A 70,834-nucleotide genomic window follows, 5' to 3' on the forward strand; every position below is an offset into this window, starting at 1 on the left:
TTTTGGCAGTTGGTCATTTTCTTCTTATTTATAGTTGGTATACAATTGGAATCTGTGCAGAAAGAGGCAGGGAAGGTTCTATGTAATGTATAAGATCAGTCATGGGATTATCCTTCCTGAGTGCACAGAACCAAGCTGTGTTGACTTACAAGAGAAATAATCAACAACTTTGAGGGTAGGGACAGAGAAAATGATGCAGACAGCACTGGTTTTGGCTCTTCCTGGGTTGATGCAGCCCTGTCTTCCTAAGGCTGAAAGCCAGGGCTTGCAGGGATTTGAAGCCTTAAATCCTGGTCTCAGGGAGAGGCAAAAAGGAAGCAGTCCAAGGAATGCTGGCGAAAGCTGTCAAATCTGCAGCAGGGAAGGCCTGTGGGCAGGAGTGCCTGTCTCTCCTAGCCAAAGATCTGGAGTAGCTGCACTGAGGGGACTTTCCAGTCATAGGCTTGTGAGCTTTGTAGAGCTAAGGGAAAACATGAATGTTGTAAGACTCAGTATACTACTGCTTTGTGCTTCAGGGTTGACACATCTATTAAGACAATGCTCAATGCTTTGAATTCTGAAAGCCACAGCACTTGTTTCAGATCTCAAAGAGGCTAGCAGTTACAACGTGCCATGCCCTTATTTAATCAAAGCTTTACACAGAGACTCTAGAACTGTTCAACATAGCACATCCGTCAAAATTTTATATAGCAAGTGAGGCAGGTGCTCCTAACTGAATAGAAACCAACCTCTGCTAGCATGTAAAAGCCTTGTCACAAAACTTACAGCTTCGTTGTACAGAAGTTCCGTTTGCATCTTCTATAGGAAAAATGTGATAAATGAGGCTTTCTGATGCTCTGCTAGTCTGGAATCACTAAGGATCACTCTGCATCTGCAAAACAATCGACAGCCTTAGCTGAACCCAGTGCAACCTCCCTAACTTCTGTTAATAGGGCACGGAGACTTTAGCAGTATTATTTCTTTTTTCAGATACAGTCAGGTGGTAGGAGATACCAAAGCCTGTAGTAGCTGCACTAAACACAAAGCTTTGTGCAAACTCTAATGATCTAATGCAAGCCCTATGCAGGATCGCAACTGTAATAATCATGACTAATAACTTGCCCTTGGATCCTTTTACTCCGCAGTCTGAAAGTGCTAACTGCTACCTAAATACAGATGAAAAAATTACTCTGAAAGATTCGGTATATTTGTTTCAATCTTTCTCATGAAAATGAAGGCTGGACACTTCATGAGAAAAATCTTTAAGTCTCTTGTATAAAACCTTCAGATATGAGTGCTTTGTGGTTTCAGCTGGATTGACACATTGTCAGAATTTTCTGACATTGTAATGGATAAAAATAAATATATGTTTAAGCTTAATGTGTTGTGTCTTGTTCTGAACAAAAATGGAAATACTAATTAGAAAAAGGTGTGTAAAGAACAAACTGGTCTGGAGAATAAATGATGCTGATTGAATAATGCGTCAAACTGTCACAGCAACAGTTTTTTAGTGACTCAAGCTTTATGAATATTTATCAGCGTTGTCGTGGATAAAAGAAATTCAGAACATTGCTTTCAGAGAACTGCTAAAGTCTTGGGTCTCCTTTACTAGGAGCGAAGGTTTGTAGCAAAGCACTTGTTGAGCAAGGGGAAGTTGATGGGACTATTGCTTTACACATACAGAGTATCAGCGCTGTCATCTGTGGTGGTATGGATATATGGACACTCAACAAACACCATGTGACTAATCTTCTCTTTAGGAATAATGCAAGGCCATCAAGCCACATTTTTGTATGCTTAAACTTCATCTAGGGGAGAAGGATATAACAGCTGCTGGTAAATGCTATTTCCACCTTCCCTGTGATAAACTGTTAACCAGTCCTCATCCTTTTTGTCTCTGCCACTGTCTGTGAAAGGGGTGCTATGGTCCTGGGCAGCAATGTTCGGTGTCAGGCTATGGAGCCTGCTAGACACAGTTGGTCTGACTGTTCTCTCCTTCCTTTAAAAAGCAACTCCATCTGCAGGCTCTTTCTTGACCACTCTCTGAACTAAATTTCAGCTGAGTTGCTACAGGGCTTGCTAGGACATGAGAAATTTGCTGCCCTATTTGGCATTAATATGAACATGAGTATTTACCTTGGGAAAGGTGTGCGTCCAGCTAGCTGAGAATAATAGCCCTCCTGTTCCAGGATAGGTTGGATTTATTCATTGTAACATTTCTTAAATGCTGGAGGGCTAGGACATCATGGGCCAAAGATTTCATAAAAGCTGAACCCAAAGTGAAGGCCTGTCTTACATGTTTTAATTTTACTAGGACAGAAGTTTCTCTGTTAATTTAGGAATCCTATGTATTTCTTGCTGACAGAATAAACCAAAGTATGCCAATTGTTGCTTTAGAAAATCATGTTCTAGCAGTGCAGAGATGGAACTGATTGACAGCTGGAAGTTTGGTATCATTGAAGCCTGTTACCTGGAAATTTCTGCTGAACTGCTGGGAATAACACTTCTGTCTGAAATACAGATTTCATTTGAATTTGCTTAGTTCAGTTTTTCATTTTGAAGAATTCTCTCTGCAGTCTAGGAAGAGCCTAGGAAAGAAGTTAATGCAGAAGATTATTTCTAGAATTTCATCACAGTGAAATTTGCCTGTGTAATACTGCCTCTGAGTAGAGATGCAGCTGGCTAGCTCACTGTTCTGGTGGTGTACTACATCAGTGCTACTGTCAGGCTCTTTTGTTTATAGAAATCTGCGAACAGTCAAGCTTTTTAATTGATCAGTCAATGGAAGAAAATATTCCTTTGGTATTTCACTTCTGTTGTAAATCTTCACTTCCCACACTATGTTAGTGCAACAAAATGCAGCTGAATTTAATCAATAAGCTCTATTGAGTGTTATCACATTAACTGTCTGCATTCTAGCACATTGGATCTGTATTTCCTAGAAACAGGAGCTTTGGTTAAAGAACAAGAGGTACCTTGGACTGGCTTCTCAGAAAGCACTGACTACGTACCCTCTGCTGTCCGACTTTCTAAAACCACTGCCTTTTTTGATACAGTATTTTCAACTTACTTATATGGTCATACTAGAGAAGAAATTGTTTAAGTCCTTTATTACAAAGATCAAAACTCATGGTTACCATTTACATACACAATTTACAAATTATTCACAAAGGGAATAACAGATATGAAAGAACCGACAGCTTGCTTTAGCCCAAGTTGGGGATGGAACAGCGTAGTTTTTTCCCTGCTTTATTTACTGAAAGAAAAGATATGTTTGTTTTTTGTTGTCTGTATGTGTTAAACACTGATCTAGTGTTTACGTAGCACCTTTAGTCATAACCATGCAAATGCTTACATGCTTATCTTTATTTGAAAGAGTGCGATGCATGTATAAACATGCACTGAGATCTGCACTCTTCACACTGCTGAGTGTTTGTTCATCAGAAATCCTGTTGGTTTTGGTATAATTCAGTGGTCAGGGTTGGAAAAGTTGATTTGTAGGATTTCACTGATTTGAGCAATGTGTTAGAAAAAAAGAAAAATGGAGATTACTATCAGAACTCTTACTCGAAGAACTGAATTAAGTATGGCTGCTGTATCTTTCAAGAACACTATATGATCTTATGATAGATATTAGCCATGTTGTTAGATGTCTTTGATATCACAACTGATTTATTGCTTTTTCTTCCTTCAGGTTAGCATGTTTTATACCGTTTCCTAAAGCTATTTGAGAGACTGGGAAACTTAACAAGAAAGAATCCTATTGTGAGAGACTTGGTAAATTAGGAAACTTTACAGAATATCTTGCAGCACTTAACAAAAGGGAGAATGAGTTTCCAAATCCCCTGGTGTGAAAGCACAATATCAACATTGCAGTAGCTGCCATTTAGCTAAACCTACAAATATCCATAATTTGCACTTTTTGCTGTCCACTGGGATGTCATGTATGAAAAAATGCTTGAAGGAGCACACTGATTTAGGAGCAAACACAGATATAAATACAGAAATCACCAATGTGATGTTGCATCCAAATTCTAAGCAATAAAGCAAAACACTTCACAAAAGTTATGTCTAGTGGAACTGTTTAGTGGGCATAATTCAAATACTTATGACAGTATTATGATGGTATGACTTTCTACCCAGCTACCAAATATTCTTTACCATGAACTTTCCAATATTCTCAGGGTGACAGATAAAGAATGTTGCAGATGCTATGGTAAACTTAAAATACAGTAATAGGCAAAGATTTTAGTGGCACCACCTGTATATACAACGTAGTTGTTGGAACCTTGTGGAACGAAGCAACATTACAGTATGCCTTTGTTAAGGCTTCTTGCTGGTTTAAAAAGGTAGATTTTTCTTTAGGGAGATTGTCCAGCAGTATTGGTTTCACATCTCTTCAGTGGAAGGTCTCTTTATTGATCCACATAAGACTGCGTGTTTCGTTCGGTTTGCATTCGTACTCAATACTACCAAAACTGTTTCCCCATTGGCAATGATCCCGTTTGTGGTAGTTGTAGAATTTAACTTGCCAGACTGTTTCAAAAACGCCAATGTCGTTAAACTGTGAGAAAGAGGGAATATCAGTGTTAGTGAGCTGATTATTTTCTTGGTTTCTCTCTCTTAATGAGAAACAACACTCTTAGGAAACTGCGGAACGGAAAACAGCTGATATAAGGGTTATTGTTCTTCAAGTCAATAAAACAAAGATCTGTAAAGCCTGCTCTAGCAGTCATAAAGTCTTTTATGCTTAGGCATACATAAACCATGGAGGATCAGATTCTCCGTGTACTGTGCTCTTGAACTTATATCTGGGAAAGGCAAGGGAGTAAAAATGTTCAAGTTCCCAAATGGATAAATGTTACTAACATCAAGAATCAAAGCTATAATCCTTAAGATGACACAACAGTAGTTGGCATGATGGTCTCAAAGGGGCTTGTGTATACAGATCATGTAGCAGTGATCTCTAGTGATGCAGGCCGTCACTTCACCTTTATACCATACCTAGAGGCTGCACTTAGGACTGGGAAGATTCCTTCTTTTGCTCAATCTGAAAATAATGTCCCTGTATTTTGTAGCTTTATGTTTGCAGTGTCTTGATTGAGACATCCTGCTATTAGACCACTTACTCCTTCCTGGGAATTCGGTTCTGCATTTTGCATGAAACTTAAGCAGAAGTTGTTCTCCTTTGTGCATTTCTGTAATTGCTAGTTGTACTGTGATAGTGCAGCTTTTGAAACTTGGATATGAGTAACAGAGGCTAAGGAGGAGATAATCAGCACGTTAGCAGATAAGCGCCTAACACAGTGAAGGGGTAGTGAGACATTGACTGCAAGTTGTCTGATTGTGCTTGCAACTTTGAAGTGAATGAAACTATCGTTATACTAAGTTCTGCAAAATAAAATCTCTCACTTTTTTGAAGCCATTGCTAGATACCCTTGCAATATCAGAAAAAATATATGAATGAGGCTCAACAAGGATAGATCATGACTTCAGTTGCGATGGTGATGTAAAATTCGAGTTCCTGTGCCTTGAGACCTTGCAGAGAGTCCAAAGTGTGGGTATGAAGCCTATACGCATTGCTGTTGGTCCCAGTAGTATGGTTTGTTGATTGTGCTGTGTTAGAAGATATTAGATAGTGGATTCAGCACTACTGAACGACACTCTGTTCTTCAACATTTTTTCCTTTTAAATATTTCCATCACTCACTTTAATGACAGCTTCTTCACTTGACTATTTTCCATTTCCATCATGTGCCTGGGGGCTGACCTTTGATCATCTGCCTGTTATAATCTCATTTGCAAAGTCAGGATGAAAGCCCTTTTACACGGTGACTCTTCATGAGTTGCAAGCAGAGCCTTCTGTATCCAGTTTTCTCAGAAGGACATGTTAGGGGATTTTTTAAGTCAAGATGTGCTTTGCAAGCTGCTACTGCATAATGGACATTGCTTTAAACCTTACCCCAGCCCGCTGCGGTAACTTAAATTTAGCCTTGACAACAGCAGGAATTGCTCTGTGTGGTTAGTGGAAGGTTTTTATTTGGCTTCAGCTGCAAGTGTTACCTTAAAGGAGTAGCTGAAATATTTCTGCCACTTCCTTTGACAAAGAGAATCAGATGTACAGGCTATTTTATCTCTCCCAGCAGCTAAAACCTTAATTAAGGATTTTTTTTTTATGAATCATCTCTGATAATAATCTTGATATACTCATAAGGCAAGATAGTAAAGGTTAAGCACATTGGATATTACTGTGCACAATCCACACAGAGAAATTGTCGGAGAGAAGCGTCAGCCACCCTTGGTCTGGAAACTGAGGAATAAAAAGCATTTGTAGAAGGTGATATAATGCAAGAGCAGCATTTCATTTCATTAATTTATGGAGGATCTGAATTTTAACAAGATAAAGGGAGAAAACAAATTCTATCTTCCGCCAATGACCCAGTTTGCTGAGCTGCCCTGAGTAGTTAGACTGCTGTGGATTTCCAGGAGAAGGAAAGAATTAATTGCAGAGCTTTTCTACTACCATGTGCCTCGCCCCCAGCCTGGTACTTAGCAGATGTAGCAGCTCTGTGGTGTAATGAGCGTTCTGCATCTTCAGAGTTCCCCTGAATTCCCGTGGCTCCTGCAGCTGAATCCTGCCTCCTCGACTGGGCCTGTATACAGGCTTCCCCAGGGAGGAGGGATGGCCCTACTCTTTGTAAGTCTGGCTTAGAAGCCTATTTCCCTGTCTGCTATTCTCTGTCGTCCACTGCTATAGGCGTGAATAGTTATTTAATCACTCCCTCTGAATTTGCATGCTAGGATGATTTGATGGCTATTTATTAGGGGAATGGAGGTCTGGCTTCTTTATTCAATCTTAATCTAGTCTGACCAAGAATGAAATGAGATCCAAAGAGAGGTTTCTAACTTAGTTTACAGTATTTGCTAGACAGTACACTGCACATAATTGAGCATTCAGGTAACAGGAACGCATCCTTATATTCTGAAATTCAGAAACAGGATTGTTGTTTTACATGTATAAACTATGGCTGTCTACTAGCCAGTTAAAGTAGGAGTACAAAGAATTATTTGTTTAAAGTTCTAAAGCAGATGGGAAATAAATTCTTATGGACCTTCCGTCTTTCAGGCATTAGATTGGCGGTATCAGACCAGTTTTTAACTGTAGGACAGACCTCACAGTCTAATTCTAATGTGAGTTCAGATTTTATGCCTTAAATAGTGTCCTTATCTCCTTAGGATCCTGTCTGTTCTAGAAAAGCAAATGGAGGCGGAAGTTCCTCATGGTTGAAGAAATAGGAAAATTTAAAGTTGTATGCAATAAGCCCAGTTTTGAAAATTGAGGAAGTAGGTATTAGAAGCAGTTTTCAAGCTGGGGTGTCTGAGGCTGGTTCCCTGAATCTGTTATGGCTCTGTCTAGCTAAGCAGCTAAATGATGAGTTAAACATGAAAATCTCTGTTGAGTTGCCTATATTTAATACTTAAAAGTATCAATTGTGGACATCAAAGTCTGTACTGAAGAACCTATCTATCAAGATCAAATCCTAAAAGGGGTTGAGGACCTGCTTAATGCTTGAAAATCCTATTAGCTTCATGGTTAATATCCTAGGATTTGATTTGTAAAAGCTACTGTTTGGACAAATATTGTGGCTACTCATTCTGATGCTGCAACAAACCAGCTCAGAGCTTGTATTTGAAAATCAGAACCTCTTTGCATTTCTTGGAATTACTTAATTTGTGATTTATTTGACTATTTTCTCCATAAGAAAAGCTAAACTTCCAGATTTTCAGAATTCACATCAGTGCTACACTTAGGGGTAAAGGTGACTATCAAAATAGGGATGCCTTAGTCAAAGTAGCTGGGGTTTTTTTGGGAGCACTGCCCTTTCACTTCCTGGTGTAAGGACATTGTGAAATGTAACTACAATACTCAATGGTGGCATCCAGTAGCCCTGTTCTGCTGGTTCAGAAGTCATACCGGGTGTTTGGTTTTCCAAGGTATTAAAAGGAGGCAGCTATATAGAAAAGCGATTAAGGTGGACAAATACTTCAGGGTAGTCTTCTTAACCTAAGATTATGAAGTGGTAACTGTTAATGTGATGTGGGTCTCCAAAATTAAGTTACGCAGGCTGTAATTATTGAAGACTCCAAATGGAGATGTTACAGTTCAGTAACATCTGTTTAGTAGGGGATTGTCATGCTAAATGATGATTCCAGAAAAAAGTAGTGAAGGTAAAGATCAAGATGAAATCTGGAATGCAGGGAGCAAGCATGAGAAAAAGCCAAAATCTGGTGGGCTTGGCAAGGTCCTAAACTTGCATAAGTTGGAACAAACCCTTAAGAGAGCTTCAAATGAAGATGGCTTACTGCCCTGTTTCCTCCTTTTTGGTACAGGAGGCACAGAACAACCAGCAGGAATCCCACACAACTGTAATCAGGAGAGGGAAAAAACCCCAAATAACCAAACCAAAGCCAGAACAAAACAAATCTCCCTCTGCACCCCGAGTGCACCACCCAAAGCAGTGCCTGCTGCCCTTCCTGTCTTCTGTCAGCTCTGCTGCCTTATGGGCTGGAGCTTTTGTCATCTTGCTTTGGGGCCATGGCATATACCGATTCTGGCCCTTGGAGCTTCTCTTTAAGGTTGGGGTGAGGAGCCACCGGAATAAGAACTTAGGTTTGCGGATGCAGAGATAATGTGATAATGGAAGCATATGGGGAAAGAAAGGGAGAAGACAGCCTTTGAGGGTGTGTTGGGTTGTGTGGTCTCATGCATGCTTTCAACCTCTGGCATGTCCTCAGGCATCCTGCAGATGACAGGTGGAAGGGGAGAGTAGTCAACCCTTGTGCTTGGGGCATGCTCTGCTCCAAAAAACCTGGCAGTGCTGGCAGAGAAAAGGGGGGTTCCTGCATGCCAAGGGCTTGGGACTGGGTTCTTAGCCAGGGACCTTGGTGGGAGCCGCTTGAAGTCTGTAATATGCCCTGCAGAAAAGGTGAGAAGTTCAGCTCCTTTTTCTTTCTCCTGCAGCACCCCAAAGGGCTATGTGAATCTCTAGAAATCCCCCTACTACTTCCTGGCCCTTGCCTGCTCTCTTGGCTTCCCCTTGGGAAGCAGAGCTTGTGTTTTCCAGCTACGCTCTGATCAGTGGTCTTCCTGACGTAAAGCAGAGAGGAGTGCAGCAGCTGTGATCAGGCTTTGCCCTGGAATATTTCACCTCCACAACTCCCTCTGGGAGTCAACCCCCCGCTGCCCTCCCTTGTCTTCCCATGCCAAGCTTAGAGAACCACATACCTGCATGTTGACCTGGATGGGCTGTCTCTCCCCGCTCTTGGTATGGGGCACCCCTTCCGTGTCGTAGATCCCTGTGTAAAAGGCTACCTGTGCATCCCGCGATTTCTCCTCCAGCGGGACATTGACGCCCCCGATGCCCATTGTCCTGCAAAGAGACAGGATCCAGCCTTTCAGCAGCCCTGCAGGTCCCCTTCCCTAGCAGCTTGGAGCCAGCATGTGGGCTGGCAGCCTCTGTGCTGAGGGATGCTTCAGGGATTTTAGCAGACCTGCAGGTGCTGCTGACTCACTGGGGCTCCTGAAAAATATCAGGGCTCTGCAGTCACCCAGGGAAGGTGTAGAAAGGAAAGGCAGGAGGGCTCTCAAGTAGCTCGGGAGAGGTTAGTCGAATCGCTTCTCCAGGTCTGTCTCTCCACCCAGAGCCTGTTCCCCATCTGCACCCTCTCTGGTCCCAGTCTCTGCTTTGCCAGGCTTAGGCATGGTGCATCCCTGACATGGGGATTCTTCCCTCTGCCTCGGGGGCAAACGGCAGGGAAGGAGAGAGAAAAGGAGCTGGGCTTGAAAGAGCTCCGGGAGAAGGTGGGGAGGGAGAGGGAAGGCAGCGACTCCAAAACGCGTCCTTTCTGCCGAGCCAGCCGGGCAAAGCACTGGGAACAGCTGGCCAGGGACCTAGCAACGGGGCCACCAAAGCAAAAGGGCGGTGAGAGAGAAATCACGGAAACCCCGTGCTGTCAGCGTGCCAGGAAAAAATATTACATCTCTAAAAATAAAGCAGTGGGGAAGGGAAGGGCAGGGTCGGGCCGGGGGAGCCGCCCCGAGCAGGGCGGCTGCACTTACGTGGCCTGGACGGTGCCGGGCCGGAGGGACACCTCGATCTTGTACTTGGCCCCGGTCAGCAGCTTGATGGTGCGGTTCTGGCCGAAGCGCTGCCCGTCCACCTTGAAATACACCGCCCCGTCGTTGGGCTGGATTTTGAGGGAGACGCTGATTTTCACGAGGCCGGGGATGTCGCCCATCGCTCGTCGCCGGGGGGGCTGCGGGCTCTGCGCTCGTCTCACCCCCTCCGCGGTAGGCGGCTGGCCGGGAGAGGAGAGCGAGGCTGCGAGGGGAGAGGAAGAGGAGGAGGGAGGAGGAAGAGGAGGGGCTGCCGGATCCCAGCCAGCCCAGCCCTTCCCAAAAGCAGCGGATGATATATTTGGGTTTTTCCCTCCCCTTAATCGCGGCGCAGCATCTGGGCGGCGGGTGCTCCCCCGCCCCATCTCCCGGGCTGGGGGACATTTGCAGCTGCTCAGATTGCAGCCGATTTCCAGGGAGTTAATCCGGCCCCGATTACTGCAGCCTTAATCTCGCCATTCGTCCCGGAGGGAGCGCGGGGGGCCCGGGTCGGGCCAGGCGGGCGCCGCCGCCGTTCAGCACCACGGGCACGGACAGCGGCGCGGTCAGGGAGCGCCCCGCGGGGCTCCTGCGCTCGGCCGGCAGCGCGCCGTGGGGTCTCGTCGGAGGGGAGCCCCCTCCATGTCACCCTGCTGATCCCCTCACGGCGGGGAGCCGGCTCCTGCGGGCTGATCGAGCCCTCTGGGGTGGGCTGAAGCATCTGCGTAGCGGCACGCAGGAGCCAGAGCTGCCTGAGAGGGAGGGGAGGGTGGAGAGCGAAGACATGTTTTTGTGCCTCTTCTCCCTGTACAGCGAAAGGTTTTTGCGAGCCACCATGCCTAGACTGAGGGTCAGTTTCTTGCGCCCTGAATTCAACTGTCAACATCAATATTTGGTTCAGGCTGTCTGCTGAGGCTTTTTTTATCACCTTATCACAATCTTGTTTTAATAGAAAAAACCAAATACAGCACTGTAATTGCAGTATCAGATCAAAACCTCATTTCTTTAGGTCTAATGCTACTCTTTACCTATGGTTGGTACCATTTCTTCAAGGAGATAGATCTGTGAAACTGGAAGTTGTACCATAACAACTACCAGGACAAGAGAAAATGGCCTCACGTTGCACCAGGGGAGGTTCAGGCTGGATATTAGGAAAAATTTCTGTACTGAGAGAGTGCTGAAACACTGGAACCAGCTACCCAGGGAGGTGGTGGAGTCACCATCACTGGACGTGTTCAAGGAATGTGTGGACGAGGCATTGTGGGACATGGTTTAATGGGCATGGTGGTGCTAGTTGATGGTTGTACTTGATGATCTTGCAGGTCTTTGCCAACCTTAGTGATTCTGTGTGATAATTCAACTCTCTGCAGGTCTCATTCCCATGTAACAGTTAGAGATTACTTTTCACCCAGGAGCAGGTTTGTGCATCCTTTCCATTCTTTTGCATTTGTTCTTGCTTGCTGTTAAAACTGCAACATTCTTATGGCTGACACAGGACTTGGGCCACAAATGCATGTTTTGTTTGATTGGACATTATGGCAGAGTTCGTGATTTTTGTTAGGAAAATTTCACAGCTACGTGTTGCACTGGACCTGACCTTTTCTTTGTTTTTCTAAAGCTGGGATGTACTCATGGTGGTAAAATGTAGTATTGCTAAGCCAAATGGAAGATACAGCCTTACCCAGCTGCATTTCTTTGTGCATGCAAGTTAATTAGTGAATTGTTTTTATTGTGAACATTAAGCAAAAGAATACATTCTGCTGACAACTTAACCTCTGGGAAAAAAAAAAAAAAGAAAAACAACCCGACTTTATTTGCCTTGAATAGGTATCCGGCTAAGAATAGGCTTCATAATGTGTCCAGCCAGCAAGGTTTCCACAAAGATAAGGGCAGGGCATGATCCCTGCATCTCAGAACTGTGCATGTAATGAGTTTTGTAAGTAACATCCCACCTTCAATAGCAGTCACTGGCAGCGGGGACTCCCCTATAGGGAAGTTGTTAATGCAGTCGTTGCTTCTCCCACTAAACAGTTAAGAGTGAAACAAATGCCATTGAAAAAAAATAAAACAACAATTCCCAATGTATGATGAGGTAGCGTCTTTATTAACATTAATGTATGAGAAGAATCTTTTGGGCTTGGTGAGTCACCCAAGACTCTTATATTGTCAAAGGCCACCTAATCAAAGAGTAGTTGCATCTAATAAAGTAGTAAGTTGCAGGAGCTACCCATCCCATAGTGGGGGCCAACTTTTGATCACAAATCATACACTGAACTCGATTTGTTGCAAAGATCTTTGCTGACTTTAAAGGTCCTCAAAAGCAGACACCAAAAGTAGGTAAAATGAATCCCTCGGACCCTTGTCTAAGTCAACAATGAATGGTCTTGATTGTCTGATAACTTCCAAGATATTTTCAAGTGGTATATACACATTTTCAGATGAGGAAGCAGCTGCTATATGTAGACACATGTCTCATAACAGTATGGCTCCACAAAAAAAGACCACATGTGCATATCTTTTTTGCTCATTGCAAGAGAATTCTCATTTTTTTTGTTATATTCTGCTGAAACTGCTACATTTTGTAGCTTGTTGAAAGTTTTCCTTGCAGCAGTTCCCACTTCTGTAAGTTTAAATGTAATTCAATATGAAATCACAGAGGCCTTACACACGGGGAATCTGATGGTATCACTTAAAGTGGTGTGTGAAGAATAATGGCTATTGCCAGGAATCAGTTTTACTCACCTCACAGGCTAGACATATCATGTTGTGGTAAATTGTGTGTAGCTGAAGACATTGATTGCAATTAGTTTCCCAAGTACATGAGAGGTCAGATCTATAACGAGTTTTTTTTCCCTTATCATTTCTGCCTGAATTATCATCTTTCTCTGGACACAGCTCAGGCTGTGATTTTATTCCAGACCACTATGGCAAAAAGTGGCAAACATGAGGGAGAACTAAAAAAGCATCATATTACAGATTATGTATGCATAGGCTGAGTAACTGTTTTACCACGTGAAAGTGAGACGTGATGAGAGTAGAACATTTATGAAGAAGGAATTTTAAATGTAGGCATTGCCTTTCTTTTTATGGGTCTGATAACTTCATATGCATTTACTTATCTGATCCTGCCAAATGCTCTTTATCTGTGTAGATCAAGGGGAGGTGTTGCCTTTGCTAAGTCTTTCTGGGAGGTTAGTTTTGTTGCTGCCCACCTTAATGGCCCTGACCAGCCTCACCTGGGACCTCCACCCACACCTCTGCCCATGGGCCCTATTTCAGCTCAGCCCTGGGCCTTCAGTCATTTCTTGAATTATGCTTAGGAGTACTGGTCTCCAGCTCTGTCACAGACATGTCCAGCCATGGATGCTGTTGATCCTGACCTGCCAGCTGACCACTTGGCTTGATCTCAGTCCATCCCCATGGAGGTACCTGGTGCTGTGGGCTGCTCCCTCACTGAGGGTGGTGGGATGGGCCCTGGCTAGAGAAACCTATGCCCTTCCAGTCCTCGTGGGGATTTTTCTGTGGGTCCCAGGCTGCTGCATGGTTACCTGATATTAACTGCTTGATATTCTCTAGGGAGCAGAATACTTGCAGGGAGAAGGAGGCAGTGTGGTTTTGCCAGGGGCACAGAGCAAATGTGCTGACCTTTACAAGATTCAAAGCTAAATAGATCATCATAGACTTAGGACAAGGTCCCAATTGTCCTAAGCCACAGCAGTAATTTACTTCCAGGAACAAAGAGATAAATTTGTGTCTATTCCTCTGTTCTCTACACCTACGTTTGGGGGGTGGGGGTTGGAATCTTTAATATCTTTGTAAAGTGCAAAACTGCTTTTGTTTGTTTGTTTGTTTTTTCAGGTCCTTCATATTTACCTTTTGTTCCCCTGGCACCTGAGGCTTCCCAGCTTGTTGTCAGCAAGGTACATTAAGCTAATTCCTTTCCCTTGGGGCAGGAACGTTGCAGTACTCCCCTGTGCCCTGGCAAACCCCTTAGTGCTTTTGAAGGGAAGTGGTGAGCTCCCTCAAGTGAATTGCAGCCAGTATGCTCAGCTATTCTCATCTCTCTCTCCCCAGAACTAGGGAAGTCTTCTCATGCTGCAGCTTCATCCTCCAAGACCTCCCCCTTGTGCAGAGGCCTTCCCTGCTATGGCTACATTGCCTGCATGTATCACTAATGGGGAACTACTGTAGGGGAGAGGTGAGTATATCACAGGTGAGGTTGGATGCATCCAATGAAAAGTCAAAGCTAATATGCAGATAAGCTATGGCCTATGCTTTGTGCTGGTCCAGTTTGTCTAGAAAACATTCTGGAGAAATCCATTTGGTCTCTCGACTGCATCCACTCACTATGATCTCTCTATGCATGATAATATGTCAGCTATATAAGCTTTTCAGTATTACCATTTATGCAGGTCTTCCCACTTAGAGTTAATGCACTAATCCTGCTGCATAGCTCCACAATAATTAAATATATAAAATGTGCCTTGAGGTCAGAACAAGATGGTTCATTTATGATGGCCAACCTACAACATTTAGATTCCAAGGTGACATAGACAATACCTGTAATAGTCTTTTCGTGCTTGCCCCTTTTTGCTTCCCTTCTTAACACAATGCTAAATTTGGAAATGCTCTGGGTTTGGGTTTCTTTTCGAGAAGTGGATGCAAAGCCACAATCTCTCATTTGCTAAAAATAGCCACATGTGTGATTCCGTATGGAGTGAATTGTGCTGAGACTTGCACCTGCCAGCTCTCAATTTAATACTGTAATTCTTTTGAGGCCTCTGTGCAGAAGTGAGAAAGGATTTTACTGAACTATAAGCCGGGCTGAGTTTTTATCACCTTTACAAACCACTTGTGTATATTATTTTTTCCCATGTAGACAATCATTTTGAACATATAGCATTTGATTTAATTTCCCCTGGAAATGCAGCTTGATTTGCTGGAGAGATCCATATTTATGGAGAACTCATGTGCTCTGTTACAGATGGAGTGGGCTTATAGTATTTACAATGAAGCAAACGTGTTTGAAGAACAGCTGTGCAAGGGCTAGTAGGGAGAGCAGTGAAGCTGATGTAACAAGCTGAAAAACCGCCTGTCTTTCTTGCAGCTGACGCGTTTATTTGCAAAGATATGGTTCCGATTTTCGGTATAAACACCCATCAGTCTCTCAGCTAGATCCCTTGCTCAGATAAATGTGGTTGATCACTTTTTTTTTTAATGCTTGCAGGGGTGGAACCTGAAGTAGCAGAAGAAACACAGAATTTTCTGAGGAAATACAGCAGCAAGATCTCCCGTGCAAGAACAGATCACTTGCCAGTAAACTGAGCTAAAATATTCAGCTCTGTTGCAGATCATGCTGTTGTGACAAATGTTGCTAATCCAGTATCACTCACCTTTACCTACTTCGGACAGAAATGGGCAGAACAGGGTAAGTTATAGCAGGTTTCCACAATGCAGGTTACTTTCTGTTTCAGCCTGACAAAGCTCTATCCTCCCCTCTGTGGAGAGCTAGAAGAAATACAGCTCTTCCTCTCTCTTATGCCTTGTGCCGCTCTTTAGGAATGGCTGGACAAAGAAGACGTGCATGAGCAGTCTGGGCTGTCCCTCACACCTGCCGTGGCCACTGTATGGTTAAGGACAGTTTTGCTTCACATGAATGATTTAGCTGATCAGCACATTTCTGCCTGGGGGAAGATGAAGTGCTGATTCCCCTGTGGTGATGTGTGATATATGAAACCAAGCCTCATTGTTAGAAGAAAAGGATTGTTCCAGACACGTAAGGTAGAAGGGCAAAAGGAAAAGCTGAGCTTTGAAGATGAAATAGAAACAATATAGAGAAAAGAAGTGTTATAGAAGTAACTTCTTCCAGCTAATACTGGATGGAGGTAATTTTATGCTTTGACACTGAGTTGATTAAGTAGCTAACGGTAAATTCTGGAGTCATTGGCTTGGTGCCACCATGTCTAGAATTGCATTTCACACCTCCAAGGGCTTTTCATGCAGGTAAATGAGAAACTGAGCTTTTGCGAAATTGTGGAGTCAGCATCCTTTTCTGTTCACATTAAACCACTTTTTAGTATAAGGTCATCTAGATGTTCTGTTGAAGAGGTCCCTGGACATTTCATATCATCAATTTATTGTGCAGGGCCCTGTCATCCTGACTCAGCACAAACATTGAACCAGCAGGAGCAGGCAAGCAGGAAAACCTGTGGAAAGGCTGCCTGCAGGGAGGAAAATGCTGGCAGATTCTTTTGTCTTTGTTCCCCATAAGCCCTTCCAGCTGGGGAAGGGATTTCCTTTCCTCAGGTCTGAGGGGCAGCAAGTTAGAGACAGAAGGAAGAGCTAGTTGTGAGCCAATTCTTGGTCTCTAATGCTACCCCCAGGCTCTGTAGCATTACAGCCTCAAGGCAGCTAATAAAGGGATAGTTTGGCTTCCAGCCATACAGTGAAAGGTATTTAATTTGAGCTGTCTATGACCTATATTTTTGGATTATCCAATCAGAGCAAAAAGAAAAGTAGTGTACCTTTTCCCAAAGATGGAACCACTGGAATGAAAGGGAAGAGACGATAATTCACCTTCTTAAAGCGAAAGGAATTACTGACCAAAAGAGACATTATACAGGAAGAGTCTACAAGCTCCTGAGTCCATCAAGCATCATTTCAAGGCTTATGGGACATGAAGGGAGCCTTCACAGAAATGTAACTCAGAAATTCAGTTAGGTCATCTCAACTCTGGAATGCATCTTCAATTCATTCTGGGCCCTGGGACTGATAGGGAGATTCTTTACTGTAAATGTGACACAAAGCTTTTTGATCACTTTTTAGTGATAACTTTTTACTTTTAGCTCAGTTTCCAAAGAGAATGAAGCTTTTTATTAGCTATGTGTGAGTTTCTGTCTCTCTAATAATTTTAGAATCTGTTGGCTGATGTCAAGTACACTTGACGGCCAAAGAATTGGAAAGCATATATTGAATCTTTGATTTGCGAGCTGCCTAATGGATGATTGGCTTGGTCAGCAACTAGGGCCTTTAATACCAATCAGATCCTCACAATAGCATGATTTACTTGAGCAAAGAAACAATGTACTGAGACTCTGTAGGTTCTAGAAACAAAACCTGAACAACCTGGTAATACATAAAATCATCACAAAAAGGTATGCTTTGGGCAGAATGCACTACAAAGTGTGTAGCCTGAGATTGCTGGTACAGACAGGTGCTCTGCCTAAAGATGAGACTGGAGGGGTCATTTAAGCAGCAGCTAGTTGAGAAAGGTCTGGAAAGGAAAATCTCAATTCAGACGACGAGGAGAAACTTGAAGCAGTAATACAGATAACCAAGGAAGGAGCGGAGTCTCATCTGTGGGAGAACCACTAAACAGGCATCAGTGAGAAATGGCTGGAGAAAGTCTCTGAGGGCTCTTCTAACCTTCTGATCCTCTGTCACAGAGCTTGGCAGACTTCTGTATACTTCTGAGTAAAGGCTGAGACAAACAGAGAGTCAAATGGAGAGCAGGAATTTCTGTATGCAGAAAAAGTCCCTGTTTGGCGATCTTTACAAGTGGCAGAGGTGATAGATGGAGTAACCCTGGGCTCAGCCCTTATCTGAATGATAAGCTGTAAAAGTGATTTGGAGTCTTGTGCATGGGAGAATACTTTGCTCTTGGCAATGCAGCAGCCTCCTTATTGCCTCCTATATACCACCACCCTTCCTTCTGTATGGGAGGAGGGATTGTGACTCTGGTATATATCAATTTTTGGAAAATTACCGTTTTGCCTTATCTTTTACCAAATATAGCCAAAGGAGTTCTGCAGCAAGTAAAAGATGGTAGTAGAAAGTGACATTCTGGGGTGCTTTATGTAATGTGCTGGTCTAATCCATTTATGCCTATTTGACAGCTAATCTCTTTGGGAGGCCTCAGCATCAAACTCCAAAACCTGATCAAGTCTGATAAACAAATTTCTGGTATCAGCAGAGGGCGCATCGTCATTAACCAAGCGAGGGCCCTCCAGCTCGCTGCCAGAGCCCACGGGAGTCAGACACCCACTGGGAGTCAGACTTCAAAAAGACGGGATGAAGTGACAGAACCGGTGAGTTGGAAACCTGTCTCTGAGATCCTTTTGGCGTGCACCAAGCAGCAACGCAGTACACCACCCTGTTTGTTGTTTTGCTAGAGTTCATGTCTTTGCAGAGCGGGCCTGATTTCTTGGGATTGGGCACTAAAATGCTTATTTAATTTCCCAGGACTCTGTCATCAACGCTGGCCGTATTTGATACAGTTGAGCGTTTTGTCAGGCTGTTGCCTGTTCTGTCAGAGGCAAACTATAAATACACACGTGCTTCTGCGTTTCCCTATCTCTCACTCTGTAAGAGGAAATGGGCTTGTTTTCATGTGATTAGCAGGCAGAGGAACTTGTGAAAGTGACACAGCTGTACTGTAAAAACGCCAGCCTACAGACTTTGCTGCCCGAGGAACTTAACTGCCAGCACTGACAGACCTGAGAGCAGGATTGCCTGAGACATGGAGCGAGAACCGATGCGCATAAGGGAGGGCTACTTGGTTAAGAAGGTAAGTGGGCAGTTTTGGACTGAGTGGAGGAGGAAGCTAACTCTGAACGGATTGGGAGGTACAGGGAAACATACTTTGGCTTCAGTTATTAAAAAAAGATGATTTTTTTTCCAAAAAGAAAAGGCAAATAAAGAGAGTTCCTTGAGCAGTAAACCAGTGTCGTGTTAGTGATTATAGAGGTACTTGCTAGCAGTTATACCTTGTCAGAATACTACGTAAGGCATTTTGCACATCTCAGATGTATCTTTGGACCAAAAGATTTGTATTTTTATTGAGAAACCTAATGCCCTTAGTGGAAGCTTGGCAAAACAGGTAACAGCTTGAAATGGCCACACCCTACTCGACTGCACTTAATTGCTGAGTTAAACATCAGGAAAGCATAGTGAGATTACAGAGGTCAGATCACCTTGGCCTAGAGACAGTGTGTGGGACCATGGGCACTTCCCGTTTTTGGGAAGGCAGTTGCTGCCCCACAGCAACCTCTGTTCTGGGGTCTTCTGCGGTAGAGCCATAGGATAAGGCCTTGACTTTAATTTAAATCCTTAGTGAGATCAGTCTGGCTTAAAGCAGCCTAACTAAACAGTGACAGTCCTGGAGCAAGAGAGGAGGTCTCTCCTGTGGTGTCTGTGCTCATCAAAACGAGAATTTCGCTCATTAGAACAGCTGGCTGATGGGATCTCTAATCTGGGACCAGTGTCATGAAGGGGCCACTCCCAAGTCTTACTTCCAGTGACACTGAAAGAAAGTAAGTTCGTAAAGTAATCGCAAAGCTGCAGTGATGCTGTCATGAAGAAAGAGAGAGCCAAATTTGTGCTGTGCAGATTGCAGATCTCTAGTTCCTATGGCCTGATATATAGAGCAAATGGCTCATGATCTATATTCCTCCATGATAGGGGAATGGCTGGAAACTTAGTCACTGGGACAATCCCAGACTGTGTGCCTGGCTGGGTATGCCAGGGAAAAGATGCATACAGATGTGCCAGTGTCACTTCCTCACATTGCTGTGGATGCTGGGTCTCCAAAAAGTCTCGCAGTGCAGATACTACTAAAGTTGCTGCTGGGTGCTATTGCAATGGCAACTGGGAAGTGGAAATCGTGCCCATTTCGTAGAACAGCCTCATATGTGGCTCTGTCCTTACAGAAGTGAGCTTATGCTGGTGGTGAGGAGCAGCAGTGTGCTAGAGGAAGGGCTGGAGGGCAAAAGCAGCAGAAGATACAGATCAGATGGGTACCAGCTGTTTTGATACACCAGTGAGGCTGCTGTGAATTCCACAACCAGAGTGTCCAGCAAGGACAAGCATGTTCCTGATTAACCTTACCTGCTAATTATGTACTCTCCTCCTCTCCTGTAAAGTGAAAGCAAGGATTTGACCTCCCAAAGGAGTCATCCATGCAGCCACAGCTCTCTTTGCAGAAAGCAAAGGCCATTTGTCACTGACTTTCTCCTCTTTATATTTACATTAGGCTGCGGAACAGTGCTGTGCTTGGGGGTCAGTGCTTTAGCTGGGACAACGTGACCTCCAGTAAATGTGGGTTCAGACTTCAGTGTTGATTTAGGTCAGCTTAAACCTCTGTTTGTATATGTTGGGGACCTTGTGTCATCTTCTGAGCATAAGAAACACCTAATTTTCTAATCTTGTAGTGCTGCAGATCTTATAAAAAGAGGTTGTTCTACCAAAGAGAAGTTGTGTCTGTTTTTGAAGTGGCTAATGATTTCAGAGAGCAATTCAAGGAACACTTGTCTGTATCTGCAGTCTTTGGAGCAGGTGGGACAATTTGATTTTTAGTCCAGGAAAAGCAAATCCAGCATCCTGCTTGCTTGTCTTTCATGAGATGTTTTAGATGAGAGCAATGTGACCATGTTTGGGTTTGCTGATGGTGTGGATCTGAGACTGCCAGTCTAACACTGCTCCATGGTGGCTTCCATTGGCAGAGCATGTCAGAGTCTGGTCTTCAGGAAGTACTGGAATTGTCTGTTTATGAGCAGAAGTATTGTAACCTGTGGTAAACCCACAAACAAAAGGAAATTGCAACAGTTCTTGTCTTGGCTCATCATCTTAATTGATTTCTTAGCAGAAAATCAACCAGTGGGTCAATTTGGGCTTTCAAAAAATGGTAAATTCTTATGGCTTATTAAAATTTAAAAAAAGCATCAAAAGAAAACAGCAGTCAACCCGTATGTGGTACCCAGATGAGACTCTGTTTTGCAGTTCCCTGTTTAGCTGGGTTTCCAGAGAACACCCAGGGCAGTGACATTCAGTTGTGGGGCACCTCCTGCTTCCAGTGAGGGCTGCAGAGGCTGGAAGCAGGTCCTGCTCTTAGTAAGAACCTGGCTGACAGTTTTGCCTCCCCACCCTGTAATTGAACATAAGGTCTGATTCAGAGTGCAAAAGGCCTTTCTTGGAAGGTAGGGCAGCAAAAAAGGATGAGACAGACAAAGGGTTCATTTGGGGAATAAAAAAAAAAAAAGACTCAGTGTGTCTCTGTCTCATTCACTTCTGCAGAAATACAAAATGCAAATGTAACTAACTCTGCCCAGCTCTCAGGTTTAACAAATCAAAACAAGCCATTTGCACAGCACAGCGGTGGCTGAGGCTTTAGCACTGCTCAGCCAGCATGGTCTAAGGAGGACAGGGATGCTGTGGACGGAGTTGTAGGAGGGGGAGGATAAATTTAGGTCTCTCTTTGTAACAGAAAGAGCACGGGAAGCTAATATATTTGAAGGATGGTCTTTGATTTGGGGCCACAAATGTTGGTTGTGCTTTGGTAACTCTTCAGAGGAACTGTTGGTATTCAGCATATCTAAATGTTCATTTGGCTGAGCGGTAAGTCACTTGTGTATCTGGGATTGTGACCACTTTTGAAGCTGGTTGCAGGCAGGACCGGAGAGGTCATCTAGCTAGAGTGCAACAGTCTTAGTAATTCTAGTGGTTAATTGTGCTCAACACAGAGAAACAGGTCGTCTTCTCTGAGTCCCTGAGAGTTTTGCTGTGTGTTTCACTATGTGTAGGATCCAGCCCTGTCTTTATTTCTTGAATCTAACAAACAGCTGTGTTTCAGGAATAGGAAGTAAAAGCTTTAAAAGATTAAATGAAGCACTTCAATTCCTCACCACAGCAGTTGGAGATCTGCAGCCTCAGGCCCTTAAATTATTCATTACTCTTACAGTTTGTTCTTATATGTCTAGAAATCCTCCGAGATGTGTGCTTATCAGGCGGCCAAGCCTCAACTACTGACTGTATTGTAGCATCAAATCCTAAATATGGCACAGGATGCTCAAGTTAATGAGACAGTCCTAATGTGCCAGTTCATATCCGGAAATTTTGAGGATAATTGACAATATTGCCACTATGTCATCTTGAAGACAGTGGTTGGGACTAACTGATACTGAAGAGAAACACCTTCTGGGACAGGCGATGTGATTTTGGAAAAACTCATGGCTGGGGTGACTACAAGGGGAAATTAGTGGTGTTCAGAAGAATAACAACAATGTTTTTTAACTGCATAGTAAGATGGGTGTGGTTGTGGTATGTTCCCCTTGAGACACTAACTATAGTTATTTTAGCATCAGTCAGACACTCCCTGGAAGGTCATATCTTCAGTGGATATCATGTGAAGAGTGATTTACTGAACATAATATACACAGTGTTTTATTGATGCAGGGCAGCATGTTTAATACATGGAAGCCAATGTGGGTTGTGCTCTTGGAAGATGGAATTGAATTCTACAAGCGGAAGGCTGACAACAGCCCCAAAGGGATGGTCCCACTAAAAGGAAGCTCTATTAACAGCCCATGCCAAGATTTTGGCAAAAGAATGGTAAGTAATTTTTTTATAACAATGATTGACAGTATACTTATACTCCTGGAGGCACTGAAGGGGCAAAAGGCTGGTGGTTACAAATTCCTTACACTCATCCTAGTGGCAACTCTCACTTGTCTTAAAAGGTCACAAGCAGGCTTGGATTTTTGTAGTATTTGAAAGGTATGACTGCTCAGGAAAAAATCAGGATAATTCAAGAAGAGCAATTAGGAAAGTGATTTTTTTATTTTTTTTTTTTAAATCTCTGAGTCTGTCAGAAAGCAGAGCTAAATTATATTGTTGTGAGGACGCTTAGCAGCTGAATGGCACAACTCCTGGATTAAACATAAATCTAGCTGCCACAGAATAAAGGTGTGGGAAACTATTTCATGAGCAGTGGAAACATTTATTTATTGTCAAAGAGCAACAACTGGCTTGCTCAGACAAGAAGGAGACACATTTGTGCTGTGACAGAATGCCTAAGTAAAGCTGTAATTGCAAACCTTTTTATTACCATTTAGTAACTACCCAACCCCACAAACTTCACATTCATGCAATCTGTATTAATCGCACACTGCGTTGTTACTTTTAGGGCTTTTGCAAGTGACGAAGAGTCATATCTACACTCGGAGAGAGAGCGCAAAACCCAAAACTGATTTAGAGAAAGTAGTTCAAATGTTGCCTACACATTTGGGAACTCTAAGGTCGAGGGTAGCAAGTGCAAAGACAGAATCACAGAATCACTAAGGTTGGAAAAGACCTGCAAGATCATCAAGTCCAACCATCAACCCAACACCACCGTGCCCATTAAACCATCTCCCGAAGTGACAAGTCTACACGTTTCTTGAACACCTCCATTGATGGTGACTCCACTGCTTCCCTGGGCAGCCAGTTCCAGTGTTTCAGCACTCTCTCAGTAAAGAAATTTTTCCTAATAGCCAGCCTGAACCTCCCCTGGCGCAACTTGAGGCCATTTCCTCTTGTCCTGACTGAGGTCCCAATTCCCAGTGAAACACACAGATCACTATATTCACAAATTCAGAGTCTTATTTGACAGAAAATAAGATACAGGAAGATAAATGTACAAGCATACATATTTTGTTACAGGGTTCCTGAAAAATAGTTGTTGGTAAAACAGGATTTTTGCACTGTGTGTCAGTGCATTGCCTGGGCACTGGCTGGGAGCTCTTTGTTACAGCACTTCACTTTACCTCTTTTGCAAATCATGAATAATAAAAGGTGAAGCATAATTATGTCTAGGGACTAGAGCATGGAGCAGGAGCATTAAATAACCAAATAAAGGAACAGAAATTAAGTATATCTGCATGCATTTGGTTCTAATTCTGCTGATTTGAAATCATGTTCCTACATCATCTAATTAACAAGCCTCAGCACAGCACTCCTTACTCTATACGTAAGGTATAATGCATGGGGAGAAGAGTATCACAGATCCTACATTATACTGGTAGAAATTAAGTTTTTCTCACAACACATTCCTTTCCAAACAGTTTTGTGGGGGGTTTTTTTGTTTCTTTTTTTTTTTTTCAAACTGCCACAGAGGCACTGACATCAGTATTGGCCTATAGTAGTTGCTTGGAAATGTCAGTAGCTGTAATCCATTTAACAATAATGAAAAGATAATTCACCAGCATATGTGCATTCTACAAAATAGGCAGAGAGGTCTGAAGTATCTGATGTCTGGTGAAGGCAGAGTGAGAGAGATCCTCACCTGCCCAAAGGGTTGCTTGAGGATGTACCAGTTTGCAGAAGATACATTGCATCTGTATCGAAGGCTGCTGAAGTCTTTGAGGATCGTTCCTTTGACTGCAATGAGTTTAACATTATGTTTCATTTTACATTATGAGTTTACATAATGAGTTTTACATTATGTTTCATTTTAGTTGCTGGGGCCTTTTCTGAGGGAGAATAGAGAAAAAAGGAAGGCTTTCAGACCTGGGCATTAAGGCACCCAAAACACCTTTTCATAAGTAAGATCTGAGGTAGAGTTTGCTGAAGTCAGTGGAAGTGATCCAAACAGCTTCAGCAGGAGCAGATCCACCTTACTGAGTTTGTGAGATCGTTTTGCAAGTCCATAGCTGAATAGCCCTGGAGATGTATTTTCTCTTAAAATTTGCGCTGTTCAGTCAAAACTGCAACACGCTCATTCATATGAGCAAAGCTATCACTGGGATTGTTCTTACAAGTAGTTACTGCCCAATACAATGAAACCTAAATTTCTACATATATTCCTTGAAAATGTAGTATCTTGATTTTTGTATCTTTTATTTTACAGCTTTACTAAATTGCTGAATCCAATGCCTCTGCATTCCATCCTACCTTCTCGTTGGTTATGTGCCAAAACACAGAGTTCTTTCTTTTATGGGAATTATTCTAGTCCTTAGTGGTTTGCATACATTTACTTCACATGGCTAGAAATGAAAGTATGTTTTTAGGACAGGAGTTCTGTGGGGTGAAAAGTGGGATAATTCTGATCAGGTCAGTTTTAAGTCCAGTCTCACTTACTTGGGCCCAGTTTGGAGCAGGGGCTGTTGAGCCATGAGCAGGCTTTTTCATTCATCGGGTTAGATTTCAGCTTTTTGAATCTGTTTGTGTATCTGCATCAGGGCCTAGCTTGAAACCTCAGGGCACATCACTAACACACTTTGTTTACTAAATCAATTGCAAAAAGCAGGTGCTGACGGGAAAGGAAGCAATCTTGAATTTATTAAACAGAGATACAGACTGTTCAGAAGAGGCTGCCACTGCATATTTTGAGATTTTATTTCAAAATGCATTAACCACTGTTCGCTGTTCTTGATCTGAAGTTTGATCATTGCTTAATGTGATGTTAATTCTGCTATACTTGTGCTTTCTCCGTTTTCACCACGGCTTTCCTGTGAATAGCATTATTGTGTGTGGTTGTTCATAGTTTAAGTTAGGACAAAGGAATCTGACTATCTAAAATGGTGGTGTTTCGTTCAGTCTAATGGTCTAATTTTCTCAAAAGCAAAAACCGTTACGCATCGTCAGAGGGAGACTTGGTCACTTCTAGGATTGGAGAATCAACCTCTTCACCAATTTCAGAGGAAGCCAGAATGTCTAGCTTAGTGGCCTAGCTTTCTAAAAGCTAAAGTTAAGAGAAAGAGCTTTCCCAGTCTCCTTTGTGTACTAGAAATGAAAACTCTTCTTTAGCATTTCACTGTATGTTGCTTCTCAGCTCTTTGACTTCAAGAATGCTGATTTTTCCTTTGGTAAAAGCTTGCTTTAATGCTGTGATATTTCATTCTGTTAATCTGGTGTGTTAGCATGACTCTCGGATATTGGGATTTGGAGAGATCTTTCTATTTGCTTTTCACATGCACCGTACATTGATTTTCAGGATGTAGCTCTTTACTGCATAATAGAAAAGGTGGGTGTTGCTGGAAATATGAACAGTGTCAGATAAGAAATGGTTACTTTTCTGTCTGAAATGGATTTCTGAGGACCCACTGCTTTGTAAGTTTGAAATCTGTCTTCCATGAAAGTCAGTGGGACTTCTGCACAATTTCAAGGTGTCAGAGTTTTTCCCCATTGGCAACAATCTGGAAGATGCATATTAGGGATGTTCAGAAATGTGCCATTTACAAACATGGGCTTCAGCAGACTCATTCAATGTTTTGATTTCATTGCTATAGATTCATTGCTCTCTGCTCTTTGATGATAGTCTCTGCTTTACTTGCCCTCTTAAAGCCATGCCGTTTGCTTGCTGATTAGCCTGTCATTTTTAGATGCCTGCTAAGTCAGAACCTGTTGTATTTATTCTATACAACTATAGAACAAATGACGGTTCCACTTATGGGGAACTACATTTTAGAGGAAGTGGAAACCCTCTCAACTGAGTAATTAGATCCAGATTTTCCACCCAAAAGATCACTGGTTGAAAACGAGATCAAGCAGTGTGAACTTTGTGTGTGTTTGTTTGTTTGTTTGTTTTTTCCAGGTTGGTGTTGTTTTTTTTTTTCTGCTTGGAACTACCTTGAAAAGATCTTTTCTCATTTTTTGGGAAATACAGTCTTTCCATTGTTGCTAGTGTGTTTAGATAGGTACTGATCATAAGGTGTAGCCAAGGGTTGGATGTATTATCTCCCTACCAAGCCCTTAAAGGTTTGCTAGGCTGCAAATGTGTTCAGCTGCTCTCCAATGTGACTGTGACCTTTTCTCCCCTTGTGAATCAGTCACTGAGCAACACAATGCAGGGCTTTTTCCCTCCTTCAGTCTAACCACATCTCTGAACGTTAAGATTAATTTACACCCACTGTAACCCTGCAGGGCCTCTCAGCTGTGTTAAACTTCCCAGCAAAAGTTAAAATCAGCAGCTGTATCGGTGCCACTCACCTTGGCTGTAGTGACAATATCAGGATTGCTCATGGGGAAATAGCAAAAGGAGTCAGTTACCTGTGCTCCCTGTTGATGTTTTTCTTCGGAGTTTTTTTTTAGTTTAACTGTGGCTCTAAGGCACTTTCTGTAGTCCCTTAGGCACAGGTAAGCTGTATGTCATGATGGTACTAGGTTAATCATGCGCAGCTGGCTACACCAAAGTAACTTTTAAAAAAACCTTCATTTATCATTCCAGTTTGTCTTCAAGCTCACTGCGGCCAAGCAGCAGGACCACTTTTTTCAAGCTGCCTACCTGGAGGAGAGAGATGCCTGGGTACGGGATATCAAGAAAGCAATTCATTGCATAGATGGAGGCCAAAGGTTTGCCAGAAAATCCACAAGGAAGTCTATCAGACTGCCTGAAACAATCAACCTGAGGTTTGTTCTCATAGCTCTGTTCCTTCATTTACTTCCGTCGACAGGCGGTGTGCCAGATATGTAACCTCAGTCTGGAAGAGCTATAAGCGTGTCTGTCCATGCTACCTCTCTAGTTTTCCTCAGAGTCCTTTCTGCATGCCTAACGTTTTCAGAATGGTCAATGTCACAGAAATGAGCTAGCAATCAGAACTGGAAAGATAATTTTTAACACAACATCTTTTACTGAAACATGCTTATTTATCAAAGGATTTTGCTGATAAAGAGATTTCTGAGCACACTGCAGTGCGAAAGGAGACCCCAGCCAAAGTGCTGCTTCTTCCGGGAGAGACATTTTTATACAATATATAATTTATTGCAAAAATATTTTAAACCTTTTGTTTGCTCTCCAGAGAAACGCTGATGTTAACCTAGCTTTTGGGTGGTGAGGGGAGAGAGGTGCCTGCCAGAGAACTTGCAACTGGCAAAGGGAGAAGAAGAGATAAAGGCACACATAGGAAGCCATCTGTTTGTCAGTACTTTAAAAACTTAAGGACAACTTATTTTTCGCTTCTCAGCAGTAAATACCAAGATATAAATGAGCCTGCAGTGCTCCTTAGAGGACAGTAAAACTGCACAGGGCCAAGATCCAACTAAATCTGACTTCACAGGCTTCAGCAGAGGATCACCCTGACTAGCAAGCCTAAGGACTTAGCCTGTGATATTTAATATTCATCCTTCTTGTCATTCCAGAGCTCCAAGGAGTTAGAGTTCTGAGCAAGTGAAAAGCGGGTGGGAGGAAGGAAGTCAGACCAGGGGTCACTGAGTTACTTAGGGTTTCTGAGAGCATGCACGCTTGGAGATGTCACAGCGACAAGTTTTCTGCTCAGCCCAGGACCTTTGGGGGAACGTAGCAAAGCAGTGGGCTCCCCTATTGGTGCCGAGGCTGTGGGACCTTGTGAAGGTGCCTCAGCAGCGGGTGTTCCTCTCTTCACGCTACAGTCACCACAAGTTGTTCCATTTTCGAAATACGGGGGTGTGGTGAGCCGTTTGTGCATTTCCCGCTCTGCTCCTGCAGCTGTGACAGTGATGTAGTGAGGCATCCAGGCTTTGCAACGTAAATTTTTCAGGAGATTAAACTAAGCCATGCTATAGCTCTGCAGAGATCGATATGCCAGCAAAACATGAAAACCCTGTGAATGGCAATGATATTATTGTACAAACTGGCTAACGCTTTGTATTTGCTAACAGTTTCTGTGGTTCTTTTCATGCGCAGTGCTTTGTACCTCTCAATGAAAGATCCTGAAAAGGGAATAAAGGAGTTGAAGTTGGAAAAAGATAAAAAAGTGTTCAATTACTGCTTTACAGGTAAGGAGCTCTTGTCCCTCTTTTCCATACAAGAAAGGGAGCACAGGGCCAAGAGGCTAAAGATAGATAAAACAGCTGCAAGCTCTGTACAGCACAGAGAAGTTTGAGAAGCAAACTCGGCAGCTGTTTTCATAACTAACACAGGAGTTGTTCAAAGGATGAAGCTTGAAAAAGTGTTCATTTATGGTCATGGTAAGCAAGAGCAGAGGAAGAAATTTAATCACAGAATCACTAAGGTTGGAAAAGACCTGTAAGATCATCAAGTACAACCATCAGCTAGCACCACCATGCCCATTAAACCATGTCCCACAATGCCTCGTCCACACATTCCTTGAACACGTCCAGTGATGGTGACTCCACCACTTCCCTGGGCAGCCTGTTCCAGTGTTTCAGCACTCTCTCAGTAAAGAAAGTTTTCCTAATATCCAGCCTGAACCTCCCCTGGTGCAACTTGAGGCCGTTTCCTCTTGTCCTGTCGATCAGTGCCAGAAAGATTGAAGTAGATCTTTGTAGAAAGTTGCATGGAACACTTAACTCCAGAAGTACTATTCCTTTCAGAATATCAAATCTGTGGGTGCTAGAGTTAAAAGTCACCCTGTTTCAACAACACTGTCAGCAACATAGCAGCCTGGAAGACTGCCTTCTCCAGGCTTGGCTGTCCTTCATACTTCCCCAGTCCCTGTCCCTTAGGCTTCCCAGCTTAGTCCTGGCATCCCCTCCAGGCTCTCTTCTCCCTCAGGCACAGTCATCAAGAGTTGTACTGGCCCCTGCCATCAGTTGGATTGGCTGTACATCACTGGATGACCCAGGCAGCTTTCCAGATTAGCTCTCAGCATTGTCACCAGGAACATCTTTCAGGAGATTGATGAATAGATGGAGTAGGCTTGTTGCCTGTGTATTTTTAGGCTTCTTTGTGTTTGTCTTGCTTTGTGGCTGATGTTGTTTGTTCCTTTGTAACCAGGCACCTCTGTGATTGACTGGCTGGTGTCTAGCAACTCCATCCGAAATCGCAAAGAAGGTCTTATGCTTGCCTCTTCGCTCTTGAGTGAAGGCTACCTACAGCCTGCAGGAGATACGTCCAAGGCTGCTGCCGAGGGACTGTCAGACACGCCCTTCTTAGATCTCAGTGATGCCTACTATTACTTTGTGAGTGTTGTATTCTGTTGTTTGTTTTTTTTTTTTTTTCTCAGACTTACTGATGCTCTGCTTTTCTCAGGCTTCTTGTTGGGTTTCTTAAGTCCTGGAGGAAAGATTGTACAGAAATGGAGACATCCATGTTAATTGTCTTTCTCTACGTGATACTCAGAATGAACTGGCTCACTTTAATATTTTTAAGCAGGACATTGTTTTTTCTGGCACCCTTCTAAGTGTGAATTGAGTGCTGAGATCAAGCTGGGTTCTTTTTAACTTAGACTTTGTTCCTGGCAACTTCACCAGCGACCAGAATTTAGCCATCAGTTCCCCTGATGATTCAGTGGAAGTGAAGAGAGTAATTCATTATCATGGGGCTTCTCAGAGTGGCACAAGCTACAAACCCATTTTTGTGCAGAGCCATCAAATCTGACTCAGCGTGTGCACACATACACACAGCTTGCCTGTGAGCGGAGAAGCAAAAGTTTTTAATATCTGCTGATAACACCGGTCCTGGGTAGCTTACCCAACCTTTTCATTTTATTGCTTCATATTCTGCAGATTGATTTGAAGAACTTGCAATATCACAATCACAGTCAAATACCGTTTTAATGATGTTTGGCTTATGAACTTATGCTAACAAATAAGTATGCCTTCTGTCAAGTAAAATGCTTAAATATTACAATTCTGCTTATATTTACCACATAGAATCACTTGACTTCAGCAAAATGAATTTCCCATTACTTCATTTGTTTTCCTAGAAGGGAGACTTTACCTGAGCAGCAATGAAGGAGAGACACTGCTGGTGAAGGCAGTCTTGTGGCCATCACAGTTCCTGGCTACCTGGGACACTTCTCCTAGCAGCCCATGTGCACTCTGCTTGCTTTCAGCTTGTTTCTAGTTTGATTCAATACCAATGTGGTGTGAGGATGCCACAGCAGGTCAATGTCTGACTTGCTATCATACAAGTAGGCAGCACAGACGTTTACTCTAAGCCACATGAATGGTTACCTACATTTACATCATTTGAACAGCGTAAGGTTTCAGTAAGTAGCATCACAATTTATCTGGTGTGGAATGGATGTGATGCATGGATCCTGAGACAGCCTATGCTCAGTGCACACGTCCCAACATCACAGCTGTAGAAAAATGCAAATTTCAAAAACTAGGGGCAGTTCTTGTTGTTGGAGAAGATAGCCTGGATGGAGCATTTCTTCTTACCAAATTCTAGATGGTTGTGATGGATGGAGGAAGAGGAAGGGTGTGTTGGGTGCAGGAATGGCCAGAGTGGAGTATGTTGGCTGTGCTGGCATTGCTTCATATGAACTGCTGTCTGTGCATTTAAAAACCTGTGACATCATGGGATTGAGGCAGCCTGTCCATCATGGAGGAAATGTGACACCAAGAATCATGGAGAATGGAGGCATTGACATATACACAGATGCTCCAGTTCCCTTCAGATGCCCTGAGACTCATTGGTGTAGTCCTACCTCACACTGAAACACTTCCACGGTGACTTGGAGAGCTCCTCAACTTCACTGGGAGATTTTCCCAATAAAAGGGTTGACTTTTTGGGTGGAAGGAAGCCAAAGAGAATCTAGATTTGTACATGTACATAAACATGCAGCACCTGTGTAACTTCTGAATTTTCTCTTATGGTCATGCAGCCAGACAGTGGGTTTTTCTGTGAGGGCAATTCCAGTGATGATGATGTGGTCCTGAAAGAAGAATTCAGAGGCATAGTAGTCAAACAAGGATGTTTGCTGAAACAGGTCAGTATTGCACGTGTTCCATCCTGTCACTGGGATGATGTTGCATGGATACAAGATTGCTTTTACACCTAAAAGCTTTAGAGAAGCAAGAAACTAGCTTATGCCACACTTGACAGGTTTCATCTCTGTCCCTCTTGCCTTTGCACAAAGAATGCTTGCTCTAGCGTGGCAGCAGGGCTTTTGTCCAACGTTGCAAGGTTTATTGCTCTTATTACAAAATAAGACAATTTGTAGTTTAGGAAAGAGTGCTAAAGCAGGAGATGTGACGAGTCATTGGTACAATGCAGAACGAAACTCAGTAAAAAGGCTGCCAATCCAGTGTCCCTCTGGATACACAACTGGATTCAGTTGCCAGTTTTCACAGGCTTTTTCAGCATACCTGAGCAAAAGAGTCCTTTCAGTCACTAATGTTTGATCCTGTCCCATCTGTAAGACAGAAGATAACTGTATACCTTCCTTTCCAGCAAAACTTTAAGCAATACAGTGAACATCATGGTAAGATCCTTACTTTCTGAGGCCATTGCAAACAGATATTAGTGAACTAAAGGCAAGACCAGGATTCTTCAATGACTAGAATAGTTCAGTTGGAAGGGACCTACAACGATCAGCTAGTCCAACTGCCTGACCACTTCAGGGCTGACCAAAGGATAAAGCGTATTATTAAGGGCATTGTCCAAATGCCTCTTAAACACTGACAGACATCGGGCACTGACCACCTCTCTAGGAAACCTGTTCCAGTGTTTGACCACTCTCTGTAAAGAAATGTTTCCTAAGATCAAGTCTGAATTTCCACTGTTAAAATATCCCTTGGGAGCCTAAGAACTTTTTGGTGGTGCTCACTTCTATTTCTCTTGCTCAGTCAGATTACTCAGAAGCAATGGAAGAAATTAGATACGTGTCTTTCTGCTAACTTTTAGCCTGTCACATTCACCTCTGCCTAGTTAGTAACAGCTTCCTTGCCAACAGCATAGTTAATTGAGAAACTAGTATTTTGAAATGCCAAGAGGAAGTGATTCATGAACAGTCTTCCACCAGTGTTAGTCTGCGTTTGGTCACCCTCAGTGAGTTGTGGATCATTGCTTAGAAGTGTCACTGCTTCTGCTGAGAATGCCCGTTTCCAAGACTGAAATGATGGGTGGAGAAAAATCTAGATCTGCTGAAAGCAATGAGGCATCTACGCCCATGTTGGAAGGTGGTTTTATTTCTGCTTGAGCTCTCAGCCATGAGCCCTCTCCAGAGTGATTGAGCCAGACAAGCCTTTTTTGTTGCTGCTGTTGTCTTTGCAGGGAGAGAAGAACCTTCAGCTCATTCTTGCCAATAGTTCAAGGTACCTTGCCACAAGACACTTTGCAGTCATGTTTTCTGGCAAGCATTTAAGCCCAGTTCTCACAGACCTCATGTGAATGTCAGAGCTACCAGACTATGAGATGTGTTTAGGGGAATCTCCCATGTTGAAGCTGTTCTACTTTGTACAAAAAATAAAAAGATAAACCAGTGTGATAGCCCAGTTGTGCAAAACAGTGGGATGCAGAAAGGCCAGGTTCAAGTCCTACTCTAGTGAATATTTCCTGTCCAAAATACTAATCTTTTTCCCTCTTCTATTTGCCTGTTCTCTTATGCGTGGATAAGCTGACTGTAAGTGCTTGCAGGCAAAGCAGTTCACGACATTCCTGTTTTTGAATTTTCCTAGGGACATCGGAGGAAGAACTGGAAAGTGAGAAAGTTTGTTTTAAGAGACGACCCTGCATACCTTCACTACTATGATCCTGCTGGAGTAAGAGACATTTGGTCAACTTTGGTTTATTTCCCTGTTTATTTTAAAGCTGCCTTTCTGTAGAAATGTCTGAATGGAGTATGTGCATGAATGTGCTATGAGGAAGACGAAGCAGGAAAGTGGGGCTGTTTGTGATTGCACTGCTTGGCTACCCTCTGGAAAAGCAGAGGGAAGGATAGTTTCTGGGGCTGCCAAGTCAGGGTGGCAAGTGCCACCCAGACCTGGGAACAGGCAGCACTGAACTGTGCTCAAACATCTTATCTGTGATTAATTAGAATTAATGCATGCTCTCACTTGATTAAAATGAACTAGGTCATAAGCTCAAATGAACACAATACAGTCATTTTGCAGTTTATAACAGGTATTTTCAGTGTCAGGCTGAGACATGGTGTTCCATTTCTTACGTAATTCTAATGGGCCAAACCCTGCCCTAAGAAAGGAAGGAGCATTGCCACAGGCAAAACCTGCCTCTCAAAAGCTGGCATTAAGGTAGATTCAGCCCACAGGTTTTATTTCGTCCTACACTGCTGCAGGAGCAGTGCCATTGTGTTGTGGGTTACAGGTGCTTTATGCTGTGCCTGTTGCCCTTGGCAGAAGCAGCCTAAGCACACTGGAGAATCAACACAGAAGAGTTTTTGACCTCCATATTCCCAGCTTGCCTTTCCCGCTCCTGGCTTCCCCTCCCAAAGGGCTGAGGTGTGTCAGCTTATAGGGACTGCTTCTTTCAGGCTTATGCCAACAAAAAATGTATCTTCACCTGTTTTTTGACTATCACAGTCCTGAAGTGCACAAGAGACCAAATTGTAAATAAGGGTATAGCTGCTCCTGCTGCTTGGTAAGATTACTTCTAAGATCTACTTTTTTGCTAACAAACCTTTTTTCCTATTCACTGTGACATCAAAAGAAAAGTTATAGTTGGCACAAGGCTTATATTCTTCTTGTACCTTTGTTCAGGTCACACTCAGTACTCCGCAGATCCTGAATTCCAAATCCCAAAAGAGATTTCCTATTTATTTGCAGGTCTTCCCCCTCCCATACCCCCCGACCCTCCATTCGACACAGAGACTGAGGATCCCCTGGTTTCCCGGGTGACAAACTAAGTCAGCAAATGTTTTTGTTTCTGTTCTGGAGTTGTAGCCAGATATTAATATGTGAACAGTTTCAGAAATGTTGTATTTCATTTTGATTTCACATCCTCACCAGGGAGAAGAACCACTAGGAGCAATTCACTTGAGAGGCTGTGTGGTGACAGCGGTGGAAGATATGCCAGACTGTAAGGAACCATATTGAATGAGCTGTGTAATAGGATTTTGGTACACTTTTTCAGTCTGCCTGAAATCACAAGTGGTTTTTACTCAAAAGCAATCTATGTGCAATGATTCAGTAATTCTTCTAGTAACTAGGCTCTGTGTTGCTGTCTTAATTACTGAAGCAGGGTACTGTGGTAAAGGTAGCAAGTGGGAATCTCGTGTTTTGTCCGTTGTTTAGAGAAGGCTTGTCAAACAGATGACGCCATCCCTATGTTAGGATAACTGGCCTTAGACAAAGTAAGCCGAGTTTGCTCTTTTTAGTTGATGAATTTGGGATGGAAGCTTTATGTTAGAAATGGTTATGCCAACAAATTATTACTGTTCACATTCTATTCCTTCCCAAAACTAAAAGTTGTGGGAACAGCAACGGTTAAGCAGTGCTGCAAGGAACAAGAAACACTCATTCCATGCATTCTCCCCTCCATGGGAGAGACAGACTATCATACCCAGCACGAAAGTCTGTTGGCATCTCAGCACCTGTGTAGGCTGTGCTGGCAGATGCGAAAAAAAACAGAGATTCTGGATGTGACATGAAATTAAAGATATTGGTTTTGTAGCTGGCAAGGCACAAGAGGGGGGGCAGGGAATATGACCTGTCTGCAGCATTGCAGATCCTTCCATGACTGGAGATCAATTAACCAGAAACTCCTGAAGGTGAAATGTGCACAATTTCTCCAAGGGAGAGACCTATCTCATGGACTCAGTCTTGCAATCTGTTTGCGAAGGCCTGGTCAGGCACAGCTCTAGAAAGGAAGAACATCCCCTTACAAGGAAGAAACATTGTAAATACAAGATTTTATTCTCTCATAGCTGACTTCCTTATTTCTTCTCTGTAGCCAAGAAGTATGACGTTGACAACATCCTCTTTGAAATCATCACAGCAAATGAAATCCACTATTACTTGCAAGCAGCCTCATCCACAGAGCGTACAGAGTGGATCAAAGCAATTCAGGCAGTTGCTAGGACTGGAAAATGAAGATGATCTTCTAGCAAGAAGACAGACAACTGAAATTAGTTACTCAAAACAAAACAGGAATTTTAGCATTTCACTGAGAGAAAACAGTATCATCCAGAAAGGCGTCCTAAGGCTCATGGGTTGGGGGTGAGGGTGGGTAGTAAGTTTCAATTCTATAGTGGGCACTAACAAACTAACTTTGTATTATGGTAATATTTTACTAAATTATAGCATAGAACATGCCATAGTAGTGTGTGCTGCTTAGAGTAATCATTCTACCTTGGGAAGGTTGTACCTTATAGCTTTCCCTGCTGCCACAGCTGATAGTGAGAATTTTACCATTAACAGGGGACAGTCATGTCACTGACTGTGAGTGAGGAACTCAGCTAGTCACCTACCATTCAGCCTGTGTTGTATTTCAGTACCTTCAGGTATTTCAAAGTTTTCCCAAGACAAACTTTGCATTTTCTTCTTTACCAGATCTTTTTACTGCTTGTTCACCTGTACAAGTAATGCCATAGATTTAAGGAAAGAAATCAACTTGCTTGGAAACCTGATCCACTCCTTCATAATCCTTCAGTGTTAAGGAGGGGAAGAATGCAGACAACTATGGAAACACCATGCAGAAAGCAAGTACAACTCAGTGACAAGCGGTATGAGGAAAAGTCTCTTCCCACAGTATTTCAAACATGAAGCAATCTCACTTCTTTATCACCTGATTTTGACCTTTGCTAAACTTCTCCATGAGAATCTGCTCTAGGACCATTGTTTCTCTTCATTAGGTCTCCAAGCAGTTGCTAGAGTATTATGTACTGCTGATTTGACATGTATTTGAATTGAGAATCTTACAGAAGAACGGAAAGGATCTGTGGGTGGCTTACTTGAACTACTGATTGAAGTGGTTTTGTTCAGGTTTTTCTTTTTTTAACCTCCAGCAACATACTCAGTTCTGTGCCTTAGTAATATAAAAGAAACCTTATGCTTGCTGTAACCGAAATAAACATTATTATTCGACAGGGTCAGTTTACCTGATCAATCCTTGTATTTTTGTCTGACTGTATGTATCAAACTTCTAAGTCTTAAATTTGAAGCAGGAGCTGAAAGTCGAGTTAATGTCAGATTCTGCATGTAGACTGTTCCTGATGCAGACTGATGTTTCTGAGTGCAAGCAAACTTAAAATCTTTTAAAACTCTGTAGATCTAATAAGGTACCTTATCCTTAAGAATTCTTATTCAGATCTCTTCAGTCTAAAAACAAAACTGGAGCTAAAGCTTCTCTTTAATTCTGCTTAATTATACCTGTATCTGAGCTAATGAGCCTGACGGTCGTTTGCCTTAGTATTGCTTATCATAAAGAAAACACAGCCTTGAAGGGGCAGCAGGCTGGCAGACGTGGCCAGACATCGTTGCATCCGTTTGAGACATCCAGAGGAAATCTGCTTCTGGCAGGCGTTTCCTCTGTCTCACACAAGCTGGCAGGATCGCTGAAGCCTGGTCTGTCATTCTGAGGAAGGAAGACTCATGGCAAAAAGATACCCTGTTTGCTCAGCCTGCTTTCTTGATAATTGCTTTGTGGTTGCTGCTTATTTTTGCTCACTAACACAAAAATACCCTATGACACAGAAAAATAGAAAAAAAATCCCCACACAACCAAACAACAGAAACTTGCCCAGTTTAGCAAAGGAGGGATGCAACTGCCAATTTTTAATAAAACTAAAAAGTTTTACCAGTCTTTGATCTTGTCATTTTTCCCTGTGCCCAGTCAAGGGTACAGCTGCCCACCTATGAACGGTATTTTCTCTGGTAGATGATGCTAGTCAGCGTATTTGTGGAAGAGCTCTGATGCTTGTACCAGACTATATCAATAGGGTCTGTAACCTCATAGGTAGTTCTTTTGAAGATAGATCACAAGGGTTTGTAGGTGTCTCTGCTTCTTGGTAGAAATGGGAAGATTGGAAGTATATGTCTAATGTCACCCTACCTTCGTTTCCTGCTGTAAATTGTACAGTACTGTACTCTACTCGTTTGCTTGAGACTCCAAACTGTTCTTCCTTTTAGTCAGGTTCTCATGCATTTCTTGACATCAGTAATTAGCTCTACATTCCAGAGTGAATGTGCTCTAGTCTATTTTCAGACAAGGCCTGACAAGAAAAATGATAAATTTCACAGACCTTTCTCTCCCATAAGCTCTTCACAAGGGACAAACTGGGGACCAGGGTTATTATGGGGCTAGTTTTCAAAGACACTGGGTTTCCTAACTCATGGCAGTGCTTTTGAAAATCAAAGTAGGTATCTGAATGCCACCAGCAGTCTGACCTTAGGAATTGTGCATGAGATGGTGACAATTGTCACAACCTTGAACTGAGTCAGAAAAGTCACTAAGGAGAGAGCTGCTGGAGTTGAGACAAGGCGAGGCCTACTATAATAGATGTCTGTATATGAGAAAAAAAAAGGTTAGTTTTACATCGCTACAATTTCTAGAGATGCTGAATAGATCTTGTCCAAGGGAATTCAGTATTAAAAAGCATCTACAAGTCTACCATAGATTATGAGGCCAGTCTAATTATTCAGAAGGTGTGGAAGGGAAGAGGCATGTATTCTGAATGCTAGTACAAGTGAAGAGAGAGCAGGCCTAGTAAAAGGAACTACTAATTGAAAGAGGAAAAATAGAAGAGCAGACCTTCATATGCCACGCTTCCTCCATCTGTTTTCACCCTCTAACTATTTAAATCACACTTCTACGCACTCATCAATTACTACATCAACATCAGTTCCTTTTCTTCTTATAACATGAATTAGTCTTTTTTCATAGACTAAAGGACAGCAAACCAAACCGTTGTGGATAAGGACTATATTAATAATCTTCAATTACTGTAAGACTTGTATGATATAATCTACTATAAAGATCCTCTTAGGTTTGTGTTTGACTTGCCACATCTTAACACTGAGCAGTTTTCCCTCCCCTGGAATGCTGACTGCGTGCTTACTACAGTCAGGTTTTTTATGCACCCATAAAAACACCCATGTAGACACAGAGCTCCTTCTTCCACGGTTTAAAAGAAAACAGGACAAAGCAAACCATATACGCATACACTGAAAAAATAACATCCATGAGGACTGCATCCACCCAACAAGCTTTCAGCCACAGGTGTTACTTCTTCTTATACTCCAGTAAAGACTGCATATGGAGGTAGTTCTGTCTTAATGTGTCTCTAGCAGTGGTTTCCAAGAGCTGTTCACTTTCCCTGTGCTGCAGCTTTTTTCTGAAGGGTGAGGTTAGTATTATTTTGTAGTATTACTTTGTAGTTATTTTGGTGCTGTTCTTTGCAGTGTGCTGTCTTTGCTTTTTATTTGAAAGAATAGTTAACAGAAAGTGTTAAAGGTCTACTGAAAACATGTTTTTAGTAATAGAAAAGTTTATTGATGAATCTTTAATCAAAGTTTGTTCATAAAGAGCAAAAAGCTAGTTAAGGCATCTGAGGTATGATCTAGTGTGTACTCTCAAATGTCTCTTTTAGACAAAGTTTTTATTTGCATTTGTTCTTGCAATATTGCAGATAATTCTTCAATGTAGTAACACTGCTTCTGTCTTTGTCTTAGAGTTCACTTTATTACAAATGTTAAACACCAATTATTTCCTTCCCCCCCCCCCCCAATTTGTTCTCAAATACTTTAGAAGTTATTTTAAATTTAAACTTGCTTCACAGGGATCTGGATAAGCTCTTTTTACTGCTTATAATGCACCTCCTTTTATTTTGAGTTCAGTCTTGGGTAGCACCAAAACTAAGAATCCTGAAAAATTCCCTTAAATAACCTTTTTTAGTGAGGGCCAGAACTGTTTTAGTACGGTGGGTGGGGTTTTTTTGGGGAGAGGTTTGGGGTTGGTTTTTTGGTGTTGGGTTTTTTTTTTTTTCAGCTTGTACCTTTTAAAACTGTAGGAGACTTTAGGAGGAGCTTTAAAAAGCAAAATGAGTAGATAACAGTCCTCTGCCAGTTGTTGGTAGTCGGTATTTCTGTGGGTGCCTTCAGTTTGTGTTTTGAAAAATGCATGTGTTTTTGCTTGTGAACTGTGGTCTTCTCATTGATGTATAGAAATTTTACCGTGCTCAGTGTGAATTTCTGTGTGCAGTAGAAGACTTGTAATGGGCTTCAAATTTCTGTCTCCTGTTTGGGTTTCCTGCTGGCTAACAGGGGATGTGTGCTGCAGTCTTTTCTTCTCACCAGCTGCCTTTCTTGGAGGAGTTTTTGATTTGATAGCTTTGGCAGCCTGAGAAAACTGCATGTGCTGTGCAATAAATAGTGCCAGGTTCTTTAGCCTACCTACTTGAATAATTTTTAAGTAAATATATTATGTTGAGTTTGTCTTAAAGTAAATACAAGTGGAATATATGTTTTCTTATGTGTTAATAATATGCTACAATATGCAAGAGGTTCTTTTGGAAAGCTAGAATAAAATAAAATGCAAGGCTGTTTGCACAGCTTCTGGTTTGAAGGCTTGGTTCCAGATTATACAATTAAGTAATTGCATAGTTATATTATTTAGCCTGTAAGATGAGCAGTTCTTAGTGTATAAAGTGTCACATGTTTGCCCTTTAACATCAGGACACAGCATGGAAATCTCAGTCCTGCTTCTTGTGACCATAGTTGACAGTGAGTAAGGGGTCTTTCTCTCACTTTCTAACCCTTTCTCCGCTACCCAGGAGCGGGGTTCCTGACTGTCTATCTCGTATCTTTCTGTGTTATTTGTGTGACACAAAGGAACACAAAGATGCCTTAAAAAGCAAATGGTTGAGGCAGGATCAGTGTTCCGATGGGTGAAGTGGTGGTGCCTTTCTAGATGACTTTGCCTGCCCACCACACGTGGCTCAGCTGCTTGAGGGAGCCTCGTTGCGATGTGAAGCCTTCACAGTGCTCCCACCTGGCTTCAGCGGTCGCTGGATTGGAGCCTGAAAGAGGAGAGTGTCTTTTGCCAGCTCTGTGGAAGTAGCTTCAATATGAGAATGAGACTTAGTCCTGGCCGATCTGCAAACGGAACGTGGCAGGGAGCTGCCATCTGTATCTGTGAGTTGTTTTTGTTGTGTGGGATGATGATATAACTGAAGTCTGAATCTGATGCATGAAGAATAATTTGAATGTGGTTACTTCATCACCTTTTGAAGGTATTTTGAGACTGCTTTACCTCTTAAAATGGTGGGTTGGTGATCTGCAAGCCAAGCCAACAAAAAGCACCCGTGAAAAACCTCTGACTGAAAACAAGGTTCTTCTTTTATTGTTACTCGTGAGACTTCTTGAAATAGAGCTTCTCATTTGGCTTCAAAATAAGTTGTTGGGTTGTTTTTTTTTTTTCTTGGATTAGAACATAGGACTTCCTGCTTTACATTTAGAAGCAAAACTGTGGCTTTCCACGCTTTGTTTCTGGTTCTTGTAGATTGCTTAATTTCAACTAAACTGAAAGGAGAAAAAGGGATAGTAAAACTGTGTATGAAAGCTGAGGAAAATGCTGCTTTTAATACTTCATTGGACTTCCGTTGTAAGTGTAATGCGGTATAGTAAAACTCTTCGCCTTCCCTGCATAGCCTCTGCCTTTTTTTAAGATGGTAACACATTTTGCTCTCTTTCTCCATCCCCCTGAAAGATGACTGAGAATGAGTGAGGAAAGGAATCAAAGGCAAGTGCTGATGAAACTGATGGATTTTGGCTTCCAACAGTTGAAAGGGAGGGAAATTACGTTAGTAATGTTTTAAAATTTGCATTCAGTATGTCTTTCACTAAAATCTTGAATATTAATAAACCAGAGTGATCAAGGGAGAGGAGGAGGAGGAGGAACTGGGGATCAACTTGTTTAATTTAAAAAAAAAAAGAAAGGGCAAAAAATCCAAAACTAGATACCCCAATCTTCCCATGTCCTCAAACCCAGATATTAAAAGATTAAGAACTTTCTTCTTAGAGGATTGCTATTAGCCTCTTTGTCTTTATCAAATATACTAGAACAACCTATTGCAGACTGATAGAGTATCAATTATATAAATCAATGTATAATTAGTCTTTTCATGTACCTGCTTCCACATCATAAGGAAAAGTCTGAAAATCCTTTCTTAAGCACCCAAGTATATCAAAAGAAAACCAAGAAACCATCTCTTTTCTCCTTCGGTGCTTCTGCGATGCATGTATGTAGGTGTCCTGCTTTTGGAGGCTTAAGTTGCTGTGTGTCTCCCTAGTGTAGTGAAAGTACAGTAAACAAAATCGACACGCATGCGTGAGAAATTTTTGAGTAATAGGAAGAGTTGTTTATATCAGATTTTTAACACTCCTATGTGGTTTTCTGATTAATAAAAGGAAATATTTCATCATTCTGGTACGTAAGTGGTAAAATAAGGTGGTTTTTTAAAAAATGTAATATTTTTGCTTAAAGGAAGGCGCTTTTTTCCCAAGTTAGATCTTTAATTTCCCCTTTCTCTTCTTCCCCCCCACCCTACCTCCTCCTCCTTAAAGCTATTTTGAACTAAACTTCCTAATCTAAAAAGAGAGCTTGTGGCTCTGCTTTTTAGGCATCATAGAGTGGAACTCATATATAAATATAAACGCCTAGTGGCATTTTAGATGTGTTACAACATACCATGTGGTCTTTAGCCACCCCTCTAGAACAGCAAGAGCTTCTTCTCGTCAACTTATACCTATATGCTGTATATAGACATTTGGTTACTTTATGGGTATTGGGTGCTGTTATAGTCTCCCTCTTTAAGTATTTGAGGAGCCCCCAGCGTTATTATCTCTAAGTACATGTGTTGATAAGAGTTGCATGTTAGAATGACTTTAAAGAGCAGTGTAATTTAGTGATAAAATTGTCTACAGACTAGTGATGTTCAAAACCAAAGGTGCGTTAGAAAAGCTGATTAGTTTGGTCAGCCACACTAGATGAAACTTGAAGCACATTTCTGGTATTGGCTATACTGTCAAATGGCTATATACTGTATCTTGCGAAACCTAGGTGTTAGGATCTCCTAGCTAAATTTATACAGTACTCTTATTCTTTAGCATTGTGACAGAAAAATAATGGAAGCTATTGAAAGTATTCCCTCAGTTGAACAGTTGAGAAAAGTCCTTATGGGGTATTGTCATATTTTATTTATTAGCTGTAAGATACTGCTGCTGCAAAAAATATTTTGCCTTTCTCAGCTTTTCTTTTCTCCCCTGTTAGGATTAAAGGCTTAAGGTGACTGGTTTGTTTGCTTGAAGTTTTCCCTCTGTTCCCAACTTGCTCAACCTATACCTTCAATTCAGCCTTCAGATTGAATCCTCCAATAGGTAGCTGGTAGCATCTTGTGATCTTTTGTATTTGGTGTTCTGAGATCACTGAGATGTTTAAAAGCAATATTTAGTGCTATGGCTAATACATTAACTCATGGCCAATGGTGTCCTGTGGCATCTGGACAAGTCTTTGTGTGGAGCTTCCAGTGTCTGGTGTCTCACAGAATCACAATCATTAAGGTTGGAAAAGACCTTTAAGATCATCAAGCAACCACCATGCCCTAAACCATGTCCTGCAGTGCCATGTCTACACATTTTTTGAACACTTCCAGTGATGGTGACTCCACCACCTCCCTGGGCAGCCTGTTCCAATGCTTCACCACTCTCTCAGCAACAAAACAGCCTATGCAGTTGACACTCCTGTATTGGCAAGCAGCAGCTCCTTCGCCTGTTCAGATTTTTAAGGACCATGCATTAAAACCAGCACGTGCCGTTCTAACAGTATTTTTAAATGTGCATCAAAAAAACGCTAATGTGGTACCTAATTTGCATGCTCTAGCAGGCTGGTTTTTATCCCCTACCCCAGCTTTGTAAATCCATGGTTGCTGGACATGGGTGGCAGTGTTGGACAGGACGATTCTGAGGAGTTAGAGGGGACTGCAGGTAACTGTGCCGGTACATAGTCTTGCGCCCTCGGGTTTCATCTTGGTAGGTCCCCCGAGGCCTTCGAGTTTGCTGTCCATCACCTCTGTCCTCTTCCCCCTCCTACCCACAGTTGTTACTTGGGTTTTTTCGGTTTACCAGAATAGTAGAAGTGGGTCTAGCCCTTAGCACTGAGGCCTGAAAAAAAAAAAAACCAACCCAAAAAACCCACCACCAACGCCCAATTCTTAGCGTTGTTGTGCTGATCAGAAGCTGCTGTTGACTCATGGCGTTAAATGCAGCAGGTGATTTCTTCCATGGTTTTGGGGGCAGACTTTTCTGAGCAAGCAATATGCTGAAAACCAACCACAAAGTCAGGATGCTCTTGGGAATCTGATACGCCTCTCCACAAATTCATTTGGAGAGAAAATACAAAAATAACACCACCACCATCCCCCAAATCCTCCCATCCGTATGCCTTTATTACCTTTCTGTCAGCTCTGGTGGGCTGAAGCAGCTGATCCCAGTCCTGAGCCCAACTGTTCTGTCTTCAGTTGGGATAACTCTGTCACTTGGTACCTTCCAGAGATGACCAGGATAGAGACATGAAATGTTAGTGCCAGCCTACCAGCAGAAACACTTCTCTTGACAAAATTAGCTTTGAAATTTGAGTGGTCTAATGAAGAAAAGTCTGTGGTGATTAACCATCTCGTGCATTTTTTTTTTTTCGTTTAGTCTGACTGTTAATGGCAATGGCCCAAAGCCACATCCTGCACCATGATGAAATAAAGCTGTACTGTCAGCTCCTCCCTTCAAAAATGGAGCCCCACAATACTGAGTAGTCACAAGGAAGGTTCTAACACCACAGGTGGTTTTGGAAATGCAGAAATAAAATACGGACCTCAGGGTGAGCTTCAGTGCTGGCATTTTGATGCCCAGCTGCGTGCAGCAGCTCGGGACGTTTTGTGCAGCAGGGAAACTTTTTTTTCATCCCAGGAGCCTGGCTGGTTTGACCCCGTGTTGCATAGGTGGGGTGTGCAGGCAGAGGACATCCTATTTGCTCTGCACTACACAAACTTCACGAGCTCTCTCGAAAGGTCTCTCTGTCTTAGGAAAGCTGGGCGGGCAGGAAGGTGAACAGCAGGAAGGCCGTTTGGCTAACGGGGTGCTTGCGTGATGGACGGCACCTTTTTGCAGCTAACTCCTCCTGAGTAGGAGGGTAGAAGTGGCCTGTGAATGCGGTGGGAAAGTCAGTGGGGTTTGCTAAAGTAGAACTTTCCACTGTCTCAGAAACGTATGGGTAAGAGAGCTGGGCGCCAGAGCAGAAAAATGGTTTCACTAGCTACCTAGGTGTGAGGTTAGCTGAAGCGTGTCCTGGGGTGGAAGGTGGGTTTTACATGTGTGGCCTTAGCTGCTGAGGATGCTCTCTGGAGAAGGATACCTATGCATTAGCGCTAATTTAGCCACCAGTACCGTTGTCCTGTCGCTGGCATTTCAGTGGTTTTTGCTCGCAGGTAGGAGGGGAAAGAGATCAGCCCAAACCAACTGGTGTAGGAAGTACCACTGTTTGCAGCAATGGATGCTGCTGGGGGTGTCTTTAAAGGGAAGAAAGCACAACCAGCCTGCAGCAGAGCTGAGAGGTTGAGTAGGTGGTGCAGGGGCAGAGAGGAGGGGCACAGAAGACCAGAATTGATGTAGTAACATCTCCAGGGGGAATTAAAATCCTTAAAGGAGGGGCTTGAAGTGGAGAGGGGAAGCAAGCTTTGTTTTCATAAGAACTTGTACTTAAATACTCGGTTTTTTCTTTCAGTAATAGATTTTTTTTCATTAGAAACTTACACCACTGCTACTCCAGAGTTAAAGATCCAGGCCTTGTCTAACTGCATAGCTGAGTGTTTATTCCTTGTGTGTTTAAAGAGGCACAGCCACTGGATCCAGACAGAGGTAGAGGCATGACAGATACTGGCAATTCCTACGCTCATACGAGAATGGGAAAAAGCCACAGCTAAGTGCACAGTGAAATAATTCTGTGTCGGGATTTATATGAGAATAATTATGCTATTTAAAAATTGCATCCTGAGACAAATATATGAGAACTGACAGCTGAGGGGCAGGAAAGGCGCAGAAAGAGGGGATAAATGTCTGGGAGTTACAGGGACTGGAGGCAAGAGGAGGAGGCTGGGTGAGGAGAAAGGTGAGGGACTAGATCCATTATTGTGCACTTTTCCTGTCTTATGATTAATAAATCGAGCACTCCTGAGTTGATGAGAATGTACTGCTAGTATTGTTTTCTTCATTATTAATTTATATGCTTTTTTTTTCCCACTTGTAGCTCTCAAAGTCCTGGTAAAAGATACCGTGAGCTGGGACTGAGGCAGCACCTTCAGTAGATAAACTGTTACGCTTGGGTGTGGTTTGTTTTTTTTTTTTTTAATTTGAGCTAACTAGATAAAATCTTAGACCAGAATAGCTAATAATAAAGGAAGCAGTGTTTGCAATTCATTGAGCTTTGTGCTACACCCACTATACTTAGCAATGTTCTTTACTCTGAGTTAGATTTCAGCCATGTTTGGCAGCAGGTAACTGAAGCTTCAGAGAACTTTGGCTACTGCATCCATTTTGGCTAATGTAGCAGTTGTCCCACAGGAACAGCATCAACTCTTTTGGCAGGAAAGAGAGAGGCTACGCATCTTTATAAAACCTGGTGCAATGAGGTCCTGATCCTAGGACTAACACTTACCTGTAAGGAACAATTACAAAAGATGTGTAAGAAACATTATCCAGTCATTGCATCGTGTCACACGATGTTGTTGATGAGAAAGCTGTCCCAAGTCGATATGCTACTCATGATTTAGAAAAGGTACTGGTGCTTATGAACTGAAAACTTGTTCTAACGGGGAAAACATAGGAGGCTGAGGGAAGTGGATCGGTTTTGATGAAATCTGTTGAATGCTCCAAACTAGAGAAGGGATCAGGTAACGTGCTGTTCTTGGAAGCATTTTAGAACTACCAGTTTCACCTGGCTGTTCTGTTTCTTCCTTGGCCTGTAGATACGGGCACTTATAACAAACAGCCTGTGAGCCCAGACACTTGCAATAAAGGGGAGTAAAAAGTACTAGGTATTTTCACCAGATTTTCTGCAACAGTTAAATAATTGTGAGAAAATAAGAATGCATAAGTTGGAAGCAAGTTTAAACTAATGGTTTGTTTAACCACCAGCATCGTTGAACAAAGAACACTACTGGATCTTAGCCCAGAGGACAGTGGTCTGTATTTTCAGAGCAAAACTGCACTACTGCTCCATCTAGTGTTATTGGGGCCCCCCCTTAAAGGTGAGGGCTGGACCTCATTCAAGTAAACTCTGTATCTAATAGGGGCCTGATGTGGTGTCACTGAACCTCGTGTTCATGACAGGACACTTCTCTCCTTGTTGCCGGAAGGTCCTCTGCCAAAGTCCGCAGTAGTTGATCTGAAATTGCTTTAGGTTTCATAAGCATGGTAGAAGTCTTCCTGGAGAAAATGGGTCCCAGTTTGATGACTGAATTTTGTAGGAATACCTCAAGCAATAGGGACCTTCCCAGGGTTTTCCCACTTACTTTCCCTACCTACTTTGCACTAACGAGTAAAGGTGATACTCAAACGGAATTGTAGTAAATGGGTTTTGTGGTCACTTTTATGCTGAGCAATGCGACAGGCATCCCTGCTTTTACTAACAGCAAATTTTAAAGTCAGTGCCAAAAATCAGTGCTGGTAAAGCAGGGTCTCTGTGATGGGAAATCATCATGTAGGAGAAAACTAAGTTTTTTAATGTGTTTTAGCCTGACTACAAAAATATATGAAGTTGTGTTATCTTGCATGGTTATCCGAGTTATTTTGTTTAAAACAGTAAATTTTGCTCTACTTCTTATCATGCAAATGGCTAAAATGCATAGCTAATGGGAGAGAGGCTGTTAGTTACGTGGCTGCTTCGGTCCTGCCAGAAATCCCACAGCCAGGCAGTGGAAATGCAGCGCTGCCGAGCACTAACACCTCCGTGGGTGCAGGTTCAGAGAAGATCCCTGTGAGGGCTCTGTCCCTTGAGATGGGCACTGGGGATGTTCAGCTGGTCCTGAGGTGGCTGCCTTGTCCTCTTCTTTTCTCTCCAGTGTCTGGATTTGTCCCTTCCCCAGCCTGCCTTTGTGGGCTCTCATGTTGTGCTCCTGATACGGTAACATTTTAAGTCAAACACACTTTTTTTTTTTAACAAGTCATCTCTTCCAAAATGAAAAGTGCAAATTGAAAGTACAATCAACATCTTTTTGACAATACAGCAGAACATTAAATTTACAAATATAAAATTACAACTGAATATTTAGTCTTATTTAGAATTTTACAGAAAATTAATCAGATAAAGTGCAAATAAAAAAAAGATAGACATAACTTTTTTTGAAAAACTTTCATCACATGTTTACAAACACAACTGATTTTGAACGGCAAAATATTTACAGTTTGGCAGTCCATGAGTTGTTGATAGAAGGTTCTTGAGTTGCAAGAACCAGCACTGGTTTCTCATCTTTCAAGTTCTGCTTCCAGGATTTCTCCCCATGTGTCAACATCCATCGGATACATGCTTTTCTCTGGCAAGCTGTTCTGTGAAGGAATGTTGCTGTATTTCCCGCTCAGCCATTCTTGCTTCACTTTGCTTTTCCAGTAGTTTCTCAGTAATGTGATCTGATGGAAAAACAGACAGCTCAAAACTTGGAAATGAACTGATTTAAGTTCCATTCAATACAAGTAAGTTTTGCAGTGGAAGAGTAATGCTAGAAAAAGGATTTGGAACGTGTGTTTGGATATCTAGACGCTAAGCCCAGGAAGGTGCACTGCTGCCAAGAAGCAGACCTTGGTCTACTTCCAACTGTTCTAAGTTGGGTGGAGAATCGCTTCTTGCCTCAATTCTTTGAGGGTCAAAATGAGAACCCTAAACCAGGAATTCATCTTACTCCTTAAAAGAGGTGCCTTTCACTCTCTCTTCCTATTTAGGGTATTTGTGACCTTTAACTCTTCTTCAGCCTCTTAATGCAGGCTGGCTGGATTCTTCTCATCAGCCAACCTTTTAGTGCAAGAAAATGCTGACTTGATGTGTTTGTTTCTACTTCAAACCCCCTCCAGATAAAATAGAGAATCAGTGCAGGGAGTTCTGGAAATTCCTGTGCAAGAGTAGTAAGATCTGTACATTCGAAGGGCAACCACTACCTGCTCATGGCTTTGCCTCCTACTGAAACAACTCTACTGAAATGTGAGAGTCCAGAACTGGGGATTTTTTTGCTGCTGCTTTTCTCTTTTCAGCCCTCCACTGCCCCCCGCTCTCAAACACACCAGCAAAAATGAGGTGGGGAATCACCCTCTGGCTGGTCCAGAGCAGTAACTGTGAAATCATTCCTTTCCTGATCTACCTCAGCTTGCAGGCTGGCCTCAGCACTGATAGATCACAGAATCACTAAGGTTGGAAAAGACCTGTAAGATCGTCAAGTCCAACCGTCAACCCAACACCACTGTGCCCATTAGACCATGTCCCGAAGTGACAAGTCTACACGTTCCTTGAACACCTCCAGTGATGGTGACTCCACCACTTCCCTGGGCAGCTTATTCCAGTGTCTCACCACTCTCTCAGTAAAGAAAGTTTTCCTAATATCCAGCCTGAACCTCCCCTGGTGCAACTTGAGGCCATTTCCTCTTGTCCTATCGCTTGTCACTTGGGAGAAGAGACCAACACCCACCTCTCTGCAACCCCCTTTCAGGTATTGTAGAGAGCGATGAGGTCTCCCCCCTTCTCCGGGCTGAACAACCCCAGCCAGATCCTCCAGCACGTTCAGTCCCTGCCTCCTCGGAGCAGCTGTAACTGGGAGTGTGTGTGGGGAGAGTTTCAAAAGACCTTCTCAGAGCTCCTACTTGTTTCCTTTTCCCTACCCCAATTTTTTTCTGGATGCATGTCCCTCAAGGTGTACTGAGGCAGAGCTACCCGGGATGAATTTCTGGGAAGTCACTCCTCACCCGCAGAACTACTCCCACGAAATACAACCGGAGAGCGCACACTGCCCAGGGGGGTATGTTGTCTTCTCCCCCCGGGCCCTGTCTGCTGGGACGTGGGCTTTCTTCCATGTCGGGGCTGTGCGGGCTCGGGCGGGATGCGGGACACGCACCGGGTTAGGGCGGGATGCGCACCGGGCTCGGGTGGGATGCGCACCGGGCTCGGGCGGGATGCACACCGGGCTCGGGCGGGATGCACACACACCGGGCTCGGGCGGGATGCACACCGGGCTCGGGCGGGATGCGCACCGGGTTCGGGCGGGATGCGCACCGGGCTCGGGCGGGATGCGCACCGGGCTCGGGCGGGATGCACACTGGGTTTGGGTGGGATGCGCACCGGGCTCGGGCGGGATGCACACGGGGTTTGGGTGGGATGCGCACCGGGCTCGGGCGGGATGCACACCGGGCTCGGGCGGGATGCACACCGGGTTTGGGTGGGATGCGCACCGGGCTCGGGCGGGATGCACACGGGGTTTGGGTGGGATGCACACCGGGCTCGGGCGGGATGCACACCGGGCTCGGGCGGGACGCGCACCGGCGTGAGGAGGCGGTGTGCGGGAGAGGGGACGGCACTGCTTTCGCCCCTCCCTGCGCTGGACCGGCTGTCCCGTGCTGGGGTGCGCTACCGACCCGCCCCGCGCTTGCGGCGCTGCTCCCCTTCGCCTGCGACAGATGAGGTGCGCGGATGTAACTTCTTCACGTATTTCTATTACCAGTCCCAGCAGCCTCGACGCTGCCGAGATGACCTCACCGGCGTGCCATTTACCTTCCAGGAATAGCCATTCCCCCGATCGCAGTCGATCTCCCGCTGGCAGACCGCCCTCACGACCAAGCAGTGGTGCCTCCATAAGCGGTCGTTGCTCTCGATGACGCGGTGCCAGCCCTTGCACGTCACGGCCGCGTGACACAAGCTCTCAACGTCCAGGCCGCTGAAAATCCGAGAGCTGACCTCCGGAGGGAGGAGGGCCACGAAGTCGGCCGGGCCTCCTCCTCCGCCTCCTCCTCCTCCTCCTCCTCCCCTCTCCCGGCCGGCAGGGAGGAGCGCGGGTCCCCCGGCGGCAGAGCGCTCCCCCTCCATCCCCGCGGCCTCGGGGCGGGGAGGGCGCGCCCCGTCACCGCGGGCGCCGCGTCTCCGGGCGGCCGCGGCCCGCAGCACGCGGGGCCGGTTCCCCTCCTGCCGGCATGTCCCCGCCTGCCGGCCGACCGCCGCGCCGCGGGGGGGCGGTGTGCGCGGGGCGGCGGAGGGCACGGCGGCTCTTCCGCTTCTCGGGCCCGCGGAGGCGGTGCGGACCCGCCGCTCCGGCGGCGACCGGCGTAGCGGCTGTGCGTCATCAGGCGGCGCCCGCGCGCCAGCGGCCCTCGGGAGAGCCCCGGCGGCGGCGGCTCCTGCCGGGCTTCGGCCCCTCCCCGCGGCGGAGGCCGCGCACCCCGAGGTGAGGCCGGTCCCGTCCCTCAGGGGCAGAGCCTCGGGCGCCGAGTCAACGACGCCGCCCCGAGGGGCCCGGCTGCGGCCTCGCCCGCCGCCGGCCCCCTGTGAGGGGAAGGGCGCGGCTCCCAGCGCTGCGGCAGGCCGCCCGCCCGCCCCGAGGTCGGGTTGCTTTGCGTCTCGATCCGCTGTCTTTCGAGGGCACAAACCGGAGCCCCGGGACCGGGCTGGCTGCGCCGGCGGCTCCATCGCGGGGGGAGCCCCTGCGGAACCGAAGCCCCTCGAGGAGCAGCCGGAGGGGCCTGTTTGGGAAGGGGGGGGGGGGCAGTGCTTGGCCTCTGGCCTTTCTCTTCGCGAGGCACAGAGCAGCCCAGCTGGGCCGCGCCTGCCCTCCCTGCCAGGTACAAAGCCGCGGGAGGGGCTCCCGCGCGTACGGCAGAAACCAGGCTTGTCTTCCCCCGTTCCTCCTGGGAGTGGGTTGACTAGTGGAAGGGCAGAGCGTTGAAGGAAAACCAGTTGCCCTTCTGGTGCGCTTTCACGACTGAAAAGCAGTTCAGATGTGGTGGCTCTGAGCTGAGGCTTTTCAAAGCAGCACCTGGGCGCAGGTGTCCGCTCGGAGCCGCAGGCCCGCAGCCGTCAGCGAGGACGTGCCAAGAAGTGCCGGGTTCGTTGGGCATCTGGTCGTGAAAACTGTATCTTAACATGGTCACTTGACTTCTAGTACAGAATCAAATTTTGGGAAGTTGCACTGATTCACGGTAGAGCAAACTCTAAGCTGTAATTTCAGCTTTCTCAAAGTTGTGCCGTGGCAGTGACTAGTATAAATTATGTACTTAAAAACCAAAACACTACGGTAGTGGTCAGCAGTGACTGGAAAATCTTTCATTCAAAATACTTTCAGCAGAAAGTAGAAATGAAGGCACACTTATTTCCTCCGTAAGGTGATGTAAGAGTGTGTCACGTTTGGTTTAGGAGTCTGTTAGTGGCAAAGGTTCAGACCAACTTCTGTGTTTGACTAAAAAGTACATGTTTATATTTGTGGTGAGTTTGACTAGCTAAAAATGGTTTTGCTTTGTCAGAAAAAAAATCAGGAGGCTGATGCAGAAGCACTGACTGCTCATCCTGTTGAGATGTCTTGTAGTCCATCGTTAGTAGAACCGACATGTTCCAACTCTGAGATGCAGGGAACCACAAAAATGAGAAAAAATGACACTACTTCCAGACATTTGGTGAGTGCTTAATTTTTTAATTAAATTTAGTATTTGTAAGCATGTGTTGAAAATGAAGTAAAGGTGTTCTCTTTTCTAAACCTTTTTTTTTGCCCCTGAGAAGTAAACTCTGTCGAAGTTGTATGCTCAAAATATCTGTTGTTTTATTGATGGGGATTGTGTGCTATACAAGTATATAAATATATTTCTGTTGTGTGTTTGTGTATGTTTATGATAATTACGCTGCAGTAATTGGTTCTCTGGAATATACAAAAGTTGCTATTGCTGCAGGAATATTTTGAACTAACAATGCGGTAGCTGAGTTCAGTACTACAGAATAAAGTCCATTTCTGGTCTCTGGTCCGTATCAGTGACTGCCCCGTAAGTACCTGTGAAGGCCTAGGGGAGTGAGTGACTGTTCCTCAACCGGCCTAAAAGCCTCTGAAATTTGTATCTGGAGAGTGTGCAGTTGGACTGTAGATGCCTTGTGCTGGCTATAATATCTGTTTATAGTGTACTAGCAGCCCATTTAATTTGAATCGTACAGCTGTGATGCACCTGTGTTGTTAAGATCCATACAAACACACAGATACATAACCCTTCCGTTTTCCCCTGGCAGCCGGCATCTTGTCCAGCAAACAGAGTTTTCAAAGCAAGCATCTTGTTTTTTTTCAAATGTTGCTGAGTAAAAATGGCACTTGGACAGTCTGATAAACAGTGTGTGGAACCAGTGGGATTTTTTCTTAGGTCTTCTGTTGTGTAGCCAGCAATACAATGCTTAAAGGGACACATTGGTGAACGTCATTGTACAGCAGATAACTGCTTACAACAAATGATACGTCAGCCTTTACTGTAGCTGAGATTCCTGGGATGGATACTTGCCTTTTAGTAAGTAGAGTTTGAAACTGATAGTGTTACTTTCAGTACCTAAGTATGTACTGAACATGGCGTTCGTGTATTTAGTTTGCTTAGAGTGTGGTTCCTTTCTGGAGAAAGGAATTGAGAGAATGCTGGCAAGAATTTCCTGTTTTTTTGACAAATAGGCATTTGTTTCTTAAACCTCCCCTTCTTCTTATTTCTATGTGTGGAAACTCTATAGCAAGATGCTAATATAGCTCTTCTATGAAACTTCCGGTCTGTAGCCTTTTAGATATTTATTCCAAAGGTCTAGGAAGGTGGGTTTTCTTTTTTTAACTGAATGAAGTTTTTTATAGATGTTGTTTTTCTGAGTGAGTAGGAACTGTAAAAAAAAAAATTTCAGGCACTGGGCACCATCCAGAAGGTGGGTGGTAACCCAGGCTGTGTTTGAAGGATGTAACTGCGTACAAACTTGTGTTCCAGTTTCTCCACCTCTTTTTTAACTGGAGAAAGGTACTAAACAGTAAATACTGTTTCAGGTTCCTCCTTCTGATGATAATGAAAGTGAACAGTCAAAATCTATTCAAAGAAAGAGAGTGCTTCCATCTTGGATGCTGGAAAGAGATCTTCTGGTTCAGAGGATTTCTGAGCCTGTAATGAAAGGAGGTAGGTTTGCAGTGCAGTATGTTTGCATACCAATATACATTTATGTGCTTTGATATAATTTTCTTAAATTATAATGGTGGTGGTAAAAGTATTAATTTATTACTTCTTTTCCCATGTTCTGTGCGTGGCAGCTGGCAGAGACTGACTTCTGTTGTCTCCTTTCTTATCAGTCCTATGGGCATGACAGAGCTCTTTCTGATCAGTTAATTTTCTTTCTGTTCTTTTTTCTTTATGCCAGGTAATATACTCTCTTTGGATGGCTGAACATCTGATGTTCTGGAGCCTTTTCCTATAAACTCACCTGTTTTGTTTTGTATGTAAATCCTAGGTAGTTTCTGTGCCTTTAATTCCAAGCCTTTTCCACATTTAAGTCACTGACTGCCCTTCTAAATTTAGGTTCTTCTAATTTCACAGGTCTTAAAGGTGGGATTTTTTTGGGTCGTTATTTTTAACTGTGACTGACTCGGACTTGGTCATTTAGTCCAAAGTTTCTTCCTAGGAGGAGCTGTTCATCACATTACAGTAGTTTCTTACCAGTATGAGGCTAAAATAGTATTGCATTCCCTCTTGTCCTTCCTGCAAAAGGAAACTGCTGAATGTATGATAAACTTCTCCAGCGTATCAGTGGTAACAGCAGCAGAATACTGTGTTTAGTTGCTATCAACGGGAGACGTGAGTGCTGCGTTGGCACAATCCCAAGAAAACTTTCTAGTATGTCTCGCTTTGGTGCTGGGGGCTTGTAAAGAGGTCTTAAAACTGCCGTTAGATGTTCTCTGACAAACTTACCGCAAGGCATTTATTGCTCTGATGACTTTTATCGATGGAACTGGAAAACTAAAGAAATAAGTGAGGAGAAGGAAAACGACGGGACGTTAACAACGCTCCCCCAGCATTTCTGTTTTTCTCTGTGCTGAAGACAGCACGCCTCGCCCTGTTTGCTGTTCTGTGGTGAGGTGGTTTAGGTGCTCACTGCTGAGTTTCCTTCGTTAGTCAGCCTAAGTGTGTGAGCTGTGGCTGGTGTGTGTGTGTCCGCTCCTCTGTGTCCAACGGCTATTCTTTAATGCCTCTGTTTCCACCTGCTATTTCTGCTGAGATGGTGTAATGGAAAAATTTGGCTCTTAATGCCCGAGCAGGCCTGCAGAAGTATTTCATGTAGTGTCTGACCAATTGCTTCTTACCTCCTGTAGTAAATGCAGGTGTCTGGATGGATTGCCCTGGGCAATTCTGGCTTTAAACACCTCTGTCACATGCCATCGGCTACCCTGCCTATTCCTTTTCTCAAAAGCTAATTTTGAGAATATAATAAGAAGCAAAAGAAACTTTACTTTTTTTGTTTTTCTCCTTTCCAAATCTAGACTGTTCCCTGCTGATTTATTCCCTCGGATGTAAAAATTGCATGTACCAGAGGACTTCTGCTGGCTATGTTGAGTTGTTGAGTCCTGCACTAGTGTGATTGTTTTCTTATGTTTGGTTTGGGGTTTTTTGCTTGTTTGTTTTTTCTCCGCAAGTACTATAACGTTTGTTATATATGTGTATATAATGTTTGTTTCAAAGACTGAACATTTTGATCGCGTAGGTGATGAGATTTGGAGCTGTGTGGGCAAGGGGTATCTGTGTGCTGTTGAAGGCCTGACCTTGAGGGAGCTACGGACACATACAAACGCTGTTGCGAGATGTTTAAAAATTCATTACGTGAGATAATGATTCCAGCTTAGAACGGGCTGCTTTAATAAAACAACCAGTCTCTTCTGCAAATCTCGTATTTCCTTAAAACTGTGAAATGATTTGCATCTTTTTAGGGTGGTATTGGATGGAAAGGTAGAGAGTAAAATGAAAAGGCTGCCCTTTTGTTTCTCTTCTGTATGTCTTCGTACTGGAAAGGGAACTCCGATTTGTTGTTCTGAAGTCAGACATTAAGGTTTGGAAAAATTCCTTGCTTCCTACAGATGTCTTTGGCATGTCTGTATTTTTTGAAGGGGGAGAGTTTGTGAAGTCTTGCAAAATGGCATCAAGTATCTTCCTTCTGAATGCATTTTGCAGCAGATGGAGCTGTAACAAAACCGGCACAATGGCCCTAGCTGTCTCCCAGCTTTATATCCAGGAAATACTACTTCAGTGCAGAGAACTTACAGTTTTCTGGGATGCGAAGCTTTCCAAAGAGAGGCACATTTGCTGTCTTTCTGTCGATTACTGGCTGATGAAATAATCAATCATGACGTGGTTGACTAGTCAAATGGGCGTACCCTGATTTTTGCCATGTCCTAATTAATTGATGCTTGTGTGTATAAACTGGTAGTCTGAAGTGATGTTTACATGAGAGGTCTGTGGTAAAAGTCATCTTTGGATGTTTGGTTTACTTGATCAGCTCCTGTTGTGTAAATGAAATTGTCAGTCATACTGATACAGTCAGTCCAGAATATTCTTTGCTGTATATTTATTGTTGTCCTTCAAATTTCCCTCTCAAGTATCTGTTTCATTCTAAAACATACTTTTTACTCCTATAAGTGGGAAGTGAAAAATGTGTTGTTGAAACAGCACATGCACAGCTGCTGCTATTTCTCATGCTTTTCGCCCATTGTTCTGCTTTGATGTAGCTTTAGATTTCTGATGTGGTCATGATGTCACTGTAAATGTTGCATTCCAAAAACACCCTTTTATTTTTCTTTTAAGGTAGAACGAAAAAAGGCCAAGGAAGGGGAGAAAGTAATATGCAGTCATATGGAGAAGTAAATGTGCAGCAGAAAAAAAGATTAGCTTCTGAAGAAGCTGTAGAGGATTTTGAAGGTGAAGAGCAAGATCAAGGGAAAAGGAGCTGTCTTTCCAACCCTGTCCCTTCATCTCAGGTAATTTTTTTGGCTCAGGGCAGAACCATGGTATTTAAATAAAATGAGAATGTAGTTGGCAATGTAGTGTTGAAGATTGGGTCTACAACATAACTATGCATTCTGCTTATGATTTGTTGTTTTGAAATGCCAGTCCATTGGACAGCTCTATAGCAAGGATCCTGGAAGCCTTCAGAGACTTGGTTTTCTGCACTTCCTCCTCGGTATCTGGGGTTTAGGCCCCGAACGTTCCACAGAAATATCAGACTTCCAGCTTTACAGCAAGAGCCTGGAAGACATGGGCCAAAGTACGGGTCCTAGGAGTGGCTTAGTGTGTGGTTTCTTTTTCCGAGAACCCTTTAGGGATAGGTGATGGTATGACACTGATGTAATGCGACACTGGACTTTGCCCAAACTGGTGCCATTCTAGTTGGTGAAGTTTTATGGTCAGACAATTATGGTATGTGGCTTAGCAACTGCTATGTTTTGAAGAAAGGTAGCAGGGAGTGTGCTTATGCCACTGTCTCAGAATCTGAGTCAAAAAAAGGAAAGAAAAAAAGTAATCTGAACTCCAAAACTATCTGTGGCAATGAGTGAACAGACACTTCAGTCCAGCTGGTCAGTGTGACTGTGTGTCTTTAAAGTACAGCTGCGTTTATAGGCAGTTAAATGCTTACTGGTAGCACCCTGCTAATAATGAAAAGAGAAGGATCATTATCAAAGACAAAACATAGTCTGGTGAGAGCAAAGTGAGGCTTTCAGTGGCTTTTCCTTTAAGTGAACAACCTGGGGAGGTGTTTCTAATCTCTGGCATTAGAATTGCCTGGATCTGATACAGGATCTGATAAAATACTTAAAATACTGTTATTTGATATGCTTCATTGGTTTTGACACTGAAAACAGTTGGGGGTTGGTTTTGTTTTTTAATTAAATCTTAAGGTTAATTGAAACGATCTGCTCATGGTGAGCATACTCTTCAGGGTAGTTTTGATATAACATAGTGGTATCTTTTAATCTGAAAAAGTGTTCTGAGTGGTGAGCTTTGTTGTTGGTTAGGTACATTAATACCAGCTGCAGTGCTATTTTCTCTTTGTCAAATTATAAGGTGAGTAACTACATAATGAATTACTTCATTTTGCAATTTGTAAGTATGAAGCCTTACTTACTTTCTCCTAATAATTTCATAAATCATTTTTATCTCAAGCATAGTGTAAGAAATTGCCTTCAGAACTTCGCAGAAAAAATAATGGGTTAGTGCAAGCAAAAGTAATAGAGAGAGCTCTAAAAGATTGCAATTTTGATATCAAAAACAAAATCACGCTCTTGCTGTCATATTTAAGGCAATTGAGGAAATCCACTGTAGGACAGGAAGTAAAAAGAATCTTAACTCTTCTAAGTTCTGGCAGCTGCCAGATGGCAGTGAGGTCATATACGTGTTACAAGTGGTGCCAGTAGTGCTGTTGTCTTTAGTTTTCCTTGATTGCAACCTGTTTTTTAACTAGTCATCATAATAAATGTGAAAGTGTTTAGTCTCATTATATACAATATAGACAATGGATTGAAGCATGTAGTAGAGAAGTCACAAGGAGGAGTGGCAAATTAGAGTGATTTAGTCCTCCTTTGCAAATGAAGGCTTATTTCCTAACCTGCAGTTGTTTGCTTAGCCTTATTTTGTGAGTCTCGGTAAGAGTCATCTTTGTCTCCAATTTGACTTACTAAATATGCTGCTCCCAGGATAATTTGATACTGATGCCGACTTTGCCCTTTCTTAATCACATTGCTGCTCAGATGTAACTGTCTCCGGTTTTGGTTAACATTTTATGAGGCTTGCGTTGGAAGGAACAAAATCAAATAGTAAACCACCAGCTGATTTTCAAGCTCTGCCAAATGCATCCATGTAAACTAAGTATGAATTTGCTGGAGGGGGAACTTAGATAATAAACTGTAGAGAGCAGAGGCCTTTGAGTAGTTCTGTAATGTATCAGAGTAGTTCAGCCTTCAATATAGGTGTGCTTCCAGGTAATGTCTCAATTGTCGGGACAACATTCTTGTCTTGGTTATGTATCTCGTATTCTTCTTCTAAAGCACACTTCTCTTATTTTAAACATACGTGTGTTCCAAAATTTAAAATGCAGATGTATTAGGGTGGGATTAAGCTCAAGGTGTATATAATGAATTCCCATATATCTCCCATATATAGATAAATATATATATTCCATATATCTTGGTACTTAAGGGATTAAAATTGATTCTTTTATAGGAGTGTATATTCTTCTAGAGTCTACTATATCTTCATGTGTGTAACCCCCATTCATTTTTCAGGAGCAGTACTTTTAATTGAAAGTTAATTTAAACTAAAGTCCTTGGACTATTCACAAACTGAGGCGGTGAGAGAGGAGCCTGACTGTTTTGTGGGGGAACTGAAGCTGAGGACGGGAGCTCTAGGCTAAGTTTTTTTCTTTAAATTATGCGTATGTGTTCTTAACTTGAGCCTTTCATTCAGCAGCTGTATTTAGCAGGTAACTTCAGTTTGGAAAGTGGAGTAGCAGATTTTAAAGACTGGACCAGATGATCTTTCAAAGTCCTTTCCAACCTGGGCTGTTCTATGATTCTCTGATTTTGAAAACAGATGAGATGAGGCAGAGTTTGACCTTAAAGCTTTTAATACTGAAGAGTGTAAATTTTCAGGTCCTTCAAAAATGTAACCTTGTTCCACAGAATACATCTGGATTTCCTCTTGAGAGTACCATGAGAAACATGGAAGGAAGTGGCAAGACTGGAACAAAAAACCCTGGAAGTTCTCTGGAAAAAAATGATAGGCAGCTGCATAGTAAATGGTCTAAAAGAGTAGGTCAGATCTCCAGTAAAGAAAATAGAATTGAGGAAACAGAAAACAAAGAGCAGATTACTGGTTCTACAAGCCAACAAGCTCACTGGGGCAGGACTTCCCAATACTTTGGTGCCCAGGAAGGGATTCTTGAGCCTGATGCAAATCTGGATTACGAGACTGAGATTTCTGATTCAACCAGAAGTGCAGATGCTTCAGAAAGCTCCAAACAGATCAAGCGTAAGAGGACACCTTGCATGTATGGAACAGGCTGTTACAGGTAAAGCAAAATGAAAACTAGCTTAAGATAGCTTATGATTAAGAAGTAATGTATTAGCAATGGAAGAGAAAACAGTAAAGTCATTACAAGCTTTGGTTTGAAAAAAAGCTTTTGGTAAGCAGGGGACTGATGAGAAACAAATGGCATAACAAGAATTTTAAAAGTGTAAAAAGAGGAGCCAGGATGCCTTGCTAACTGCTAGTATAACCCAAACAAGGGATGAAGTGCTTCAACAAATTAAAGGATGAAGTGTTGTAGGAACTAAGAAACAAAGGTCCATTTTAAAAAGAAAAGAAATAAAAAAAACCTGTGTGTACCAGGAGGGAGAAGAGATGTGAGTGGTTGAAATGCCCAACATAGACCCTGTTGACTTGTTTTGTTAGCAGATGGAAGTTTTGTGAAAGATAATTGTATTTACTGAAGTAATTGCATGTTTTTGTGATCTGAATATTTAAAATACTTATCTGTCATTTCTTAAATAATCAAGAATTGTTTTTATTATAACTTGGCCAGTGTGCTTATTTTTCAGTAGCTTCCACTCCCTCTCTAAAACAGAACAAGGCATACTTACAAACTCCATGTTAACCCTTATCTGGTCAGCGTCTTTGGTAATATAAGTGAAGAGGATATATTTTTTTTCTTTTACTCTCACTCATATCCTCTCAATTCACAGTGAAAGATCTGTTGTACAAATCTTCTGTGGGATACAAATGTTCCAGTGAAGTTCCAAAACACCAGTGCTGAGTGCCTGGTCTCCTGCTAGTTCTTTCTCCCCAGAAAAGATCTGGAGTGCCATGTGTTGATACGTCGAGGGGAAGATACAAATCTAGCGGTGGTCTTGAGGCTAGCAAACGACCAGTGACCTGAGAACTGCATTTAGGAGAAGGTTTTGAGCTCTAGGTAAATCCACGTACATTGTAAGCACAAAAGATAAGGCTAAGGCAGGAAACAGTGAGTCCTGTGATTTTATATAATTATTATTTATCTTTTATATATATATATATATATAATTCCCTACCCAAGGGGTTTGAGCAATAGGAGAAACAGTGAGGTTGTTCAGAAAACAAGCTAACACAAGTAAATGGGTTCTTGTAGATGTTTGGTGTGCCTAATGCTGCAGATGACTGTGTAAATCAAAAGTGTAAAGCTGTTGTGTTAATGAACACCCAGTTTTCACGTAGCTTTCTTTCACATATCTCAATTTTTGCCCTTAATGAAGATGATGAAAACATGTTTTGTTAGTCAGTTAAGCTGATCCAGTAGTACAAATGCAGTCTCGAGTTTGCTCAGCCACTTTTGATTTTGCTCAGATGAGTTTTCCTCTGTATAGGGGTTAAGCTGATTTAGTGCTCTGATATGCTGAAGGATTCTTAATGTTTAGGAAGGCAAATTTTGGTTACAGATAATATGGAATGGGAATCTGCATGTGCACATTTCTTCCTGGGTCTTCTAAAACGTTTGACAGCAATACTTTTGGAAGGTATTGCTTCGGAAGAAAACAGAATGCTCTGAAATAACACATAACAAAATCTTACTTTGATGGAGAAATTCGTAAAGATGAAGTATCAAAACCATCAGCTTTGATCTTCAGGAAGTGTCATGAGACTAAACCTGCTTGTTTGCAGCAAAAGAATTATGCTTTGTAGTCTGTCTTAGTATTTGCTTTTAATACAAGACCACCAAGTAGTCTTTCTGCATTGATGGGATAGCAAGTCATTGCAGTTACTCGTATTTATAACAGAACATGTGTGTAAGTGTGACGTGAATGGGTGTTTTGAAGGAACACATTGAGTGTGTTCAGTTTTTCATTGTGTAGTGTTTTCCTTGAGCAAAAACTAGTTTTTAGAGTTGCTAAGGAAGAGAGGCTGCTTTGAGTGCTCTTTTGAGTACAGTGGGTAGTTGGTTTCCCTCTCTTTCATTACTTTAACCTTATGAAAGGTGTCTTCTAACAAGATGTGGTGTAGGAGTCAACTTTTTAAATGAGTACTGCTTTGGTGACCATAACGTTTCTTTAAAGTTTTTTCTAGGTAAGTTTTCTTATTCATAAAATGTCATTTATCTAATAAACTAGAACTCTGAAGAGCATTTAGTTTTATTTTGTAAACTCCTATTAAGAGATACTTGTCTTCTGCGTATGACTTTGGCATCTTTGGTAGGTGCCTTGTAAAAAAGCACAAGTTGAAAAGATTAATTGTTAGTTCTATTACTTTTATTAGATTTCTCTAACACATATCCTAAACATTTAGGAAATAACTTTGTAACCCTTAGTTCAGTTTCTTCATTTATGAATTTGAAAACACTGCTTTTGAAAGAATCAGGCTTGATGCACACCTCTTGCTCCAGGGATTCTTGTCATGGTCCCTCAGTGTCAGATTCTGAGGGAGCCTGAAGTTTTACCAAATTGAAAGAAACTGCTATTACCACTGGGAGGCAAAGTGCTCTGTGGATGTTACATCTGACTATATTTGTTGTCAAGGAACTTATTCTTTGAATACTGTCTTGTGCTCGTTTTCTTGTCTGCTGCTTGTTTTTTTCCGAAGTTAGAAGAATAGGGCATTAAAAATAAAAATAAATCCAAATCCAGCCCCCCTTTTCAGGGGCTGCATAGAAGGGATGTGGTAGACCTGGACTCACATCTCTAAAACAGTAACCCACATTTTTTGTCCACAATTCTATCTTTTTGCTAGCCTGCGATACAGTGCTCTGCTGGCTGGGTGTGTGTAAATCTTTCCCATAGCTGTCAAAGCAGGGCATGCTCAACCAACCTTTGGATTTGTATGTGCATTCTTCTTCTAAATACATTGCTCTTTGATTGTTTGTTTCTGAAAATAAGTATTTTTCCTTTCACCTTAAGCTTGTAAATCTGGCAGCTGAAGACCTGCATCTGTCTTGAGTCCTGTCTTCTAATGAGACAATTTAGAACATAGAAACATCTTATGTGCAGTTGTGGCATAACTTCAGGCTTGAATTCTATGGCTTTGTAACTAGTGCTGATAATTCATTACATCTTCACTACCAGTTTCTTTAGTAGCTGAGAAAATAGGCTCTTGAGGTGGCAGGGTCTTCTGCACATGATCATGAAAAGCCAGGGATTCTGACCTCATCAGTTAAAACTTACTTTTTCTAAAGCTTTTAAGTGGCTTTTTGTAGCTGCACAGATGAAAAACTGTCTTAAATATTTCACTGAGCAATACTCAACTTCTGCATGAAAGACTGTGTTGATTCTGAAGAACTTCATCAGTTTTATTTGCATAATTTTTATTTGCATAATTTTCTGCATTATGAAGTGTGAGTACCCAAATTCAGAGCTTCTGTGAAAGCAAAGTTGCAGTAACTGTGTGCGTGCTTATGAGAAGGCAAATATCCTGTAAACCTTTATTATTAAAATAGGCTTTTAATTGGTTAATTTTTGTGAGAGTAAAGCTTAATGATTTTATTTTGATCACATGAAAAACATATTCCCGGGCAGTGAGGTTTTGTTGTGAAATGAATTAATTATGAAGTGCAACTCATGGCATGATAGATGTTGTGCTCTTACAGCTCAAATCTCTTGTGTCTAAAAATAATAAAAAAACCCTCAAACAAACCAAACCCTTAATAAAAGAAAGAAGCTTTAGCTTTTTGCAAGAAGGGAAAATATTTGCTTAATATAAGCTATACACTTCTCTGCTTCTATTTATTTTGCTGGATATCATTGCACAACACATAGAATTGGAATAAGTACAAATTATCTCGGTAAAGGTAAGATAAAATGTGATATTTCTGCTAGTCCTGAGCATCTGAAGCAGGACACGTTTAAGATGTTTCATAGCTAATGTATAGTTTGAGGACTATCACCCACTGGCCCAAAGACTCCCGAAGGCTTGTGATAGGGAGTGTACATCAAGACCCTTTCGTTTCTCTTCCTCCTTCCTCCTACACTACTTTCTTTTTCTTTCTATTTTTTTTCCCCTCTCCTCCAATAAGGGCTGTTTGGTGTTGTCCAAGTAGGTTTCAAAGTGAATTTTTGAAAGGAAATGGATATCTCCTAAAATACAATAGGTTGGCTAAATGACAGCTATTAGGCCTTCTTTCCTTGGTGACTATGATGCTACATGTATCTTATTGTAGGAATAAATATAAAAATGATTTCACAAACATATGTTGCTTCTGTATCCCTTTGAGAAGGTGAATTGTCTCAAATCACTCAAAATTCTTGCTAATAAGCTACCTCTGTGCATTTAGAAAACAAAGCAAGTAGCCTCTAAAATGACCTGGTTTCATCCCATTTATTTTTAAATGGGAAGAGAAGTAGGCAGCCAGTCTGAATTTGGTGTAAGAAGTGATGTTTCCTGAGAAATTGTGGTAAATGACTGGTAAATGCAACCTTGCAATGATTTCTAGTGAAACAGTACCTACTTACCTTACAGTTTGCAGAAATTAACAGAAAAGACCAGGACAAGAAGTCTGTCACCCATGTGAATGGATCCAGGGGATACTGGGTCTTTGACAAGCAGCTCATGGAAGAGTTTCTCTCTTGCTTGTTGAGCTTTCTGAGTGAAAGATACCAGGCAAATGGAGATTTAAAGTGTTAATACTAAATATCTAATAGTTTTCGAATGACTTAAAAGGAGGCCTGAATGGCTAGTAGAGCTCACAGTGCTTAAGTAATCACTTTGCAAAAGCTGTAACGGAAGCTTTTTTTTCTTATGGTAGTAGCTGAAATGCACATTGGCTGTTCCCTATGAAGTCCATAAGAGGTAGTTGTCAATTTAAAGGAAAGAATGCCTGTGATCAATGAGGAAGCTGTTTTGTATGTAGCTAGCTACATGCATGTTTCTGGCTTTGTGTTTCTAAACATTATCAGCTTTTATTAGCTGTAACAAGTGTAAATTAAAGCAGTAATTGCTCTGTAGTTTAAAGCTGCTATTCCTCTTGCTTCAGGCAATTTGCACAAACACATTGAAGGTTATGTACGCTGGGAATTTGTGTGGTAAATCACTGAAGTATCTTGTGGATGTCTTTTGGAAAATAATTTATTAAAATATCTCACATTCCATGCTTTTAAATGTTATGTTTGGAAAAAAGTGTCTCTAAAAGAAATCATAGAGAAAAAGTAGATTTGCTTTTGACACCAGTATGTTCGCTGTGACATCATTTTTGTAGTATGTTTTGATCTGTCACATGAATTTCTCCTGAAGTCCTGAAGTGTTCTTTTTAACATCGCTTACAGAAGTTTTATAAAGCAAACTGTTCTCTAAATAGTGTTGTTTATAGCTGCCTTGTCTTGTATGGTGTGTATGCAAACATACTGCCTAGAAGCAGTAGAAATGTTCTTTCAATGATGCATATATTTGTATTCACTGCCTGCTCACCTTGGATTCAACTGTGTAAGTGTTATAGAGCAAAAAGTCATGGATGCTAGTAATGTGCTCTCATCGCTAATGTTGGTGTGGCTCAACTACATGCGGAGCTGTTATGCCTTAACAGTAAACTTCGTGTCATCGTTTTAGTTCGGTATTTCAAATAAAATGTCATGGTGGCCAACCAAACTGGACAGCATAATCAATGTAATGTCCAATAGACTGCTCCATCTGGAATAATATGCTGGCATTTGAAGTATTCAAGTGAGTAGTAACTTGCATACAGAACAGAACTAATAGTTGAGACAGATCGCCTGAAACTAATACGCGATAACCCAAGGGTGTGGGGAGTCTTCAGTACTGCAGTTGTTCAGCTGCTGTGCGTTGGACCTTCCAACTTGAGCTAAGACTTCAAATAGAAGTTTCTGTTGCACTTTGGTAGCTCCAGAGGGAGTTGTAAGTGAGCACGTCGGCCACTGGGTAAGATTCACGCTATATGACTGCATGGGTAGATTGTGAAACTTGAAGCTGATGGCAAATAGAAAAATTCCTGTTTTAACCTCTTCTGCAGCCTGTGCAGAGACAAAGCTTTTCTTCTCTTATCCTGAAAGTAGTCTTAGATTCTGCATGAAGTTAAACATGGACATGGTTTAATGGGCATGGTGGTGTTAGTTGATGGTTGGACTTGATGATCTTACAGGTCTTTTCCAACCTCAGTGATTCTGTGAAAGCTTCTCTTTCCGTAACCACAGAAAAATGAGTTGTCACTGATTCAGTAACACCACCTTTCTTATCTCCACTTCTCATGTTTAAATGGAACCATCAGTTCTCGATACATACTTGTCTTTTGCAGGAAGAATCCCATTCACTTTCAGCAGTTCAGTCACCCTAATGATGATGACTATCATGAGATGGAGACCGTAACTCAGGATAACAATGATAACCGGCCTGAATGTCCATATGGAACGGCTTGTTATAGGTAAGAAACACTGTACAAAATGGCTTTTCTTGTTTTACAGGTTAAGACTGTTCCCCCCTGGAGTTACAAAATGACAATAGAATAATGAGTAATTCTTGATGTTAAACATTGAGTGTAGCCTATCATTGTGGCTCTTTCTGAAGTCAGTGTATTTAATAGGAAGCTGTATTTCCATTTTTTGTTCAGATAACTGTCACTTCTAATGCATGCATAATGTACTTTGAGATGGCAGTAGCTATAGAATCGTAAATCAACTTGAAGTGTGTGGATTTGTCACAATTTATTGAACGTAAAAATAAGATTTTTCTACTGAAGAGTAACTATATTCTGATTTGAAGACTAAGAAAACATAATTAAGCAACTAGTTTTACAAGGCAGTCTTCACAGCAACGGTATTTTGTAAAATATACAAAAACTTCTGCAGTTGCAGAAATCAGTCTCAAGTTTCAAGCAAAGTCACATGGTATGTCATTCTTAAATAGTGGGCTTTAATTGTTGCTTATTTACAGAAGCAAAAATTAGGACAACTGAACTGGTTTTCTTCCAAAGTTAGAATTTTTTTTAATTTTCTACACAAAAATAAATCGATTTGAAACTCTTTTAACATGCATCCCTGAGAGAAGCCTGAGAGAAGTTAGTACACTAACGTGACAGATTAGCACAATGTAAGTTGGACCAAGTTAAAACATTAGAGCAGCATTGGATAACTGTTTGGGGGGGGTGGGATAAATCAGTGTTTTAATGACCTGGATCACAGCCTGAATGAGGGGAACATGTATTGCAGATCCAAGTAGACTTTAAATTTTTCTTTCATTGCTTTGATGCTAAATTTTAATATAAGACATACACACTTGTAAATTGAACTTGCTGGACTGCAGCAGCATACTGTAGAAATGAGTAATCTCTCTGAAGAATCCCTCTGTGGCCTCCCCGTGTGATCCTTCGAGACAAGCAGTTCTTTCCAAATTCTTTAATTTTCCCAAACTGTTTAATTTGTAGCCTTACATTGCAGAATATGGAAGCTATGCCTGGATGTGTCAGATCTGTGATGCGCTGGGCATGCATTATACTTAATGCACCAGAAGTTATGTTCTGGTTTCATTTCTAATGAGAATAGATAATTAGATCAGTTCTTACTATGCTGAACAAACACATCTTACCATACGACTTTGGAAACTGTCTCATCTCATCTCTTGGTTTTGATCAGCCATCTTAATGCTGAACCAGAGGAACTCTTATTTAACCTGATTTTTTTCCACCCTACTTTCTGTAAGCTGAGACACTGCAGTGAGTCACTGGTCACAGAATTTTATTTTAAAAAGAAATGAAAATTATCCATAAAATACCAAGGAGTTCTGGGCTTGTTAAGTGTGGAATAAGGTGGCAAATCAAGCTTTTACTGTTTTCTTCTTTGCAGGAAGAATCCACAGCACAAGCTAGAATACAAGCACAGTGCACCTCCAGGTAAGCCAAGTTGTTCAATATAGCTCGAATTGGGCGGGGAGGGGGAAAAAAACTCAAAACCCAGTAATGGATACCAAAAATTTGGACTAAAACGCTTTCAGCTACTCTAAGTGAAAAACACTGCATTTGCAGCTTACTTTGTATTGCCCTGCACCCTTGCTGCTCTTAAGCTTGAGGTCTCGCCCTTGTCTGTGATGAGGAAGGGTGCTTGGCCACTGCAAACTTGCACTCACTTTTTTCAAATGTGAAAAACTTTCAGCTGAAGTGAGATGGGCTGGGTCAGACACAGTTGACGTAGTTCGTATGCTTTGTATCTTACATATTGACAACAATGCTGTGTGGCAAGTGGCTATTTTCATGAGTTTAATAGGTTTTACTGAAAATTAAACATGGTATGGTGTGATATTACCGGATCTCTGTATTCTACTTCCCCCATTCAGAGCTGGAGTATTACAATGAGAACAGGGAATATGTTTAGGTGTTACTGAAGTATTTCTCAACATTTCAAATGGCTACTGCAGTAAATTATTTCTATAGCTCTTCTCCTGTCCCCATAGCAAAATGTGTACACAGAAATATTTTGTTTTAACTGTATAGATTTATATCGTAAGATTTCATACTTACTTTTTTATTCTCATTTTTCTTTTGATAGGAAATCCTCAGGTAATACACAATTTTTAAGTCTTGTGATGCTGTAAAACAAACATTACAAGCATGTCTGTCATCTTTTTTCTTCTAAATTTTTTATTGGACTGGTGATTTTCTTACTGAGAGAACAAATTTTTGCATGTGTGTTCTCTTGATACTTGGAGGGAATATAATTAAAACTGAGTTTCTATTCCAAAATTTTCTAGTCCTTTATGTTCCAGTAACTAGACTTGTTGAAAAACACAGGGGGACATATTGTTTACATTGTGTCTGTTCTTAAAGAATTCAAAGAGATACTTTGCATTTTTTTTGCGCTTTTTCTTGTTTATTGAACTTGAGATTTTTTCCACTTGAAATCCCAATGCAAGAAGCAATACTTCAGAGCAGAACAGTTATGGAAATGTAATGATAATGTATGTTACTTTAAAGAATCAGGATTATGACATTAGTAAGGAGAAATTACATATATGGAAATGATGTAAAATATTTAAATGCTTTGAAATGTTCTGATTTTCTGCTTTAAAAAAAAAAAAGACAAAACCCAAACAGTATCGATGACATTTGTTTACAGATGGAATGGTCCATAACTGTGAGAACAGTTCATCTGGGTAATCTCTCGGGAATTATTCAATACAAAAAAAGTTTTTTTGGGGGCAGGAGAGTAGTTGTTATCCTTGTAAATACAGCACAACCGTTGCAGCATTTATTTTAATAGGTCAGTCTTTCATTGTAGCAACATCTATGAATAACCGTTATGTTAGGTTGTAGTCTGTCCTGACTAGTAACTTTCCTTTCTTCAGTAACTGAAAGAGGAACCCGACAACGAACTTCAAAGAATGGTGAGTATGTTCTTAGGTGGTGAACGGGCACATCCGCATGGGACGCAACCAATCTGCTTTGGGTTTTGGGCATTTCATAGTGCTGGAGATACTTGATAATACTTACCTGAGGAGAAAGTAGTTGTTATTTCAGTAAAACCCTGCTTGCTTTTGTACAAGTAATAGTGCTGAAATGGAGTTTGTGCCAGGCTTCCTGGATAAGCATACCTGTAGTTCCCTGGAAGCAGACAAGAAAGCAAACAAATGTTTTAAGGAGACACACATGTGGCTAAGTCAATTCTTCCTTACACAGGGGTCATAATAGGATGAAAGGAATCCAATATTTCGTCCACGACTAGTTAAGGCTGTCCAGTAAAGATTGAATGCTCTTGAAATACTGAGATATTCCTTCTGCATTGCGTTGACCTTTAAATAACTTTCAAGTGATACCATGATTCATTAATTAAAATGCTGTTCATATTTGCTGACTTTTTTTTTTCTTGTGTCTCGTTGACTGGCTTGCTTAGTTCTCTTGAGGGCAAAGCTTGAAAAGGTTGCGCTCAGCAAGTTCACATCTGAGGCAGTCGTACCAAGCTGTGCAAAGTTGCACAGATAGTCAGGGCTCCATTAACCTTTATTTCGTGCTGTTTGGCACAATTGCACTGTTAAGTACAGCAGGATTAATTTCTGTACAAGTGTATTTAGACTTCATCGGCCCAGAAAAGAAGGGTACCATCTACATGACATTTGACGTGTTTAGTTTTTAACATTTTTAGTCTAATTGCTACTGGAGGGATTGTAAATTTCCTGTAGAGAATGTGGTCTATGTTCTGAGAAATAATCTAAGGCTAATTACTGGGGGAATAGTTGTGAGGGAGGAAAAAAAAAAAGAGAAAAGGTCAGAGTTATTCTGTCATTAAATTGTCACTAGTGAATGACCTCACTACACCATTGCTACTTAGATGAATGACCTGCTGCAGCTATGGACTATGCAGGATTCTCCTGCACGCTGCTTTGTAGGTTTTCTAGCAAGCTGATCAGCTCAGATCCAAACATAACTCTTTGAAAGAGGTGGTCAGCAAGCTTTTTCTCCCCACGAGGACCAGATACTTTCAGAGAAAGTTTCAAGGTCACCTTGATAAATATGGTACTAGGGAACAGGCAGATTTGTGCTTAATGAGCAGCTTTAGGGTCTGTGGGGCTGAATTAAACTGTAGCAGAAAGAGGTGGAGTGGGAAGACATGGAAGGAAGTGCCTCATTCGCTGCTGAAACCTAGAAGCATTGATGTATGAGGAGGAAAAACATTGTATGCTCCTTGTACATTTGTAGGGAAAAAAAAGAATACAGTTTGATGGAAGTAATCAGTATTTTGCCAGAATTCCTACTTCTATTGTAGCACTCACAGTGCTGTGAAAATGAAGAAGAGCTTTTCTTTGCTAAGCAGGTTTTGGGCTTATTATTCTTGTAAGCTGAGAAGAGGGATTTTGTTCTTACTGCATTTAGCATCTTTGTTTTGACCTCTCCCCTCCAAGACATAATTCATTCTGCAGGACCATAGTCTGTGATTCTCATAAGAAATTCTCCTGGTAAACATGGATGTGATTAAGTTCCTCTGAAGTCTGATAAACAATAAACTAGCAAGCATAACAGTGGATTACAGGTCAAATTGGCATTTGGGATTTTCAGGATTTTCTGCTAGGTGGTGCACAGTCAGTCCTTCAAAGAATACAGATTGCCAGCCGTAGGATATTTCTCAATTATATTATTGGCTGTGTCACACGTGGCTGACTTATTCTAGGAGGTCATTCAGTGCCTCTGTAGCACAATTCACGCATAAAATTGTGTATCTTTGAGAAACTTGACTAAAGCTGTAAATGCTTTTGAAAACCTTGGGTGAGAGTTGCTATAGAGTATAAAATGTTAATCAGACCATAAGATAATTCTGTAATAGCAACGTTC

General features: G+C 42.3%; 3 protein-coding genes across 4 annotated transcripts in view; 2 read left to right on the forward strand and 1 right to left on the reverse strand.

Annotated features, from left to right (window-relative positions):
- Positions 1-4,378: 4,378 nt before the first annotated feature.
- On the reverse strand, positions 4,379-10,277 carry CNRIP1 (cannabinoid receptor interacting protein 1). The gene is made up of 3 exons (XM_059828609.1): positions 10,099-10,277; positions 9,265-9,409; positions 4,379-4,543 (listed from the first exon to the last, which is right to left on the reverse strand). The coding sequence occupies exons 1-3, from the start codon at positions 10,275-10,277 to the stop codon at positions 4,379-4,381; spliced, it is 489 nt and encodes a 162-aa protein (XP_059684592.1).
- An 8,374-nt stretch (positions 10,278-18,651) lies between these two features.
- On the forward strand, positions 18,652-35,601 carry PLEK (pleckstrin). The gene is made up of 9 exons (XM_009815343.2): positions 18,652-18,700; positions 22,363-22,518; positions 27,113-27,294; positions 28,547-28,638; positions 29,600-29,784; positions 31,437-31,541; positions 33,232-33,315; positions 34,519-34,588; positions 35,462-35,601. The coding sequence occupies exons 1-9, from the start codon at positions 18,653-18,655 to the stop codon at positions 35,599-35,601; spliced, it is 1,062 nt and encodes a 353-aa protein (XP_009813645.1). The 5' UTR covers position 18,652.
- Positions 35,602-52,049: 16,448 nt separating this feature from the next.
- APLF (aprataxin and PNKP like factor) overlaps positions 52,050-70,834 on the forward strand; it is a 21,334-nt gene continuing 2,549 nt past the window's right edge. The window contains exons 1-7 of one of the 2 annotated variants that reach the window (XM_059828565.1): positions 52,050-52,191; positions 53,568-53,694; positions 54,023-54,025; positions 56,365-56,537; positions 59,235-59,623; positions 65,819-65,944; positions 67,362-67,408. In XM_059828565.1, coding sequence (XP_059684548.1) covers positions 52,093-52,191; positions 53,568-53,694; positions 54,023-54,025; positions 56,365-56,537; positions 59,235-59,623; positions 65,819-65,944; positions 67,362-67,408 — 964 coding nt within the window. In that variant the 5' untranslated portion in view covers positions 52,050-52,092. Of the gene's footprint in view, positions 52,192-53,567; positions 53,695-54,022; positions 54,026-56,364; positions 56,538-59,234; positions 59,624-65,818; positions 65,945-67,361; positions 67,409-68,856; positions 68,896-70,834 lie in introns of both variants that reach the window. The other variant, XM_059828566.1, reaches the window with a different exon arrangement.

This window comes from Gavia stellata, chromosome 23 (assembly GCF_030936135.1).
Source record: "Gavia stellata isolate bGavSte3 chromosome 23, bGavSte3.hap2, whole genome shotgun sequence".
In the NCBI taxonomy this organism is placed as follows: Eukaryota; Metazoa; Chordata; class Aves; order Gaviiformes; family Gaviidae; genus Gavia; species Gavia stellata.

Bases quoted from the DNA above. Each gene is read 5' to 3' on its own strand.
- PLEK (XM_009815343.2), top strand. From the start codon at position 18,653: ATGGAGCGAGAACCGATGCGCATAAGGGAGGGCTACTTGGTTAAGAAG. The intron at 18,701-22,362 runs GTAAGTGGGCAG...TTATTGATGCAG, and splicing joins AGGGCTACTTGGTTAAGAAG to GGCAGCATGTTTAATACATG. The intron at 29,785-31,436 runs GTGAGTGTTGTA...ATGGTCATGCAG, and splicing joins GTGATGCCTACTATTACTTT to CCAGACAGTGGGTTTTTCTG.
- CNRIP1 (XM_059828609.1), bottom strand. From the start codon at position 10,277: ATGGGCGACATCCCCGGCCTCGTGAAAATCAGCGTCTCCCTCAAAATC. The intron at 9,410-10,098 runs GTAAGTGCAGCC...GTCTCTTTGCAG, and splicing joins CCCGGCACCGTCCAGGCCAC to GACAATGGGCATCGGGGGCG. The intron at 4,544-9,264 runs GTATGTGGTTCT...TCTTTCTCACAG, and splicing joins CCATCCAGGTCAACATGCAG to TTTAACGACATTGGCGTTTT.